Here is a 71,014-nt window from a genome sequence, read left to right as displayed (position 1 = left end):
CTTGTGTTTCTATGCCCTGCTTGCTGAGTTTATAATGGCAGACAGAGAGGTGTAGGAAGTTATAGTAAATCTGTTGCTTTCTTTCTGTGTCATGCCTTTTAGAGGAAGAAAATTGAATTAGGCCATTATTCTTTCTCTGACTCCTCCCAGGAGTCAGAGAAAGCTAGCCCCCATGGAAGGTGACGGCAAGGGGACCTTGGACATCCAGATATCTAAAACCAAAGACAACCCATGCTTAGAATACCCGTGTAAGTAGGGTTGCCAGATCCAGGTTGGGAACTCCTGGAAGTTTGGGGATGGAGCCTGGGGAGCACATTGGGGTACAATGCCATAAAGTCCACCCTCCAAGCATCCATTTTCTCCAGGGGAACTGATCTCTGTACTCTGGAGATGAGTGGTAATTCCAGGGGATCCCCAGGTCCCACTTGGAGATTGGCAACCCTACTTGTAAGGAAATCCTCAAGCTTGTTTCTATCTGCTGCTTGCTGGGCTAACCATAGAGGGGAAGTTGCCTCATGCTGTGGGAAAAGAGCTGCTCTTCTCTTGAGAGCCAGTTGGTGTAGTGATTAAGTGGAGCTCTCTCAGCCCCACCTACCTCACAGGGTGTCTGTTGTGGGGAGGTGGGAGGTGAAGGAGATTGTGACTACTTTGAGATTCAGAGTAAAGGGCAGGATATAAATCCAATATCATCATCTTCTCTGCTCTATCAGCTAGAACAGGCTGAATGATTATGTCCATTACTGCCCATCATTTTTTGTACTGTGTAGTGTAGTGGTTAGAATGTTGGACTAGGAAATGGGAGACTCAAATGCCTTCTACTGCCAGGAGACTCACTGGGTGAACTTGGGACCCGTCACAGACTCTCAGCCTGACCTGTCTCACAAGATGATTGTAAGCATAAAGTAGGGATGGGAGATACACATTTGCCACCCCGAGTTCTTTGGAAGAAAGGTGGGGTTTTTAAAAATTCCTTTATATACCAGCCTTCTCCCTAATGGGGACTCAAAAGTGGCGTATATCGTTTTCCTCTCCTCCATTTTAACGTCACAGCAACCTTGTGAGCTAGGATGGGCTGAGACTCTGTGACTGGCCCAAGGCTACGCAGGAAGCTTCTGTGGCTGAGTGTGGGTTCCAGCCTGGGTCTCTCAGATAGTCTAATCCTTGGGAGCCAGTGTGGTCTAATAGTTAAAAGCAGATGACTCTAATCTGGAGAAGTGGGTTTGATTCCCCTCTCCTCCACCTGAAGCTTGCTGGGTGACCTTGGGCCAGTCACAGTTCTCTCAGAACTCTCTTAGCCCCACCTACCTCACAAGGTGACTGTTGTGGGGAGGGGAGGAGAAAGGATACTGTAATCTGCTTTGAGATTCCTTAAGGCAGAGAAAAGCAGGGTATAAAAACCTACTGTTCTGCTCTGCTCTGACCACTACACCATATAAATGTAACATCTGTGCTGATTCGCAGACAGACAAACTGGATTCTGCCTAGAGGGTGCTGCTGCCAGTATACTGAGGCAGGCCGCCTGTCCACATAGCCCAGTACTATGAACATATGAATCTGCTTATACTGAACTGGGCCATGAATTCATGCAGCTTGAGCTAGGGGCCAACAGTTAACTTGTTTCATGTGAACGGCATTTCTAATCTCAGAAAGCTCCATCAGTGTGGACTGACTACACTATGTGACTGAATCAAATTTGCAGGGATTAGGACAGATAATGTAGTGGTTAGAGTGTCAGGGTAGGATCTGAGAGACTCAGTATCATATCCCCACTCTGCCATGGAAGGTTGCTGGATTACCTTGGACTGCCTCAGAGGGTGGTTGTTTTGCAGATAAGATGAGAGAGGGGAGGTTGTAAGCCATTTTGGGTTCCCCTTGTGGAGAAAAGTATTACCCCTAAATAAATAAGTGAAGGCTGGAGGAATCTGATATAATGGGATTTCAGAATGCAATGTGTTTATATTTTTCATTTATTTTTAAGATTCAGACCCTACCTTTCTGCCCTCATTAGGGCCACTCAGGTGGCTATATATGCTCCCATACATTAACCTAGCTACAAGACAAACTTCAGTGACCATTCAGGATTTAGGCTGCATACACTCATTCATGCTGATTTGTTTGTTCCTCCCCCGCCCACACATACCTGATTTTCTGGATCTGTAGGGGCAACCTAAGGAGGGGCAATAGAAAGACACAGAATGTTTCCAGTCCTGAATTCTGTTTTTTTCAACAGGGGATGAGATGGCAACTGATGAGCAGATGCCTCTGAAGGGAGATCCGGAACAAGTGGAAACCGATGTGTTGCCAGCAGGGAGATCTGCAGAGAGAGTTTCTCTTAGCATCAAACAGGAAAGAGACAGTGAGAGCAAATATTTGTCAGAGAGGCAAGGAACAGCCATCTCGGTCAAAAGACAGGGCAGTGGTGCTCACCACAAAGACAAGCATTTCAAAAATCTGGACCAGATAGTTATCCAGCAGCTGATCCATATTGGAGAAAGTGAGATTGCACGCAGGAAGCATGAGGAGGACTTCCATCAGGGCTCTGATCTTGTGAAACCTCAGATCGTCCATTTGGGAGAGAAACCTTACCTGTGTATTGTCTGTGAAAAAACCTTTCGCAACCATTCAGGCCTGATGGTGCATCAGAGGATTCATACAGGTGAGAAGCCCTACAAGTGCCCTGACTGCGAGAAAAGCTTCAACCAGCGGTCACACCTGACCTCCCACTGGGGGACTCATACAGGAGAGAAGCCCTTTAAATGCTTTGACTGTGGGAAAAGCTTTAGCTACAACTCTGGGCTCATCATACACCAGCGAATCCACACGGGGGAGAAGCCCTACAACTGCTCCGACTGTGAGAAGAGCTTCAGTCAGAAGTCCCACCTGCTCTCACATCAGCGGACGCACGTGGGAGAGAAATCTTTCAAATGCCCCGACTGTGGGAAAAGTTTTAGCTATAACTCAGGTCTTGTGATCCACCAGCGAATCCACACTGGGGAGAAGCCCTACATGTGCTCAGATTGTGGGAAGAGCTTCAATCAAAGGTCACACCTTATTTCACACCAAGGCATACACACGGGACAGAAGCCATATACATGTAAGGACTGTGGGAAGAGCTTTAGCTTCAACTCTGGGCTAGTTATACACCAGCGTCTTCACACTGGGGAGAAACCTTTTAAGTGCCCCAACTGTGGGAAAAGTTTCAATCAGAAATCACACCTCATTTCACACCAGAGAGTCCATGTTGGTAAGAAGCCTTGACTTGGGAAGGAAATGATTCATATTCTATTCTGTCTTCTTCCTGGGATGTCAAGCTGCTGCCCTGGACCCAGTTAGCTTAGAGGAAACAGTACTTTGTCAGTGTTTCCAAACCATTGGTGCCTCAGGGCAGTGGGCTTATATTAGGACTAAAATTTGCATGCACATTTTGAACATTTCATGGCAAAAGGAGAGTAATGTGCAACAACACTCCCCCCTCCCCCAAAAGCACACGCACACACACATACAACTGGCTGACAATCCAAAGGTGAAGTAAGAATAGGAATTTTAAAAATGCAGTGTTAAGGTACTTTAATATACATTTTCTGTTTTGTAACAGAAAGGAACAAACATAAAGCTGAAATACCTAATGATCAACAGCTATGGAAATTCTAACATCTCCTGTTAAAATATTTTAATCTTTTAGGGTATACTGATTTGATGCAAAATGTATTCAATTCAAGACTACAGTTAGTTGGGTATATTGTAAGTTAGTAATGCATGTCCATCTGCTTTTACTGTTTTGTTTTTTAAACAATTGCAGTCCTTTACAATGCATTTGCATTTAAAAACACACAGACCAATTTCTCACTAGGCTTGTTCTGGTCTCAGAGCCCTTTTACCCCCGGGACTTCTTTCTGATTCAGCACAAGCTGCCATGGAGCTGCAACTTACCCTGCCTCTTTCCTGCGGCAAGCAAGATCCTCTGAAAACTGGTTTCTGCTTGCCACGGGAGAGAGGCGGGGCAAGTCGCAGCTCCGTGGCAGCTTGTGTGAAATCAGACAGAAGCACTGGGGGTGGGGGGGTGGGGAAGGGTCCGAGACTGGAACAAGCCTAGTGAGAAATTGGTCACATACACAAAGCTGCCTTACATTCAATTTCAACCCATTGGTTCTGGTCTGCCTTCTGGGGCAAGAGGATGGTGCAGAGTTGTTTTCTGTTGCCCCAGAAGGTCAGACCAAAACCAATGGGTTGAAATTGAATCAAAAGAGTTTTTGGCTAAATATTAGGAAGAACTTTCTGTCAATTAGAATGGTTCCTCAGTGAAACAGTCTTCCTTGGGAGGTGGTGGGGCTCTCCTCCTTTGGAGTTTTTTAAACAGAGGCTAGATGGCCATCTAAAAGCAGTGCTGATTCTGTGAACTTAAGGGGAGGTATTTGTGAATTTCTGGTATTGTGCAGGTGGTTGAACTACATAACCCTTGAGGTCCCTTGCAATTCTGATATTACTGAAGCAGACCATTGGTCTATCAAGGACAGTGATGTTTACTTGACTGGCAGTGGCCCTCCAAGGTATCAGGCAGAGGTCTTGCACATCACCTACCATCTGATCCTTTCCACTGGGAATTCTGAGGGTTGAAACTGAGACCTTCTGCATGCCAAGCACATGCTCTACTACTGAGCTAGAACCCCTCCCCAATATATATCTACATCCAAACAGTATGTATATTGAAGTACTATATTAAAGTTAGATCCTCAGCAAATAAACATTAATCAGACAGGTCTTGTTAGTGGTTCAGTTAAGGACCCTGAATATCTTGGTCAATCAGTACAACAGAGAGTAACTTTTTTTATTCCACCCTTTTTGTATGTTCAGCTTTGCCTTTGTGAGGTCATGTATTTATAATGCTAGTTGTTTTTCTGCGCCTCTTGCAGGCTATAAGAGTTACACTTGCAGTGTTACTTGTCACAGGAATCCATATTCCCATATTTGCTACATCCTCACATTTTTGTCTTTTGGTGCAAAATGGGGTGGCTGCAACATCATGTGTCAGTTTGCATGGTCAAATGGACTACTGTGGATCCAGTAATGCAAACAGAGCTTTTGCATAACTTCTGATAATTTCTGATAGGGACTTCTCGTGTTAACCATTTTAAGCTGCCCTGAGCCGTTTGCAGGAGGGATGGGGTATAAATTAACAGAAATAAACAAAATAAATAAAACCAGTGTCTTCTGAATCAAAGTCATTGTATGATATGATGCATGAAACTGGAAATTGTATGACTGATAAAGCACACAGTTGCTTGTTGGATGCTAAGCCGGAGAGGGCTAGCACAGTCTTCTCCGGCTCTTCCTGCTGATGACCACAAAGTGTGGAAGGGGTACCCAAATAAACACATTCCATGGATGGAAAGAAGCTGTGAGTAGAGAAACGTTTTGGACTTGTGAACATCTGCCTGTCAGTTTAGGAGCCAAGTCTATGGAAGTATGGGAAGAAATTGGCAAAACAGTTGGGTGACGGCATTTGTTTCTTTAGCTGAGTGTGTGTCTAGAACAATTTAATCCATCATTATAACTAACAAAGGAAAGGATTTAGGCAAAGTCCTGTTTAGGCATATTCAAGCATTCACTTTAGGAGGATATCAAAATAGGCTGTCTCAGTGATTGCCGTTAAGTTCTCAACTTTGGCACAGTAACTGATTTAAATGTTAAAGGACCTTGCTTAATAAATACAACGTAAATTGTTTTTATTCCATCTCTTGTACCTGGTGGCGTCTTGTTTTTGTGAAGTTATTGTGCTCTCAGTAGGAACTCAGGCACAGAATGAAATCCTCAAAGTAATCTTAAGCAAATGTGCTTAATTTCTATGTGACTTTACAAAGTGGAATACTCAAAGGCAGCTGTCTTCTTTATACTTACTGTACTTCTGTGTGATGATCATTCATGTGCCTCTTCTGAAACTTGAAACTGATGGAGTGACTTCCCCAAGGCAACTCATGGACTCTCCCTGGACTAAGTAAAACAGATCCTAGAAGCCCTTAATATAAAACAGATTTACGGCACCAAGGACCATATTTGTGTGTGTGCAAAGTGCCGTCAAATGGCACCTGACTTGGTGACCCAAGCAAGACAAATCAGAAGCAGAGGTGGTTTGCCATTGTCTTCCTCAGCAGTCTTCCTGGGGGGGTCTCCCATCTAACTACTAACCAGAGCTGACCCTGCGTAGCTTCCAAGATCTGATTAGATTGTGCTGTACCATGCATGCCACTTTCCCTCTAAAGGCAGTCTGGTATAGTAATCAGAAGCACGGACTTTAATCTAGGAGAACTGGGTTTGATTCCCCAGTTCTCCACAGGCACCTGCTGGTGTGACCTTGAGTCAGTCACAAGTTCTCTTAAGAGCTGTTCTGAAAAGCTTTCTCAGCTCCACCTTCACAGGGTGTCTGTTGTTGGGAGGGGAAGGGAAAGGAGATTGTAAGCTGCTTTGAGACTTTGAGTGAAGGGCGGGGTATAAATCCAAACTCTTCTTTTATTCTAAAGGCCATCTTTAGACATACTCACAAAAAATGCTCTTAACCTTGTCGCTGTTGTGGTTGTAAAAAAGAAGGGGTTTACACAGTTTAATGTTTAACAAATGTAAGTATTCTTAGTCCAAAAAACCCGCTGTGCTGAAATGTTACATTTTTGGGCTTTGTATTGAAGGTCTCCACTCTGCCTTGACAGTACGCTCTAGAAAGGGGTGGCCAAACTGGCTTGGGAGCCACATGTGGCTCTTTCACACATATTGTGAGGCTCTTGAAGCCCCCACTGGCCAGCTTGAAGAAGGCATTTGTCTCTTTAAATCACTTCTCCAATCCAAGGCAACTGGTGGCTTGGAGAATACATTTAAAGTTAAAGTTGCTTTCTTTCTACCTCCCTTTCTTGTGGCTCTCAGTCATCTGATATTCATGTCTTGTGGCTCTTAAACCTCCGATGCTTATTCTATGTGACTCTTACATTAAGCAAGTTTGTCCACCCCTGCTCTAGAACGATGAAGTCCCTATTAATTATAAAGCTTGATCACCAGCAAGGAAGTTTGGTTAATACAGGGCTTTTTTGTAGAAAAAGCCCAGCAGGAATTCATTTTCATATTAGGTCACACTCCATGGCATCACTATTGTTTCACGCGTCTTTTTTGTAGGGAAAGCCCATCAGGAACATATTTGCATATTAGGCTACACCCCCTGATGCCAAGTCAGCCAGAATTGCATTCCTGTGTGTTCCTGCTCAGAAAAAACTCTGGGTTAAAACATTATTTATTTCAGTTATTTATACCCCACCTTTATCACTGAGACTCCAGGCAGATTAAAACCTCTTGACCCTGGTCTGGATTCCCAAGTGACCTCTGTGATCCAGGAGCAACACAGGTGTGACTTGACCCAGCTTGCTCCAGAGTCTGCTCCTGGTAGCCCCTAAAGTATTGAAGTTAACCCCTCTCCGTCCCAGCTATCTGATGAAGGAAGTTCTGCCTCTCCAAAGCTCATATCCCAAAATCTTGTTGGTCTCTAAGCTGTACTGGATTTGAATCAAACTCTTGATCATGCAGTGACCAATTAAGATTTAAATCAGAGGAAGTTTTAAAAGTTTTCAATGGTTTTAAAAGTTTTCAGCAGTTAAGAAACAGTTCCCCAAGGACTGTACTCATCCAATCTGTTCTCATCGAGGATTGCTGTTCCCTGTCTCTTGGCCATCTAATTCTAACCTTTTGCTTTTCCCAGCATTCTTAGCTTCTGACACTCCAGCCTTTGCAAAAACAAAAACCCAAACCAAACACAACCAAGAATTCTTGGAAAGCCAGAATGCTGGGAGCAGAGTGCATTGCATCAGTGTTCTATGCAAATTTACCCATATGGACTGGTGGTGGAAAATGCCATCATCATAGCTGACTTATGGTGACCTCATAGGTTTTCAAGCCAAGAGGTGTTTCAGAGGTGATTTGTCATTGCCTGCCTCTATGTCCCTCACATCCCTTGAAAGTCTCCCATCCAAATGCTAGCCAGGGCTGACCCTGCTTAGCTTCCAAGATCTGATGAGACAGGGCTGGCCTGGGGTATCCAGGATAGTCAGGCCTGTATGAATTACTGCATTGATTATTTCTGGCTTGCAGCCTGACACCTATTCATGGTGTCTCAATTCAGGTGAGATCCATACTACCTGCCTTGCCTCCCTGACAATTGCCTCCAGAGTTTCCTTCCTTCTCAGGACAGAATGATTCCTCTTCTACCGACAAAAGGTCCTTAGCTGAAGAGGTAGAGTGATAACTCGGCATGCAAAAGGCAATTGGGGAGGGATGGTGGCTCAGTGGTAGAGCATCTGCTTGGGAAGCAGAAGGTCCCAGGTTCAATCCCTGGCATCTCCAAAAAAAGGGTCCAGACAAAAAGGTGTGAAAAACCTCAGCTTGAGACCCTGGAGAGCCGCTGCCAGTCTGAGAAGACAATACTGACTTTGATGGACCAAGGGTCTGATTCAGTATAAGGCAGCTTCATATGTTCAATGGCATTGACACCTGTATTAGGTAGGCCTCCTCCTGCGGTGTTTGGCACAGCAGGTAGTTTTGTCTGCACAGAGAGAAAACAAGAAAGTCTTTTGTTGTCACTGGAACCGAATGCCCCATAATCAAACCCACAGCCTTGGTATTATTAGCAGCCCACTCTGACCAGCAGAGCTAGTTGGGGTAATTCCACAGCACACAATTCTTCTGCCATCAAGGGACAGAATGAGACAGAAAGAGGAAGCCACTCAGGACAGCTTTGAAAGAATGTTTTTTGTTAAATAGTGGGTTGGATACACGCAGAGGCTTGGTTGCGGTGATCAAAGCTCTATTTGTGATTACAGCATAGCAACAGTTAAAACTAAGACTGCTAAACTGGACCAACGGGGCCAACCATATACACTCCAAAGTTCCCACGCTAGAATGTCATTAATCCAATTCTGGAACAAGATAGTAAGACTGTATCATCCACATATAACAGTAAGGGAACATGTCTGGCACCAAGTTTTGGACTATGATGGTCAGTATCTGACAAAAAGGGAGCAAGATCATTAAGAAAGAGGTTAAACTTTCTTAATGTTTAACCTCTCTTAATGTTTAACCTGCTCCAGCGGGGAGGGCGGGATACAAATAAATTGTTGTTGTAAACAAAAAGGGGGCCAACACACAACCTTGTTTAACCCCCTTTCTTAACGGGATTTTTGACGTAAGATTGCCTGATAAAGAGCATTTGACTTGACAAAAGTTGAAAGTATATAATTTTTTTAATGAGCATAAGGAGTCTTTTATCAATACTTGTTTGTTCCAGTTTATCCCACAACAGGTCTCTGTCAATTGAATCAAATGCTCCCTTTAAGTCTAAAAAAGCCACATACAATTTCATCTTTTTCCCAATAGTGTATTTAGAAATTAGATGGGACAAAGTATTACAATGATCGAGAGTAGTTTTGCCTTTACAAAAACCCAGCTGTTCCAGACCAAGAATTTTTTCTCGTGTCATCCATTGTTCAAATTTCCTCAGCAGATACTTAGAATATAATTTACCAATGGTAGATAGGAGACTAATCGGCCTGTAATTATTTGGGATGGCGGGATCTCCTTTTTTATAAATTGGAACCACTATTGAATTAAGCCAGGCTTTAGGAATTATGCCAGTTCTGTCAATACTGGTAAAGAGAGATGCGAGCAGAGTAGCCCACCAATCTGGATCTAACTTTAGGATTTCAGAGGGAATAACATCTGGTCCTGATGCTTTACCTGATTTCAATTGCAAAATTAGATCTTTAACTTCATCAGAAGTCACAGAGGGCCACTCTGGAAGATCTACCTGAGAAAGTTTGAAAGGTCTAGAAGTGTATAGTTTACTTTGGGAGAACATAGAGAAGAAATATTGGTACCAGACATTGGGGGAAATGGCAGACATAGAAGGGGCATCAACTCTATGGGCACCTGATACAATAGACCAGAATTTTTTAGAGTTCTTTAAGATTATGGCCTGGTATAGCTCCTCCCATTGAAGTTTAGCATAATCATTCTTTTTGCTTATAATAACCCGGGACAGCTGATTTTTAAGATCAAAGTACTCTGATGGTAAAGACAAAGCCCCAGAGTCGCGGTAACATTTGTAGGTGTTACGCAACAGAGTTTTAACGGCTGGACTGAATGCATCATTCTGAATGACTCTTGGAATGTATTGAGCTTCTGCATTGCCAGTACCACAGAAAGCATTAAAACAAAGGGGATATTTGTTAAGGTAAGACAATATGATCAGGAAGCTAGTGTATCTAAGTGGTCTTAGTTATTGGAGCTTTACTTTGAAGCAATAGTTGGGAAAAATCAAAATTAATAAAATGTATGTCCTTCAAAAACATTTCATTTAAATAGCCAAACATAAATCTTGCCTGGAGTTTAATTCAATGAACAAGAGAATATGAACTAGATTATACACTTTCCATCATGGTCTTATTGTAGTTTCAAAATTCTGTAATAGGGATGGTGTGTATAATATGCATGGAATTGTTAGTAATATGGGGGGGGGGGAATTGTACAGTGCCATTTGTTGGTACAATAGGATTATGCTGGAAATTATGTTGTGCCTCCTGACACCTCGTAAACCCTTGCTTTAATGATTTCCAGTGGCCATTCCAAAACCCAACACTTGTTTTAGGAAGGACCAATGGATTTCCATAGCTATTATCCGTCATTTGTTTCGGTATATCCAGTTCTGGTCCCAGAACAAAATTTCAATCCAATTTAAGACTAACATTCCTCCCCCCCCCCCCCCAAAGTATAAGCTTTTGTGCTCCACAAGCACACTTCTGCAGATACAAACAATGGAATAAAATCTCCTACTTACAGGGAACGTGTGCACATGCTGAGTCTCCATTCTCGCATGTACCGAGCCCACCCTTCCCAATCACACCATCCACATGAAAGGTCTTGCTTTCAACAGGAGTACTTATTTAAAATATTGATATCCTACTTCAACTCCTTGGACTCAATATAGTGATTTCCTTGTGCCCCCTACATTTCTCACATGTTTATCCCCACCAGGACTGGCCCTAGACTATCTGGTACCCTAGGCAAGGCTAACTTCTAGTGCCCCTCCCCCCACTGATAACTAGTTTTCAAAAACAGATGAATTGTGGGGAAATTGAAAAGCACAATTTGGTGCCCCCAGGAGGCTGGCGCCCTAGACAATTGCCTAGTTTGCCTAGTGGCGGGGCTGGGCCTGATCCCCACTTATTCTTCACTCAACTCAGAGGCAGTTTACAAACTCTTCCCACTTTTTACCCTCATAACAAACTCTATGAGGTAGGTCAATCTGAGAGATTGCTGAATGGGTTCTAAGATCATTCTTCCCTCTTCCTTCCTCTCAGTAAAGCAGGCACTGATTTTCAGAACCATATATCTTAGGGGTATCGAACTTATTTGTTATGAGGGCTGGATCTGACATAAATGAGACCTTGTTGGGTCAGGCTGGGCTATGTTGGGCTGGGTCATGTGTGTATCTATTTAAGATCAGGTAGCAGAGATATACCCTTTTTAAAGAACATAAACACGGTTGAAGGGTTTTAAAAAACTTAAAATAAAACATGCTCAAAACATTAGCACTTGTTGGTCTTAAAGGTGCTTTCTTTGTATTTCTCCCATGGGATCCAGGGAACTGGGCAAAGGCAACTCTGGCTCTTTCCCTTCCTCCTCAGGGGACCAGGAAGCAGAGTAGCCTCAATCGATGGAGAAAATAGAAGTTTTGCTCTGTAGTTCCTGAGCGATTGAGCAAACCTTGAAAAGCAAGCTGAGATGCAGAAGGAAGCAAGAGAGAAAGAAGGAAGCAGACAAAAGCCAGTTGCTGGGGGCCTCATTTGGCCCCCTGGCCGCATGTTTGACGCCCCTGTTAGGCAGAGCTAAGCCCCGGTAGTAAAAGTCGGAGCTGGGTCGACTGAGGCCACCAGAGGGCTCTGTGACAGTCGAAAGTCTGGAGGGAGGGAAGTGCACGCCCTGCCGCCACCGGCGTGTTGTGCTTCCTGGGTCAGATGCTGCGTGATCCTGTCAGGTGCGACTCCCTCGGCTGCTGCCCCCCTGAGAGATAGGAAGTGCCCTGAATCTCCGCTGTCTTATCCCTGCACTTGGAGGCCCTGGATCTTCACCGAGGTGGACCTCACCATGAAGCAGCCTTGGGCCCTGCAGTCGTTCGCTCCGGAAGACCTGGAAGCTGAAGTGAGTGGCATCTCCAGGAGCACATCGCCTCCAGGAAGGGGGCAGCGGCAGGGGAAGGCGGGTTGACACTTTAAAGAAGAAAAAAAAATCTGGCAGGGTTTTTGTGCCGTCCATTGTTAGCAAGGAAGGCAGAAGTCCGATAAGACAAACATTTAGGCGGGGGTGGCCAAACTGTGGCTCGGGAGCCACATTTGGCTCTTTCACACATATTGTGTGGCTCTCGAAGCCCCTACCGCCCCATCGGCCATCTTGGAGGTATTTCTCTCTCTAAATTACTTTCCCAAGCCTAGTCAGCCAGTGGCTTGGATAATTCAGTTGAAGCTAAAGTTGCTTTCTGTCCACATCTCCCTCCCCATCTCCCTTCCTTCCTTCCTTCCTTCCTTCCTTCCTTCCTTCCTTCCTTCCTTCCTTCCTTCCTTCCTGTTCTCAAACATCTGTCACTCAAGTCTTGTGGCTCTCAAACGTCTGATGTTTATTCTGTGCGGCTCTTATGTTAAGCAGGTCTGGCCATCTTTGCATTTAGGGTTGCCAACCTTAAAAGTAGGTCCTGAAGTTCTCCTGGGATAACAACTGAGTGCCCTGCTAAAGAGATCAGTTCTCTTGGGGAAATGACAGCTTTAGGAGGCTGATTGTATGGCATCTTAGAACTCCCCAAGCCCCTCCCCCCCACCCGACACAGAAGTCTCTCAAGCATATCCCAAGTCTGAGTTGGCAAACCTACAAGAATGCTATGTAGATAGGTGGGCAGCAGTGTTGGTCTGAAGCAATAGAACAAAGTAGGAGTTCAGTAGTACCTTTAACAGGTGCTACTGAACTCCTGCTTTGTTCTTCAAGTATCCCGTATGCTATCTGCACATTTTTAATGATAAATGTTGACCCTGTTAAGGAATAGGTAATTTTAAATCTAGCCTTAAGATCCGTTGACCTGAGTGCTATGGCAGGGGTCTCCAATCCAAGATCCTACAGCCAAATGTGGCACTGTGCAGAACCAGATACGGTGCTTTGAAAATCAAAACCTTATGTTAAGGTATAGTGGAGGAGGTGGGATGCTAGAATAACCAATATGTGAAGACAATGGCAAGCAAATATTTTTATTGGGCTAAAGTGTAGATGACTTGGGAAGGCAATGGCAAACCACCGCATAAAAAGTCTGCCAAGAAAACATCACGATGTGACGTCACCCCATGGGTCAGTAATGACTCGGTGCTTGCACCTTTATCTTTTTAAAGATGTTCTTAGAGATGCTTTACAGGAAGGAGAGGTGAACAGTTGCCATTAATCCAAGTGTGAATGATGCACAAATGTATGACAGTGCACTAAAATAATTGTGCAGGATGCTCTTGTGCGTATTAATTGTTTATTGTGAGACCTTATGTGTGCCACTTCCTACTAAAGAATTTGCAGTTTGCAGTGCTTTGGGCTGAGGAAATTATAGATTCACATGGCAGTAATCAGTAATATTAAGCCGCGTATTTTCGCATGCAAAGGGGTTATCTTGTATTGTTTTTGTTGAGCCCTTTCTCTGAATTTTTGACATCATTTGGAACTTTAATTCTAAAAGACTGCTGATCCCTGATCAAAACTGACTGTATTTCATTTCCACACCAAACTATCCAGCTATTTTGATTTCTCTGCTTCTCCTACTCTGGACAACATTTTTTGGGGCTATAAGGATATCAGAAGAGCTCTGATGGATCACATCAATGGTCCATCTAGTCCAGCATCCTGTTTCACATGTTGCCCAAAAAGTTACCCTGAAGGGCCAACTAATGGAGCAAAAAGGTCCAGGTCACCACCTGACTTTCCCCCTACCACTGGGATTCAGAAGTTTACTGCCTCTAGATATGCAAGTTTTTTTTTCAGTCAGCATGTCTTACAGCCATTCATAGATCTGTTCTCCATGAATCTTAAATATAGTTCATTGGATAACTTCCCCCCTCCTTTCTCTATTACTTTGTTGACTCTGGATTCACTTCATGCATGACCGTAGCTGAAGCCTTCAAATGTTTACATCACAATAAAAACATTACTGCAGGTGATGAATTTCACATATGAATATTCCTTTGCATAGAAAAAAGAATCCTTGTGAATAGAAAATAGCAGTCTCATCAAAGTATGAAGGAAAGGAAAAAAATGTTAACACAGGGCTTAAAAGCCATAACAAGGAAGACTGTGTTTGTTGATACTATAATATAAATTATTACAGGCATTGTGAATTATTGTTGTCTTTATATATTATTAAATTTTGCATAGAAGTGTCACATACATGCACTTCATGGCCTTCAGCTTTGGACCCTCCTGCCTGAGGAGATTCTACCTTGGATTCACTGCAGCATCTGTTGCCTCCCCCTTCTCACTGCAACCCAAAGTGCTGTGTCTGGGGAAGAGGGTACCTCCCCCGAACAGCATTTTGGGTTGCAATGAGAAGGGGGAGGCAACAGATGCTGCAGTGAATCCAAGGTAGAATCTCCTCAGGCAGGAGGGTCCAAAGCTGAAGGCCATGAAGTGCATGTATGTGACACTTCTATGCAAAATTTAATAATATATAAAGACAACATCCCCCGAACAGCATTTTAAGCTACAGTGGGATAGGAGAAGCAAAAAATCCTTCTGTCTGCAGAGGTTGCCAGTCTCCAGGTAGCACCTGGAGATCTTCTTCTGTTACAATTGATCTCCACATGACCAAGTTCATGGAGAAATGGTTTTTCTGAAAGGTGGGTTCTATAGAATTGCACCCTGCGGAGGTCCCTCCTCTTCCCAAACCCCACCCTCCTCAAACTCTACCCCCCAAATTTCCAGATATTTCTCAGCTCAGAGCTGGCAACTTTACCACTGATATTGTTCATTCAATATCCACATCTTGCCTAGGGTTTTGGAAGCAATATAAACTCCTTTTCTAGCAGTCATTTGATTGAGCTAGAGTTCCCATTGTTACACTGTAATGAAATTTTGGGAGGTGTTGCATCCTCTTTGCAATTTGATTTAATTTTGCAATCCTGTTATTTTTAGGTTAGTGTTTTCAGTGCTTCGATCTGTGTGAAGAGTGCTCTGTAAATCTTTAAAATAAATCACTAAAATTTTTGTTTTCTTCTCTTCCCCCCCCCCCCCTCACAGCAGTTGCATGGATGATGAGTAAGAACAGGGAGGAGAATTCTCAGAAAGCTGGCCCCAAAACGGCAGCATCCCAGAGTTCTAAGTGGGGAGAGACCGTCCTGATTTGCTCTCTGCGCAGATCAGTGAGGCAAAGGAAGGCACAGGAGAGGCCTGCTCAATGTTATGAAGGTTCTAAGACTTGGAAGGAAAAAATTGGAAATGAAAACACAGGAGCTCTTTGTGGGAAAAGCAACCGACAACATCTGGGACACCAAACACATGATAGAATCAACTTGGATGGGAACCTTTTGAAGTGCCTTGACTGTGGGAAGGGACTTTTGAATCCATCAGCTTTCAGAAGGCATAAGAAATTCCACACAGGAGAGAAACCCTTTAAATGCTCTGACTGTGGGAAAAGCTTCATGGAAAGCAACCACCTCATTCAGCATCAGAGAATCCATACTGGAGAGAAACCCTATGCATGCTCGGACTGTGGGAAAGAATTTACCCAGATCTCGCACTTAATTCACCACCGCAGAAGCCACACGGGAGAGAAGCCTTATGGCTGCCCCGAATGTGCAAAGAGCTTCAGTTTTAAGTCGGCTCTGGTACGGCATCATAGGATCCACACGGGAGAGAAGCCATATGAATGCCCTGATTGTGGGAAGTGCTTCAATGTCAGCTCCCACCTGGCACGTCACCAGAGGATGCATCTCAAGGAGGCAACTCTGGCGGCAGTGGAAAGCTTGAGGGGCAGTGCGGCCCTTGTTAGATGCCACAGGACACAGAGGTTGCACCACTGCACAGACTGTGGGAAAGGCTTTTTCTGCAATAGAGATCTTGTAAGACATCAGAGAAAAATCCACAAAGGAGGAGGGAGATCTGGGAAAGCTTCAACCACAAATCCAACCATATGAGACATCAGTGCATCGAGGCACATACCTTATAGTGCTAAATATCCAGAGCTGAGAAATGTTCTGCTGCTCTGTAATAGACTTATGAGAATGCTGCATGCAGAGATAAAGAGATCCTGTTGCACTCATCGAATTGTGCAGCTGGAAATGCCTGCGTTCTGCAGTTGAAATAAATGATATAATTTATTATTATTGTCAGAAGTGTACTTTAAAAAAATAAAGAATATTTATTGAAAGAAATATGAATACATATATACATAAATAAATAAGTCAAATACAAATAGAAATAACCAGGGATTGAAGACAAATACATAGGTAGGATCAAAATATTCTGAAAAAATAAAAGAAAATACCTGGCAAATTAAAAACTTCACATATGGGATTTTAAACATATAACAAAGTTAGTAAATAATGTCGATAGCTTCCAGGATTGATGCAGATTCCGGTTTATGAGCTAGAAATTCAAGGAATGGAAACCAAATGGACACACATTTTGAGGTATAACGGTCTGTTTCACCTTGGGTCAGAGAATCTGATAATTTAGCCATAATACAGTACAGAAGTGTACTTAATTTGCATACCCCTGTTCTTTCTGCTTGGGGAGTGTTTGTACAGAGTGTATCTCATTATTTCTGTCCTTGTGGTTTTCTAATCCAGAGCTGGGTCAGAGGCCTAGGAAAAGGAGGTTATGATTAAGCCTGAAGAGCCTCAGATCTGAAGATAGCCAAAGGCTGCAGACTTCTAAATGAGTGTCATTAAGGCTGCTATCTACTACTGAGCAGGATACAACCTAGGAAGATTTTCTGCTCTTGTAGCTTCCCTGATCCCAGGTACCTGGCTGCTCTTCTGCCTCTTCTGTCCAGTGCAAATCTTTGCACTAGGCAGCAATGTGGGTGGGTGCAGAAGGTTCAGCTGAAACCAGATTCTGATCTTGACCAGGGATTCTTAGACCTTGTGAAGATTCTTAGGCCTTCTTCCTTACTTACAGTGAAAAAGGAATTGTTCTGATCCTGCACAATATTTAAGTCAATGGGTAACACAGCTAAGCAGTTACTTGGCTTTGCTCACCATTCATAAAAGAGGAAGGGGAGATTTGTATAGGATGTAAATGAGATCTAGCTCATTTGAAAACAGTTCATAGTTTTACCTCTGCAATGTGATCAGCAGCAGCCCTAATGCCTGAAGGAGGCTGGAGGTGGGCATTTCGGGAGGCAGGCAGGATTCTCACTTGCCTTAATGGATACTTCATAGCTCTGGAAACCACTAAAGGCCTTAATGACCCTTAACTCCTGAGCACTCACCTGAAAGCCAAGTTAGAAGCATCTGCATGCCTCAGCACAAGTGTGTTGTGATGATGGATTTCTCCTTGTCACTCAGTTTTATTTAACCTTGAATCTGTGTCCTCAGGGGAAAGTTTGGGAATGTATACTAAGCAACCCTGTTAGGCTAGTACAGACAAATACTGCTGCTCCTTTTGGCAGTACGGTTGGGGACTGTTGCTTGAACCTTTTACTGTGTCACAGTGATGCCATCTAGGGCCACTTGTGGCATGCTGCTTTGTGAGAGTGGGACAGGATCCTACCCTTTCTATACGCTTGTTGGAACTGTCAGGGCCTAGCCTTGTGCCAGCCTGGCACAATAGTTTTATGAGGTTTTCCCAGCAAGGTCAATTATTTGCCAGCTGTAGGATGCCAGAATTACCATGGCTGCTACAGCTGAACAGCCTAGATACGATATAATGGTAATAACTGTGTGCTGTCATGTTGCAACCAAATCTAGTGACCCCAAGACCATGGGGTTTTCAAGGCAGAAGAGGAGCAGAAGCAGTTTACCATTGCCTGCCTTTGCAAAAAAACCTCTCCTCTTCCTTCGTGATCTATCCAAATACCGACCTCGAAAGGATAGAAGGCTGAGTCAACCTTGAGCTGGGATCAAATACAGGGTAACTCAGTTTAAGATTGCACTGTTACGAGAGCAATCCTAAACAGGTTTGTTCAGAATTCTATTCAGGGCTGTTCAATGTTGCTTACTTAGGAGGACTGTAATCTCCTATCTAGCTAAAGCACAAGGTGAAAGGGAAGGGAAGGAAATTCTGCAATACTGGGATGGTGAAACATCGCTGTCTCTGTGACCCAGGAATGTCAATGTAACAGGTGCGTCACTTTGAACCTTAAGTATAAATGCTTAGGAAGGAGTGCACCAGCAACTGCATAACAGAACGAGGTATGAGCAGTGCAGTGATGTTGCAAATGCATTGGAGGTAGATGTTCCTGCACAAATTATTAAGGTGGGATATGTCAACTTTCTCCAACTATTAGCAATCTAGGGTGGGACTTGGGAATCCCCCAGAATTACAGTTCATCTCCAGACTAATTGGTTTCCCTGGAGAAAATTGATGCTTTGGAGGGTGGACTATAAAGCATTATACCCCATTGTGGTCTCTGTCCTCCCCAGGCCCCATTCCCAGGAGTTTCCCAACCTGGAGCTGGCAATGCTACTCGCACCTTCTCTAGTGGTGAGGTAGGACCTGGCAACCCTGTCAATCTGTAATGCATTTTGGTGGATGCACAATGAGGAGCTGGAATCTCCCCCCCCCCAAAAAAAAAAAAAAAAGCCCTGAGGTTTGGCTCCTTAGGCAATCTATCCAAGAAAAGATTATCCATTCTTAGGACTATGCTGGCGGGAAGAATAATAAAATTTTAAATATACCAGTTTCAAGCAGGCTGGAAAAAAAAATTTCTGCTGACCAGTTATCTACTAGTTGTCAATCTTATAACTCATGTGATCCAACACTGTCAACATACAAATTACCATGTTCTTTGTTTTCTGTGTCTCATCATTCCTCATAAAATCCTACAGTTCTGTCTAAATCTTACAGGCCACACCTGGAATATTATGTGAGGCCTCACTTCATAGAGGATGTGGATGGAATGGAGCAGGTACAGAGGAAAGCGATGAAAATGATCAGGATCCTGTAGTCCAAACCCTGTGAGGAAAGACTGAGGGACTTGGGAGTGTTTAGTCTGGAGAAGAGGAGGTGGAGGGGAGACATGATTACTCTCTTTAAGTATCTGAAGAGCTGTCACTTAGAAGAGAGCAGGGAGCTGTTCCTGTTGTCAGCAGAGGAGAGGACTTGCAATAATGAGTTTAAATTACAGGCTGAAAGGTACCTGCTGGATATTAGGAAAACATTTTTTTAACAGTAAGAGTTGTTCAAAAGTGGAATCAGCTATCTGGGGAGGTGGTGAGCTCCCCCGACTGGCAATCTTTAAGTAATGGCTGGACAAACACTTGTCAGGGATGCTCTAGGCTGATCCTGGACTGAGCAGCAGTTGAACTAGATGGCCTCCATGGCCCCTTCCAGTTCTGTGATTCTATTATTCTTTTTATAAACTTGTGTTGTTTGGTCTCTGCCTCGGCTAGGTTAGTAAAATGTTTATACATCAACATCAAGGAAATTCATCCAATCCATCTGCCCTGTCTTTTTGATACTAAGCCCCAACACTGATTTTCAGTGTTTGTGCCAATGGTGTACTGTAGAGGCATCATGCAAGATTGCCACTCTCATGACCTGGGTCTGAGTCCTGGCTGGTTGTATTGCTGCTCCCTCTTGTTCTGCCTTTGCCAATCCAGGAGGCAGTGCAGAGAGAGCACACATTTCACAAGACCAGCTCCTTGGGCAAAAAAGAGGACAGATCTGGCTCCTATATGCATATGGCAGATTGAATTAGTGGTTCATAGGCTGCACAGCTCAGCTGTCTCATGACCAGGAACATCCCTTGATATGCTCAAACCACCATCCTCCTGGTTAACAGTGGGATGTGCCAGCCAATTGCACCACAGAGACCTGGCATATCTTGCTCTACAGCAGGTTTTGATGGACCTCCAGGAGGCAGGGTGGGGCAGCAACAGCTGGCTGCTGGGCAGACTGAGAAGTTCTGCCAGGGTAGCCAGCAGAATAAGGCAGCAGGAACATACTGGGCCCATAACCCAGAAGTTGATTTCCTTGCTGCTGTAGAGTCAGGTGATGTGTCTCACAGCAGACATTTCACTGACAATGGAACAATATGCCTGCCACTCTCAACAGTTCAGAACCTGGTCTGTAAAGAAATCTCAGGAGTCCAAGCAGCAAGGATGGTATGTCACCAGATGTCTGCAGAGGGGAGGTACAGGAGAAACTTCTGTCTGCTCCCTTTTCCCTTTACAAAGGCAAGCATTTCCTTCCTTTCAATGCCAATTCCCCCCCCCCCCCCACCGCAATGCAAAGTGCTCTCCCTATAAAAAGGCAGTCCAAGATAATTTCTAGTCTGGTTCCAGTAGAGTATTATGGCTTTTTTTGCCTTTGTGCAGCCAAGGCGTTATTTCTCACCAATGGCTCCCCCGCCCCCGGATACAGCTCCCTATGCTCCTTTGGCAACAGGGTCAGACCCCTCAGCTGTCTTCTCTGCCAGAAAAGATGCTGCAGGGAGCCATCCCACTCAAGGATGGGCTTGTTGACGGGTGGGCATCACTACCTCTGTTCCCTGGGCAGGGTGGGCTGCCAGCCTCCTTTTCTCTCCTGCCTCTCCAAAACAACTTGCAAAGACTTAGGGTTGACATCTTCAGGGCTGGAAATTCTTAAAGACTTGGGTGTGAAGCCTGTGGAAGGGCATGATCTGGGGAAGGGAGAGCAAGGTTTGGGCAAGGGAGTGGGGGCAGTGTGGTATGTCATAGAGCCCACATCCCAAAGAAGCCATGTTCTCCAAAGGAACTGACAACCAGGAGATCAGTTGTAATTCCAGGTTTCCAGGTGCCACCTGGAGGTTGGCAACCTTGATTTTGAAGAATTTCATCTAATTCAGAGGTGTCCACAAATGTGGTTTTCACAAGGTTCTATGAAGTAGTAATTAAGTGGATTCACACAGAGTGGGAAGGGGCCATAAAGGCCAACCCCCTGTTCAATGCAGGGTCAGCCTAGACATAACACAAGAGAAGCCATGTTGGATCAGGCCAATGGCCCATCCAGTCCAACACTCTGTGTCACACAGTGGCAAAAAATATATATATATATATATACACATACATACATACATACATACATATATATATACACACACACACACTGTGGCTAATAGCCACTGATGGACCTCTGCTCCATATTTTTATCTAAACCCCTCTTGAAGGTGGCCATGCTTGTGGCCGCCACCACCTCCTGTGGCAGTGAATTCCACATGTTAATCACCCTTTGGGTGAAGAAGTACTTCCTTTTATCTGTTTTAACCTGTCTGCTCAGCAATTTCATCCCTGACCATCCCTGACAAGTGTTTGTCCAGCTGCTGCTTAAAGACCGCCAGTGAGGGAGAGCCCAAGTAGCAAAGCTTACTGTAAAAAAAAAAAAAAGTTTTCCTAATATCCAGCTGGTACCTTTCTGCCTGTAATTTAAACTCATTATCACGGGTCCTCTCCTCTCCAACAGGAACAGCTCCCTGCCCTCCTCTAAGTGACAGCCTTCAAATACCTAAAGAAAGCAATCATGTCTCTCTCCCACTCCTTTCTCCAGACTGGACATTCCCAAGTCCCTCAGCCTTTCTTCATAGGGCTTGGTCTCTTTGCACAGTGTTTTGTTGAAATTTCTAACTTCCCAGATAAAATTTTGCATCTCTGTCAGATTTCAAATACTATGAAAATGATAAGACCCGTAAAACCACACCTGTGCTAGCCTCTGCTAGAACACCTTAGTTCTGCAACATACTTTAGTCAACAATCAATAATCACAGCAATAACAGTGTGGAAAAATGCTTTATGTGTTAGTAAAAACTGGACCATACTGGGACGCCCAGCTCTAACCATGATTAAAACGGTGGTAGTGATGAGAAGCTAGAAATTAATCCATTTTGAATGAGACTGTAAAGGAACAGAGGTAATGATTGTTGTATTGCTTATTGTCCATCATTCGGCGTCCGATGGAATAAGTTGCGCTGTCAATGATAAAGTACAGTCCATCAGTGAAAGATAATTTTTGAAATGAAGGATAAACCAGTGGACTGAACCGAGTGGACTTCTGGACATCCACATAATCTTGGACTTTATTACTTACCGTATCTCTTCACATTGTATTGTATGGTGTGTTTGGAATGCAGAATAATTTTTAGCAACACAAAGAGCATTTTTTCCACACTTTTTGCTGTGATTATTGATTATTGGCTAAATTGTGTTGCAGAACTAAGGAGTTCTAGTAGAGGATAGCCCAGGCACAGTTCCACCAGTCATCATTTTTGCTTACTAGATTTCAAATACTGCCAGGCATTGCTTAGTGTCTTCTGACTGACAGTTAATTGAATGGAAGTGAACTCTTAACAACCACAGCTTAAGCACTGCAGGTGGGGAAAAGTTCACTTTCGCAACAGGAAGACAACAATGAGGAAATGGAGCAAGAACAAATAACATTTTGAGCAGAAGTTTCAGAGTTGTGATTAAAAAATAACACAGAAGTCCAGTGACATCTTTCAAAACATATTTATTTCATTATGAGTTTGTGACTCACAGCTCACTTCTTCAGAGAAACCAATACAGTCTGTTAAAATGAAGTGGGAAAGATGCATACCCATTTATTGTCACCAGTTCTTGTATCTGTAGCATGTTTACTATACAGGAAGAATTTTTGTCTTTTAGTTTGTCTCCAAGCACCTTTAAAGCGCCATCCCACTCTTCCTTGATCCAACTGAATATCACATTTCTAGCATGCTACTTTTGGGAAGCTTTTGTGGTTTAAAGGTTTATTTGATTTTTTAAAATAATAAAAGTCAACAAACTAAGAGCCAAAATTAATACCCATGTAACAGAAGATTCCTTTTTTGTGTATTTTCGCTAGGCAATTCATCAGAGTTCTGTGTCCAGTGTTATGAATAATTTGCTTTTGAAAGACACAGAGTTGGGAAGCTACAAAATATATGCTAAATTAAATCGCTAAAGGCAAAATATATTTCGCAAGAGGCTTTAAAATCATATTAAAGCCCTATATTTTGCATGGAAAGAAAACACTAATTCCCTGACCGGGAATCGAACCCGGGCCGCGGCGGTGAGAGCGCCGAATCCTAACCACTAGACCACCAGGGAAGTCATGTGATAAGTTTTCCGACTGTTCCCCATATCTACTCCTTAGTCGACTTAACAGTATTCAAAACTCCTAAAACTATATGTAATAGGTTTATGTTGATCCTTTGCCGAAAATTGGCTTCTTTAGTTTCCACTCCACAGCAACAGACATAAAGTTAGATGCTTTCTTTCCTAGCTGTTGTATTTCCAGACTTGAAGTCACGAATGTACTTTCACACTTCGATTTAACTCTCTTCGCTACGAAAAGTTTCAAGACAAATATATACTTGTAAACCTGGGGAACATGACGTTCCAGTTAACATATCCTGGAAAGCTATTTGTGGAATGCTTTTTGCCTAGTCCTTTTTTTTTTCCTCCTATGGCGCAGATAAGTATTATCTACGTACGTGCGCGCTGGGTTTGGGGGAGGTTTCAGATAAATAAGAAAAGGAATTTTAAAAGGAAAACAAACGGAATCTACATTTCCTTTCGAAGAGCAAACAGAAGGGCAGGGAAAGAAGGAGGATCTAAGGTGGGCATTACCTCATCCCGCAGTCGTCAAAAGGACGACACTGGGATCAGCGCACCTGCGCAATCAGGCCTCTGGCCAATCACATTGTTTCCTTTCCAGTGCTCGGAAAAACTCCATATTCCATGTGCCTGCTGCCGCAGACTTCTCCTTAATAGGATATTTTCTTCTCGTGATGCTTCTACGCAACACACGGCTCTTTCTTTTCTCCGCCCCTCTCAGTGTTCTAACCACGCCCCCCCGTCTATCACCGGACTCTCCCATCTGCTTTTCCTTGCTAAATTGCTATAATCTTATATGATAGGCATTCAAAGGCGGGAGCTGTCTCTCTGACCTCGCCATTGGTTGGAACAAAGGCCCATAAAATACGTCACAAAGGACTATTAGGCATGTTGTGTTGGTCTGAAGCAACAGAATGAAGTTTTATTCAAGGTATAAGCTTATGTGTGTGTGTGAATACTTTATTGGTCTTAAAGGTGCCACTGGAGTCTTACTTTATTCTATTAGGCATTCCATCACTTATTCAAATCCGGGAAAACCTGTTGCTTGCTACCATCCCATACCTTGATATGGTCTTGTTAGAAAGTCTACAGTTCCTGTCAGTTCTAACATTAACAAATCCGTGGCCTTTGGTCCATTCTCTCTGGGCAGTGACTGAGTCATGTTTATATTGTGCACAACAGATTGCATAGGGCATTAGCAGCAACGCTTGGTGACAACAGCAGCTACAATTAGCAACTGCACACACACACACCCAAATGGAGAAAGGGGATGGATTGCATCAGATGTTTTCTATATCAGCTGCACTACAAATCTTTTTTGGGGAAATGCAGTTTCAAGATGCACCTAAGAGGCCATCAGCTTATCAGGTTGCAGATTAATGTCATTCTGTTGTTAGTCAACATTTTGTCTTAACTAGATTGTCAATGCCTGAACACCCCAATACCCTACCACAGGAGGGGAAAAAAACACTCAGAAACTTCCAGGAGTAATATCTGCCAACAACCCAGATTTATTGGAAGAACAAGATAACAAATACTGTTGTTGTTTTCCTTTGGGAAACCTCCTCATGGGCAATTCTTTCTTGTGTGATGTTTTGTTCTCTCTGCTTGGCCTCTGCTGGTTCTGGAAGTTACTTAGCACATCCTCTCCACGTAGTCCAATAGCTGTTTCCCATGGTATCTAAGGGCTGTTGTGGGTGAGGTTGGCGGCTTGCAAAAGGCAGATTCCAGGATTTCTTCTCTAGACTAAGAATATTCTTAAAAGATCTTTCTCCTGCTCTCTCCCTTCTTGGGGAAAGGGAAAGGACATTCCTCTATGCAGCAGCAGTCTCGCTGCTGGTGGGCTCAGCCGTGTGCTTGGCCAGCTCCCTGGCCATGGCCTCCTTCAAGACTGCTTGCACATCAGAGGGCTCGACGGTGGGTGGCTGGTTGTTTTGGTTCAGGCTCTCCACCTCCTTCGACATGTGGTCGTACACGTCCATCAGCAACGTCTTCATCAGTCCCCTGGCCTTGGTCTCCATGCGCACCTTTGGCATGTTCCGCAGGATCTTGGCGGCAAAGATCCGTGGGGAAGAGATGCTCAGCACTGTCCTGCTCCCCACCCTTGTGGCCTGGCGCTTCTTATGCCTCTTAGGCTGAAACCTCTTTTGTTTCCTTCTGGCCTGTTGACGCCTCTTCTGGGGCCTCTTTTTCCTCATCCTCCTGTTTTTCCTGTTGCCTTGGTGCCTGACAGCCATGATGATCTCTTCTCTCTCCGAGGGCCTGCTTTTGAATGTAGCTGGACTTTGCTGGGCATGGGCTATTATAGACAGCAGCATGCAAATGAAGGCACACCTAGTGAGTGTCCCTATTGGTGGCATCTGCCTTTGTTGCAGCTGAGCAACCATTGTTACGCTGAATGTGATTATGACCTATTCCAGGCTTGACTCAATTGTGAAGCTCAACTGTGCTGCAGATGGCTGGAAATATATTTGTTAAACAAATTCACAATTTATTTACAATTTTTTTCCAGCATATGGGGAATATTGGTTGAATATATCACACACAAACTTGGCTCCCAATAAAGACTCTTGACTATTTATATGAATAAACTGTTTTGTGAAATCTGTAACCTGCTCTCAACATTATGTATTTTTTTTATTTATTTACTTGATTTATACCCCGTCTTTCTTTCCAGTGGAGGCCCAGAGCGGCTCACATCATGACCCTCCCGTATTATCCACACAACAATCCTGTGAGATAGATTAGGCTGAGAGTGTGTTACTTGCAGTTACTGATGTAACTAACATGAATTTAAGCAGACTTTGGAGGATGGTGGAAGACAGGAGGGCCTGCATGGCTTGGTCTATGGGGTCAATTGTGCGACTGAACAACAACAACAAAAACTTATAGATTTAATATGAAAAATCAAATAAAGTATTAAAAACCCTGGTTAGCTCTTTTTTCATTAGTAACAAACTTTTTATTGTCTAAAAAACTAGTAAATCATAATTTTAAGCAGGTTCAGGGGCGCAGCTAGGTAACTAGAGTCTGAACTTATTGGAGGCCCTCTTCAGATGGTGCTTCCTGTTTTTCACATATTCCCTTCCATAGATTCATTAGACTGGACTTTAACCCCCAAATCTGATTGTGACTCTTCTGGTCATCTGTTTTATTTTGACACTGCAAAGCAATAGTAAAGCTGAGTGATATGTTTTCAGAGATTTTAGACCACTATTTGTCTGGGTGGACTTATCCACACCTTTGCTTGAGTTGCTCCTTTTGAAGGAGCTGTTCCTTTTAACAATTTTTTTTATACATAATGAGTCAGCATCCTCAGTCAGATGCTGGGCCCCTGATTGACCTGGCCAGGAGCCCTGCCAGTCTCTGACTTGTCAGCAGACAGCCCTCAGCCACTACTGTCTAGCGTCTCTCCCCCCACCCCTGGGTTTGGGCACTCTTCCTTCCCTTGGTGTGTGTCTCTGTGTGTGCATGGTTCTTCTCTCCCTTCTGTTCGTTTGTCAGAGACCTGGAGGAGACAACGGCAGCTGCCATTGCTGCTCAGCTGTTTGACCAGAGTAGGTTCTGCTTGGAAAAACCATGCCATACCATGCTTGCTGGCCAACTCACTGATTCCTTTCAGAGCTAGGCCTTCACTCAGTTTCTTAGGGTTGCCAACTCAGGTTTCAGAAATTCCTGGAGATTTGAGGGTGGAGAGTGGGGTTTAGGGAGGGAAAATGCCTTAGTAGGGTACAATCCAGTGCAGTTCACCTTCCAAAACAGTCATTTCCTCTAGGAGAAGTAGAATAAAATAAGTTGAGATCCAGTGTAATTCTAAGAGAACTCCAGCCCCCACCTGGAGGTTAGAAACATGGCTGTAGCCAGCAGGAGGGGCACACAGGACTCCTTCCCCTTTCAGTTTTGCAGGGCACCCATCCCAGGAGAGGCGGATGCACCTTTCAGGTACTGGAACACATGCCTGAAGGTGCTATGGCACTCCCAGCTCCCCCAGCCACTGCACCCTGAGGGCCAGCCTGCCGCTCTCTTCGCCCACCCATCTTCCTGCCCAGGTCCTCTTCTGGGGTGGGAAAGCAGATGAGAGGGAGAGCTGAGCGCCAGAGGAGAGAGCACGGGAGAAGAGGGAAAGCCAAGTGCAGACAGAGAATGAAATGGGGTTAAGGCGGGACAGAAGAGTCGAAGAAGATGAAGAGAAAAGATATTGGATTTATATCCCGCCCTTCACTCCGATGAGTCTCAGAGCGGCTCACAATCTCCTTTACCTTCCTCCCCCACAACAGTCACCCTGTGAGGTGGGTGGGGCTGGAGAGGGCTCTCACAGCAGCTGCCCTTTCAAGGACAACCTCTGCCAGAGCTATGGCTGACCCATGGCCATGCTAGCAGGTGCAAGTGGAGGAGTGGGGAATCAAACCCGGTTCTCCCAGATAAGAGTCCGCACACTTAACCATTACACCAAACCGGCTCCCCAGGTGAAGGGAAAGGAGAATCCTGAATGCCAAACACTGCTGGGAGAGATCTGCCCCACAGTTGACACTTCTGGCCCTTCCAAACCCATCAAGTGGACATTTGTTCCAGCTGCCTCCATGACACTGCTTTTGTCTGTCTCTGCCAGTTTGCTAGGCACACTACTGCAAAATTTAATTTAATTAACGACGACGCCCCCCCCCCCCTTACAGCGCCCTGCACCCTCTCTTGAGAACATTCCTGGCTACAGGGCTGGTTGAAAACCATATAAGTGCTACACACCCTCTGGGGCCATGGGCCAGTGGAATGCCCCTTGCCACCTCTTCAATTATAAGAAGAAAGGGAGAGAGCTTCAAAAATGGCCTGCCAAGGATGGAAAATGCTCCCAGAGCAGAGAACAATATGAACAGCTGGGAGCAGTGTTCCCTCTAAGCTGAGTTAGTGTGAGCTAACTCAGTTTTTTAGCCTTGGCTCACACATTTTTGTCTTAGCTCAGAGAAAATGGCCCCCGAGCAAACTAATGTATGTAGTAGCTCACAAATTTAATGCCAGTAACTCACAAAAGTAGAATTTTTGCTCACAAGACTCCACAGTTTAGAGAGGGAACACTGGCTGGGAATAAATTAAAAGGGACAATCCAGATTGCCCTATTTCCTCTCAGACCGATTGCCACTGAATCCTACACACTTGCAAATATATATTTTGAAATCTTTTGCTGTTGTTGTGACAAACAGTTTGTAGGTACCAACTGGCTGGGGAGGGAAGGTGGCATGGTAGAGTCCAATCTGGTCAAACTTTGACTGCTTCAGTAGGGTCGGTACTTGGAAGGGAGACCAGCAAAGAAGTCTGTGAAGAGGACGGTGGTGGCCAACCACCCACCTCTGCTTCTCGCCTTGAAAACCCCTTGCTGAGTCCAAAAGTTGACTGTGACTTGATGACACATATGAACAGCAATGAACCAACAGGGGAAAACATTTAAGTCATTTTCCGCCTCAAATTTTGCCAAATTTAAGATATGTGAAATTTCATTTCTTCTTTCATGGATCTCAATTTAAAGGCAGAAGCATTTTAACAAGATGTGGATTTTAGGATAATTTAGCTTGATAGTTACAGTGCACTATAGATGAGGAAACTGTTTTCCAGGTAGAAAAAGTACATAATGTGTAATACAGACTTTGAAAGTGAAGAAAAAATGGGTAGTGCTACAGTAATTTTATTAATAATTTCTATTGCATTGAAAATAAATTGAGTTTTTTAAAAATCAAAATGTACACTTAAATATTTCAAACAAACTGATATTCAAGACCAACCAAAGCATCAAATTCAAATCAGCTCATTTTAGGTAGAAGTTTCTTATACATTCTTTACTCATCATACAAGCAATTTCAATTCTTTACGCAGTATGATTTGACTAATTTTCCTTCTTCAACTAAAACATAAGGTTAGCATACAATGCTTCAAAAAGCAAATGCGGATTTCTGAAGTACACAAAAGCTTACTTTGTGAATAAAAGCTTGTTGGTCTTAAACGTGCTACTGCCTGGACTCCAACTTCGTTCTAGTGGAATGTACAATTTACGTTGTGAAAAGCAGAATAGTAAATTCAAAAAAATAAAAACAAATGTTCCCTGACCGGGAATCGAACCCGGGCCGCGGCGGTGAGAGCGCCGAATCCTAACCACTAGACCACCAGGGAAGCTGTATTAGTTAGTTCTAAATAGATGTATACAACGTATTCCCGCTACTATGTAACCTGCACAAATTCATTTAAATACCTTCACATGTAAAGAGCCAATTTATAGTTAAATAAAACTCCGTACAACTACTACTCCGTACAAATGCATTATGCAGACCAGCTGAATAAAGTCTCTTCTCTCGGAAGGAAGCCATAAGCACTGCGGAAGCAGAAGCTGCTTTTCGTTCCTAAGCCAAATTGTACCAGAAGCATAGATATTTTGCAATTCTAAAATTCAGTTTTAAAACATAACCCCATCGCACCCCAATTTAAGTTTTTTTTAATAAAATACTCTCAAAGTACTACTGGGAAACTTTAAAACCAAAGACCGGAAGCGTCGAAAGGAAATAAAACCTAAACCGGCTGTGGGAGGACCTAACACATATATAAAGATTTTATAGGGTTTTTCCTTTTAATTTCTGTGGTGTTAATTTTTAACTTTATGTAACTATTGGACATACATAATAGAAACGAAGGGGAAAAAATAGATGTGTCAGAAGTGGGATTTGAACCCACGCCTCCATACGGAGACCAGAACACCCAGAGCCTAGGGAAGGCTGAAGCCTTGAGTCTGGCGCCTTAGACCACTCGGCCATCCTGACACTCACATTCGAACGCTTTGAGCAAAGCAACCTAATTATTGCGGCTCTCAGCTTTCGCTACATAAGAACAAAGGTTGAGTTCCCAGCCACCTTTAAAGCCACGAAGTTTTACTCACGGTACAAGCTTTTGTGCGCATGCACACATTGATATTTTCCCCTTCCCTTCAACTTGCTAACTGCTTGACTTTCCACCAAAGAACAAACACAGCAACGACGTAGGGAGGGCCGGGTCCCCCTGCCAATGACCTACTTCAAAAGGGAGTAGTCCTAATCCCTTAGGTGGAAGGGCTTTAGATCGGAGACCACTTGAATAGGTATAATAAGGGGGTATAATAAGTTTTGTGCTACGTGAGAGACAAGTTTAGCATAAATTATTTACTGTGCTCTACAGCCCATTTCGCTCATCTGATAAAGTGGGCACTAGCCCACAAAAACTTAGGCTAGGGAAAAAATTGGTTCTAGATCACTTTAAATGGATTCTTGTGAATTCATATGACATACACTGGGATAACACCCAAACTACCTCATGTTGCAGGACCATAATGCCCACGGACACCACCGTAAAACTGATTTTGTGGCACTTCCAAGGAGGAAAAAAAAAAATAGATCCAAAGCATGAGTCCTTGTGGATCCTCACAGTTTTTACACAGAGTCCACTGAAATCAACTGTCAAATCACCGATCACATTAATGTACCACAGAAACATGGATTCAATGCTTCATGGGACCACAGGACACAAGAATATAGATTAACAGATGCTAATCTTTATGAATTTAAAATAAATTCCTTCAATATTCACTGTGAAATCATTGCAACCTGGATCCATGCCACCATAACATTGAGACTAGACAACTGTAATGTACTCTGCTTAGGTTTCCACATCCACAAAATGCATCACAGAAAGTGGTAGGTTATATGGAGCCACTGTGGTGTACTCTAAAGGTCAACCCAGATATCTTGGTGATATAAACCTGATGGCTGTGGTTCAATGGCTGAAAGTGCACAAACTGAAACGGAGCCCAGGCAAGACAGACCTAATGCTGGGTTGGGAGCCTGATGTTGCACTTCCTATTTTTCATAGGGTTCAACTGGCTCTAACTGATCAGTTAAGAGCCTATGAATTATACGCGACCCAGCATGACAGTTGGAGAACCAAGTTAATTCAGCTGCAAAACCTGCTTTTTCTCCAACTCAGGAAGATGGCCCTCCACCTTGACGTGGCTGATCTGGCCACCTAGATCCATGCTACTGGAACATTGAGATTAGACAACTGTAATAAACTCTACAAAGGTCTCCTTTTGAAATTGACTTAGAGATTCCAGTTGGTGAAGAATGCTGCAACTCCATTGCTATCGGGAGCTAGGCACAGCATGCGCACCCATTCTGCAGTCACTCCATTGGCTGCCCATTAGTGACCAAGCTCCATTAAAGGTATTGAGCATCATATACAAAGGCCTTCATGGCCTTGGACTCTCATATTTGCAACAATGCCTCTCCACCTATGCCCCACTGCAATGACTTTGCTCATCTGGGACAGGCCTTCTGCAGTAACTACTCTGCAGATCAGCAAAAATGACTGCCTTCTCTGTAGTGGCCCCCCTTGTGAAATGGCCTGCCTCAGAAAGTCAGGAAGGCTCTCATGCTACTGGCATTTCAAAAAAATTACATAAAACAGAATTGCTCAGGAGGCCATTTTTTATAAATGAAATAGGGCTACATCATAACAGATTGGTCTGAGAAAATATACTGTGTTTCTACTGATGCAATACTATGTTCTGCACTGTTTAACTGTCATGTTTAATTCTCATGCTTTGTTTAGACAACAGATCCATTTCAAAATTCTGTAATTCCTAGTCTTATCATATTGCTTATTAGATGCATCATCCTACTGATTGCAGTGATTTATGTTGTATAATAAGAACATAAGAGAAGCCATGTTGGATCAGGCCAATGGTCCATCCAGTCAAACACTCTGTGTCACACAGTGGCCCAAAAAATTATATATGTGTACATATATACATATATACACACACACATATATACACACACTGTGGTGAATAGCCACTGATGGACCTCTGCTCCATATTTTTTATCTAACCCCCTCTTGAAGCTGTCTATGCTTGTAGTCGCCACCACCTCCTGTGGCAGTGAATTCCACATGTTAATCACCCTTTGGGTGAAGAAGTACTTCCTTTTATCTGTTTTAACCCGACTGCTCAGCAATTTTATCGAATGCCCATGAGTTCTTGTATTGTGAGAAAGGGAGAAAATTACTTCTTTCTCTACTTTCTCCAACCCATGCATAATCTTGTAAACCTCTATCATGTCACCTCGCAGTCAACGTTTCTCCAAGCTAAAGAGCCCCGAGCGTTTCAACCTTTCTTCATAGGGAAAGTGTTCCAACCCTTTAATCATTCTAGTTGCCCTTTTCTGGACTTTTTCCAATGCTATAAAAATGCAGATTCAGCACTTCACCATGTGCACAACCATGTATTCGAGGCATGGATCTTCATGAATTTTCACAATTTTAATTAAGTCCTCTGCAATTCAAATCACCACCATTTAATTTTTCTTCAAAGTGACTTTAGAAATGCAGTGTTCTGTAGGCATGGATGTGATGTGGGCTATGTGCATATAACAAACTTGGGCCATCAGCCTAAAGAAATTATACATAATCAAGAACATTCTTATCTTGAATCTAAAGCTTATACTGCTACAATGTCCAAATGTGTTCAATGCATGATTTTTGCAATGTAATCTGGCACAGATGTGAGCGGTGATTAAATGATGGGCTTGGAGTGTTTCCAATCCATATTTAAGTAATGAGAGGGCAAGCCTGCAGTGTGTGATTTTGCATCATGATTTTGAAGCAATTAATTTCTGAATGAAAACTGTGGGCACAGATGTGAGCTGTAATTAATTGTTAGCATAGCAACAGCTGTGGAACACACATAGGTCTGTGCTTTAAGTCAGTATTTTACTGAATAAGTAAAATGAGGAGCAGCAAAACTGGCAACATCTGTGGGGATCCATGAAAGGATCTATTCTTTTGCCATGGCAAGACCATGAAGTTTTGTGCAAGATCAATGCAGTTTGTGTAAAAAGATGTGTGATAAGATTGTGGATTTCCCATGGGAGTAAAAATCCATGATTTTGCTCTCCAAGGCACTGAGGCACTCTGTATATATGCATTATGTTTCATTTCATTATCAGTTTCAGGGGACTCTGTTAAATCCATGAGAATTACCTTAGAGCCATATTTTTTGGGCCAGAGCAGAACTGTGAAGCAGCAGACCCACATTTTTACAGAGCAGTCCAAGCTTAGGTGATGTCATGTGAAAACTGTGAGGATCCATGTCTTGATCCACCTTATTGTACTGTACCATGAAGCAACTGGATTTTTATAAGCAGCCCAGGGACATGCCCTGTGAATGGATGACTGTGAACTTTGGGTGACTGCTTGCAAAAAAATCACAATAAATGATGTTCTGAATCCATGTTTTTGCACTACAGCAGGCCTATGAAGCACTGGATCTGTCATTTTTCCAATGTATTTATTTATTTTATTTAAAGTCCACCTTCCTTACCGACACTCAAGGCAGATTACAAAATTTAACACAATAGGAACAGTGTAAGACATATAATAAAACATGTAATAAACATAGCCTGTATATGGAACTGATCTGTGATTTTAACCCCCCCCCCTCCAAACCCTCGAAGAGCATGAGAATCCATGTAAACGTCATTTTTACCTACCTATATTTAAATTATATAAAAACACTGATTGTTCGAATGGGGTGCAATCCTAAGGAAAGCGTGTGCTTTTCTCAACCAGAAAAACTAGTGCTACTACTGTGGCTATCTATCTGGAATTACAGCCAGGGAAAGATGCTGTTCATTTTGTTTTTCTTTGTGGGCTGAAAACAGACTTGGGGTGGGGAATGAGAACCAGATTAAGGAAAGATCTAACATCATGATCTACGAAAGTAAGTACGGATTCCATCGTTCCCTGGTCTTGAAGCCACCACGAGGGGAGCAGTAAAGTGCTCTCTGCCTGAAAACTTTTACAGTCCTCAGCGCACTAACACAGCTCAGGCCGGCTGAACTACAACTCCCATCATAGGCTGGGATCCAGAAAACCATCGGTCGAGAGCTGGGAGAAATGCGCACGCGCACAAGGTCAAAACGCTTTCTTCCTACTCAGCTGCCATATTCCGCCGCTCTTCCTCTCCAGTGAAGGCTAAGGGTGGGAAGCTCAGGGGGGAGAAATCATCCCTCTTAAAGGGGCCACGGTGCGTGCGATGTGGGCCCCACTTCTTGGATAAATAAGGGGGCCTGCGCAAATGTAAGATTAGCGCTTCCCGCACCAACGAAAATGGACTCACTGACGGCGAGAAGTCCCGTGCTTCAAGACGAAGCTTGATGGAAACGGTTGGTGGGGGAGGAGGGGCGCGCAAGTAACGGAAAGAAACGACACTCCAACGGCGCCTGCCGCTGCGCGCTGCCCTCTGATTTGCCAGAGCCTGGGAAGGCAGGTAGTTATTGGTTCGAGGGAGAGAGGTGGGAATATAAGAAGGGCGGGTGGAGATTGGAAAGGGGCGTGGCTTTGAGGATGGGGGCGTGGCTAGAAGGGGAGGTTTGAGGCATGGAAATAATTTTGGAGCGAGTGTGAGCGCTTCAAATATTGGGAGCTCTAAGAAATATGCAGTTTCTCCTTTAAAGTCCTTATTGGTTAGTTAGGATTTCACTATACTGCACCAATCAAGGTCACTGCTGCCCATTCCAAATTCATCTAGTGCTAGGGGCTGTACAGGGCATGGAAGTGACACAGTCAACTTCCAGGATACCTGCAAAAAAAGGGCCAGAACAAAAAAACAATATAATAACCAGATCAAGAAAAATCAAAGAAACAGCTGATGCAATGAGAAAATAATGTATTCAGCTTTAAAACCCCTATGCATTTTGCCTACATCTGCAATAGACACCATTTTTTACTATTGGGATATCAGTGTATTAACTATATTTCTTATATATTGAACTGCCAGTTTTTTAAATTTTTAAATTTATGTTTAGTTTAGATTATAAAAGTTAAAAGATAACAGTAGTCCCCTGTGCAAGCACCAGCCGTTTCCAACTTTGCGGTGATGTTGCATCATGACATTTTCACGACAGACTTTTTACGGGGTGGTTTGCCATTGCCTTCCCCTGTCCTCTACACCTTTCCCCCAGCAAGCTGGGTACTCATTTTACCGACCTCGGAAGGATGGAAGGCTGAGTCATCCTTGAGCCGGCTACCTGAACCCAGCTTCTGCCAGGATTGAACTCATGTCGTGAGCAGAGAGTTTGGACTGCAGTATTGCAGCTTTACCACACTGTGCCACGGGATGTAGATGATACGTTGCTCTATTATTACTTTTCACATTTGCTTAAATTTGTATATTTTTACAGATCCAGTGAAGCACAAGTGAAATGCACAGGGCTGGGGTTGCCATCCTTTTTGAGCCTGTGGGTGCCATTGGAATTCTGACACAGTATGGTGGGCATGCCCTGACCTAGATCCCCCAGGCTAACCTGTTCTTGTTAGATCTTAGAAGCTAAGCAGGGTCTGCCCTGGTTAGTATTGGGATGGGAGACCTCCAAGGATTTTAGTTGTGAGACAGGCAATGGCAAACCAGCTCTGAATATCTCTTGCTTTGAAGACCCTACAGGTCACCATGAGTTGGTTGCAACTTGATGGCAAAAAAAATGGACACAACCACAAAATGACTGCTGCAAGCCTATCTGGCAAGAAAGTGAAATTGTAACAGGTAATGAAGAGGGGGCGGAACTGCTCAATTCCGACTTTTCCTCAGTCTTCTCTTCTGAGGGAAACGGTGCTCAACATGGCAAAAACAGAACATATAAGGAGGGTATGAAGTTCCAACCTAGAATCAGCATAGGAGTAGTACATAAACACCTAGTTTCTTTAAATGAAACTAAGTCCTCAGGGCCAGATGAATTGCATCCAAGGGTTCTAAAAGAGCTTGCAGATGTAATTTCTGAGCCTCTGTCTATTATTTTTGAGAATTCTTGGAGAACAGGAGAGGTGCCGGAAGATTGGAGGCGGGCAAATGTTGTCCCCATCTTCAAGAAGGGGAAAAAGGACGATCTGGGTAACTACCGACCTGTCAGCTTGACATCTATACCTGGAAAAGTTTTAGAACAAATCATCAAACAGTCAGTCCTCAAACATTTAGAAAGAATGGATGTCATTACTTAGAGTCAGCATGGTTTTCTCAAGAACAAGTCATGTCAGACTAACCTTATCTCTTTTTTTGAGAAAGTGACTACCTTGCTGGATCAGAGGAATGCTATAGACATTGTTTATCTTGATTTCAGTAAGGCTTTTAATAAAGTTCCACATACTATCCTTGTTGACAAGTTGGTAAAATGTGGTTTGGATCCTGTTACCGTTAGGTAGATCTGTAACTGGTTGACAGATCGCACCCAAAGAGTGCTTGTGAATGGTTCCTCATTCTCTTGGAGAGGAGTGACTAGTGGAGTGCCTCAAGGATCTGTCCTGGGACCTGTTTTGTTCAACATCTTTATAAATGATTTGGATGAAGGAATAGAGGGAATGCTTATTAAATTTGCAGATGATACTAAACTGGGAGGAACAGAAGAAGACAGAAACAGGATACAGGATGACCTTGACAGGCTGGAAAACTGGGCTAAAAGCAATGAAATGAATTTTAACAGGGATAACTGTAAAGTTCTGCATTTAGGTAGGAAAAATCCAATGCATGGTTATAGGATGGGTGAGACTTGTCTTAGCAGTAGTATGTGCGAAAAGGATCTAGGGGTCTTAGTGGATAACATGAGTCAACAGTGTGATGCGGTGGCTAAAAAGGCAAATGCAATTTTGGGCTGTATCAACAGAAGTATAGTGTCCAGATCACGTGATGTGATAGTATCGCTTTACTCTGCTCTGGTAAGACCTCAGCTGGAGTATTGTGTTCAGTTTTGGGCACCACATTTTAAAAAGGATATAGACAAGCTGGAACAGGTCCAGAGGACGGCGACAAAGATGGTGAGGGGTCTGGAGACCAAGTCCTATGAGGGAAGGTTGAAGGAGCTGGGAATGTTTAGCTTGGAGAGGAGGTACCCATCTTCAAGTACTTGAAGGGCTGTTATATAGAGGAGGGTGTGGAATTGTTTTCTGTGGCCCTGGAAGGTAGGACCAGAACCAGTGGGTTGAAATTAAATCAAAAGAGTTTGCAGCTCAACATTAGGAAGAACGTCCTGACCATTAGAGCGATTCCTCAGTGGAACAGGCTTCCTTGGGAGGTGTTGGGTTCTCCTTCCTTGGAGGTTTTTAAACAGAGGCTAGATGGCCATCTGACAGCAAAAAAGATCCTGTGAATTTAGGGGGAGGTATTTGTGAGTTTCCTGCATTGTGCAGGGGGTTGGACTAGATGACCCTAGAGGTCCCTTCCAGCTCTATGATTCTACGGTCACAGGGTGAAGAGCCTTGTGCTGTGGCAGCAGCTGCTGCCAAATCAACATACTAAAAAATCTGCACAGCCAATCAAATCTCCATTAGCCAGTCTGAAGCCTTGCTGGGCAAAAGCCTCACCTCTGCCTCCTCACTTTCTAAAAACATTTGGTGAGCACCAGGAAAGGTGTCACAACTGCCCACATTTGGAACTGCTGGGATAGGGTTTGCCAGACAGAATGCATTATTCTTCCTACTGCACCAAGTGGTTCTTTGCTTTATTGGCTTCCAGCATGGCAAGTTTCCATTTGTGTTAGCTGAGTTGATGCCATTTTGCTGGTATTGTTCATGCACCTTTAAGCCAACATTGAGAAATAAAGTAAAAAGATTTTTTCATGGCCTAGGGATAGGAAGGAAAGTTTCACCTGTAGAATTTCTGCATGCCAGATGGCTGTTCCAGGCAGGACCAGTTAAAAAGATCATCCTCACTGGCCATGGTAAGCCCAAGTGCTTCTTAGTGTACTTCCCAGCATATGTGCAATATCATAAGACCTCTGGTCACTCTCTGAAACTGGACCCAGAACTAAAGTGGCGATGGGAAAACAAAACAAATCTTTTGAAATAATGCAAGGGGGTGCAAAATGGGAATTGAACACAGAATTTGCAACTAAAATTTGGCCAGTAATTTTCACTAGAGATCTGTGTGGATTAGTTTCTTAAAAGCAAATTCTACAGGATGTGAAGCAGCTTGATTGCATCTCATGCAACTACTACAATTCCAGCGAAAGTCATCAAGGGCTGTGTAGTTTTTGCAGTAGATTTCTCTGTGATCCTAAACATACCTGCATACATTCCACACCTGCCCCTTGCTTAGGAGTGTATGCCTGCTTTCTTAGTTTGTTTGATACATGTATGCCCTACTTTTTAACCAGACTGGTTACCAAAACATCTGACAATTTAAATCTATTGCATTTTATAATTAAGGACTGTTGCTCAGATGTATAATTCCATTTTTTTTGCCTTGCACAATAAATAAAGCTTCACTAAATGCAGCAGCAACTATTTAAGACCATGAAGATCCTGGTTCAAACCTTTACTGTACTGTGCACCTCTGCCCAGTGACCATGGGCAACTTGTCCTTTCACATCTTAACCTATTCACAAGGTTGGTGTGAGGCTAAAATGAGGAGGTAAGACTCATATATGCTACCCTAATCTTCTTTAGGCACTGACCTGAGTGGCCCAGCCTAGCCCAGTCTTGTCAGATCACAGAAGCTAAGCAAGGTTGTTCCTGGTTAGCATTTGAATGGGAAACCATCAAGGAAGTCCACAGTTGCTTTGCAGAGGCAGGCAATGTCAACAACCTCTGAATGTCTCTAGCCTTGAAAACCCTACAGATTCACCATAAGTCTGCTGATACTTGATGGTAACTTTCCTCCACCACCATTAAGCTTCATGGAGAAAAGGAGGAATAAAAATGCATTGCACTTATTTTTTCCGGTTTGGTCATTCTTTCTCGGGAAGAAGTTGGGTTGTGACCTACTGGCATTTATTATATTTGTATTACACCCTTCCTCCAAGGAAATGTGGGCAGCATACACAGTTCTCTCCTCCTCCATCTTATGCCTTGTGAATTAGGTTAGATGAAAGTGGCCTAAAGTCAGTTTATGTGCTTCATGATGTGGATTGGAACCTGGGTTTCCCCTGACCTAATCAATAACCATCCAACACACAGGACCCTAGACTGCATCCTGATAGATCTCCTAAAGCTCTTGCCACTGAAGCTACAGGAGGTCCTCTTAGTCCAGTGCTGCATGGCTTAAATGTAACTCTCAGGGTGAGTCTAGTCTTTTCCCCAAAAGCTGATTTCTGAAAGGTTCCTACACCTGCACCTCATTTTTATAGCTGTCAATATAGTCATGCGCACTGCTGCATCCATTCCTACCTAGTAAAGTAAAATACAGCAGTGCTGACATAACTGCTGTTTAAAAATTTCTCACCTGTCAAATTATTGTATTACCTATCTCTTTGTCTATGGGCACTTTCACACAAATAATGTCGTTTCAATCCAGTGACCATTTGCAAGTGGATTTTGCTATTCTGCACAGTAAAATCCAGTTGCAAAGTGCCCTGCAAGTGGATTGAAACTGCATTATTTAGTGTGTGTGTGAAAGTGCCCCATGACTAGTTTTTCAATACCTTTTAAAGCTTTTGGACCCCCTAATGAGTAGTAACTGAGATGTGAGTTGATACTTGTACAGGCAGATTGGGGCAGATGCCCCAATGTATCATTTATATAGTGCTCCAGGTTACTATGGCAAGCTCTGAGTGTGTGTGCATTTTATAAAAAAATTCCTTCCCTGGGAGGAGTCTTTTTGCAACGGACTCCAACTGGAAGATCCCAAACCTTTGGCAGAAGATAAAAAGTAGATCTCTCACACCTGAAGTCTGCATGCCCCAGGTCATAATATTTCTGCAAACAAACTGAACTGAAGGACCAGGACCAGTAAAATCAACTATTTGGTCAAATTACAAAGAAAAACATTGTGGAATTTTGAGTACTGAACTGTTACTCATTGGCCAGAACATGGGACATCCATCTTCAAAGTAGCTTCAGAGGCTAGGAGAGATCATTCTGTCCCATCTGTAAAATGGGAAAAAGAGGGATCCAGCTAAGTGGATCCTTGTGATTATTATCTCTTCTGTTTTCTGGCGTTATTAGGCATTCAACTCTAAGACTGCCCAGTACCACAGTCTCTTCATCTTATCAACAGCAGTCAGCTGGCCCATCTAATTCTTGGGCCCTATGTGAGCAAGCAGCAGTCACTTTCCTCTCATATTTATATAACTATCAGTATTTGTAAATGTGCTATAATATCACAGCAATTTATGTAGTGACTACAAAGGGCTCACTGATTAGTTTTAAAAAAAAAAATTTAAAATCTGTAAATTGTAATTACAGATTAAAATCCCTCTCCTTGATTGGCTAATTGACAGATGCAGGACTACTAAAGGGCACTGCATCTGTTCCATTCTCCCTGGACCAAACTCAATGAAGAGAAATTTAGAGAGGCATTTCCTTCCAACAGTGTCTTGGCTGGTAGAAGAAGGGAGGTTCCATCTGCCTCAAAAGCCTATCCTTTACACTACCTGTCACAGAAACACTCCTTTAAATGTTCCATGAGAGTTTACGAACCAAGGAAAAAGCCCTAGCCTGGATTCTATTTTGTCAATCATGATGAAGGATGATAAAACATTGGGAACCAGCTTTCATATTTGTTGATGGAAGCTTTCTCATAGGTTCAGGCTTCTAACAGAATCAAGAATCAAGCAGGACCTTTGTTAAGAATCTGTAACATAAATACCTTTATATGTAATTTGTTAGTTAACTAAAATTAGACCGTCGTGTTTTGACTGATGGTCCACATGCATTAAAAAACACATACTTGTAATTGGTGGGTCACAGCTCGGTAGAATTGTTGTGGATTTAACATTATTTTCTTTCACAGTGGGGTGGCTTTGGGATCATGGAACATGGACACCAGGGCCGCCAGCGGGCCTCCGAAACCATCCGCAAGCAGAAACGTAAGGAACTGGATGCCCGGCGCAGCAAATGCCGCATCCGTATTGGCAGTCATCTGGAACAATGGTGCCAGCTCAAGGAACAGCTGGGTTTTTCCTTGCACTCCCAACTTGCCAAGTACCTGCTTGATAGGTGAGGGACACATGTGTTTGTAGGAGTGCTCCCTAGACAGCATTTTCTTTCACTCATCTAATTTTGTCTGAACATAACCTAAAAGGCAAATGTTAGACTGCTCAATGGAACGTTTTGTACGCTGAAAGCCGTGATTGCAGTTTTGAATATGGGCTGGCCCCCTGTGTGGTTTACAAAAGCTGCATAATGGTGGCCACCTACACACAAGGGAAGGCTATCTTCCCAAACTTTGTCACCTGAGATCTTTTTGCTGAACTTCCAAGAGATCAAAGTGGGGGTTTTCTGTATACAAAGCTGGTGCTGATGCTGTACCACTGAGCCATGATTTCTCTTCTAAGGATTGTGTTAGGATTATGCCAATAAAGGTTTTTGGAATTGGATTGTGTGAGGGACCTGCTCTAACACCTTAGCTCTTAGAAAATCTGTATAAGGGGAGATTTTGGAATACGAGATGGAATCAAATTGTTTGTCTCTTAAATTAGGGTGCCTTATTTAGTAACAATTATGATTAACAAACTGCCTGGCTGTGTGTTCAGCTTGTTCACCTGTTGCTCTTTTTTCTTCTTTTTTATGCAGGTACAGCTCACAAGGCTGTGTGCTCAAAATGGGTAAGAGGTCTTGCTAGCTTTCTCTTGAGGGAGGAGGCCTTTGATTAATATTCCTTCATTTAATCTCACTGCAGCCTTTCTGAGAAGTACAGTCAATTGCCATAACTCAGTTTGAAGAATGGCGTAGCAGCGTGAGTGTTGCTACTTACTAATAGCAAGTGGACAGGGGGCTAATAGCAAGGAAGTTCAAGGATCGTGTTCTTCCAAAGTTTAGGATAAGCTTTGCAAACATTTATGATGCTGTGTTCCAAAAGGAAGAGGAGTTCAATCTCAGTCTGTAAAAGGCTCCCTGTACAAGAAGAAGATGATATTGGATTTATACCCTGCCCTCCACTCTGAATCTCAGAGTCTCAAAATGGCTTACAATCTCCTTTACCTTCCTGCCCCACAACAGATACCCTGTGAGGTAGGTGGGGCTGAGAGAGCTCTAACAGAAGCAACCCTTTCAAGGACAACTCTGTGGGCTACGGCTGACCCCCAAGGCCATTCCAGCAGCTGCAAGTGGAGGAGTGGGGAATCAAACCCAGTTCTCCCAGATAAAAGTCCGCACACTTAACCACTACACCAAACTGGCTCTCAAGAGAGAGGGATATGTCTTTCTCTATGGGGATATTACATCTTCGATCATAAGCCTTGCTTTTGCTTGTGTTGTGCTTCATCAGTTGCTGACATGGCCCTCAGCTGCAGTGTACTCCTCTGGTGCTAGGCTCCTCAGGTCACTGGAAGACCCCCTGGGATTTTGGCTTGTGATTTTCCCCCCAAACTACCAAAAGAATCAATGGAAATGGTCAATCATAAGTTCTTGCAGATGGTAAAAAGCATTATTTAAGAAGAGCTAGAAGCAATCCTTGTGTTCAGATAAAATCAAATGTCCTAGTCAGGAATGGAATTCTAGCAGGAACAGGACATTTATATGACTATGTTTACAGGGTTAACTCTGAATTTGCTAGAAAGCGTAAGCTACCAAGAGACGTGGTAGTAAAATTTACTACAAGAGATATGGTGGGAAGGATCTTAAATCAGCAATTTGAAAAAGTAATGGTGGTGGAGGAAAGCAGAGTAAGAATAATGAAGGAGCTGCCAAGGAAGGTCATAAGTGACAGAAGACAATTTAAGAAATTGACAGACAAGCTAAGGGTGAAGGGAATAAGATACAGATGGATTCTACCTGAAGGCCTTAGCTTTGAGTATAATAGACTGAGAATCACAATAGTAGATACGCAAGGCAAGGTTTTATGGATTACAAATTAATTTCTTGGAATGTAAATGGGCTAAATTTGCCGCAAAAAAGAAAAGCAACATTTCATTGGATTAAAAAGCAAAAATGTAATATAATCTGTTTAAAGGAAGTACATATTAAACAAATGGATTACAAATTTTTATGGAACAAATCCTTGGGTGAAGAATTCTTTTTATTGGCTAAGGAAAATAATAATAATAATAATAAAATTTTATTTATACCCCGCCCTCCCCGCCGGAGCAGGCTCAGGGCGGCTTACAGAGTGTGGCAAAAGCCATGTTGAACAATAAAACAATTATACATTTCTATACCATTTAAAATTTACCATTAAGTTTTACATAATATAAAAGTCTAAAATCAATCTAAAATAATCTCATCTCATTGCTATCTCAGTTATATTGATGTTAGTGATGGCATGGTGTTTATTTCAGGTTCCATCTTGGAAGGCTAGCCGGAAGAGGGCAGTTTTGCACGCCCTACGGAATTGGCTAATGTCCCGTAGGGCCCGCACCTCTTCCGGCAGCTGGTTCCACCATTGGGGTGCTTTTATAGAGAAGGCCTGTTCTCTGGTTATTTTTAGTTTGGCCTCCTTTGGCCCAGGTACTTCCAGAAGGTTTTGTGAGCTGGATCTCAGTGCTCTCTGGGGAACATATGGAGAGAGGCGGTCCCTAAGGTAAACGGGTCCTTGGCCATATAGGGCTTTAAAGGTAATAACCAGCACCTTGTAACGAACTCGGTAAACAACTGGCAGCCAATGCAGCTCCCGCAGCCCAGCCCGCACATGTTCCCACCGAGGTAGGCCCAATAGCAGTCTGAAAAAGAAAAAAGGAGTGATTTTTTATATTAAAAAAGAATTGGAGCCAAAATTGATTTTTAAGGACAGTGAAGGCAGATATGTTGCAGTGGAGGTGTTGATGAATGAGAAAAAAATGTTGTTGCTGGGACTATATGCCCCAAATGGGGCAAAGAATGCTTTTTTCAAGGATATTATGCAACAAGTAGACCAACTGACATATGACCAAATAATGTTAATGGGAGACTTTAATGGAACTATTAAGAACTCTTTGGATAGGTCCGGGAAAAAAAATACAGATGGCAAACTGCCAAAGTCATTTTTTGAACTAATAAAACAAGAAACTCTGGATGACGTATGGAGAAAGTTTAATCCTAATGTACGTGATTATACTTTTTTTTCCAGCAAGGCACAACTCCTTCTCAAGAATTGATATGTTATAGACTACTAAGGATTTGGGACTTATTACAAATAAGATAGAGATTCTTCCGAAAATAGGTTCAGACCATAATCCATTATTGTGGTTGGCTAAAGACAGGAAAAAAGTGAGGAAATGGAGATTTACTGCAAAATACAGAAATAGTGGCCTCTCTTGAAAAAGAAACTAAAGCATTCTTCCAAATAAATGAAAATTAGGACGTTCAATATCAAACCGTGTGGGATGCATATAAAGCAGTAATGAGAGGAATTTTAATTACATTGAACAACAAAGATAGAAGGGATAAAGAAAAACAAATGGTGGACTTACAAAAAGAAATTGGCAAAAAAGAAAGAGAATTGAGAAAAAGACCAGGAAAGAAATTTTTTTTTGCGGGAGATTACAATATTACAGAGTCAAGTGAGACATCTATTGAATAAGGAGGTGGAATGGAACTTAAAAAGACTGCAGCAGAAATCTTTTGAGGGTGCTAACAAACCTGGGAAATATCTGGCGTGGAAAATGAAGGAAAAAAGGGAGAACAAATTTATTAATAAAATTATAGTTGGAGGTAAAGATATCATGAATCAAGCAGGAATTAAAAGGGAATTTTATAAATACTATGCTAAACTATTTAAAGGCCAACAAGTAGATAAAGAGAAAATAGAAGCGTACCTGCAGAGAATAGAAGTAAAGCCATTAACAGAAACTATGGAAAAAAACTTTAAATGAACCAATTGAAAAAGTTGAAGTAGAAGCAGCAATTACTTCATTAAAATTAGGTAAAGCACTGGGTCCTGATGGTTTTTCAGCAAAATTTTATAAAGTACTGGCAGACGTATTAGTACCGAAACTCCAAAAATTGATGAACAATATCAGACAAGACGGGAAAGTGCCAAATACATGGAAAGAAGCAGTTGTTTCATTGATACCAAAGGAAGACAGAGATGCCACAAGTGTCAAAAATTATAGACCGATTTCATTGCTTAACAATGACTATAAAATCTTTGCAAGGATACTTGCAGAACAACTCAAACAGCACTTAAATATCTTTATTCAAGAGGAGCAAGCAGGCTTCCTCCCCAGAAGGCAAATAAGAGATAATATCAGAACAGTAATAGACATTGTAGAGTATTACGAAAAGCATCCAGAAAAAGAGGTAGCATTGTTTTTTGCAGATGCAGAGAAAGCTTTTGACAATCTTCATTGGGACTTTATGTTTGCGGTGATGGAGAAATTGAAATTGGGAGGTGATTTTATAAAAATGGTCAAGGCAATCTATACAGAACAACAAGCGAAACTTTGTGTGAATGCAGACTTGACAGAGAAAATGATAACTGGCAAAGGAACAAGACAAGGTTGCCCTCTATCTCCGTTGCTATTCATAATGACGTTAGAGATTTTACTGATGCAAATCAAAGAGTACTAAGAAATAGAGGGGTTGAAACTGAAAGGTTTTTCTTATAAATATAGGGCATTTGCAGATGATGTGATGTTCATTAATGAAAATCCATTAGAAGTGATGCCCTTGCTGTTAAGTAAAATCAAAGAGTATGGAGAGCTGGTGGGCTTCCATATAAACAAGGAAAAATCGAAAATTCTAAGTAAGAATCTGTCATTGAGCAAATAGAAAGAACTACGGAGTATAACTGGATGTGAAGTTACCTCGAAGATAAAATGTTTAGGTGTAGAGATAACGATGAAAAATATTGATTTGTACAAAAACAACTATGAAAAGCTTTGGCGTAAAATTGAAGAAGACATGTTAAAGTGGAATAACTTGAATTTGTCTATGCTGGGTAGGATCTCTGCAATTAAAATGAATGTTCTACCAAGAATTATGTTCCTTTTTCAAACAATTCCAATAGTGAAAGACAACAAACAATTTAATCATTGGCAAAAAAAGATTTCAGAATTTGTATGGGTGGAGAAAAAGCCAAGAATTAAAATGAAAATTCTGACAGATGCGAAAGAAAGGGGTGGTTTCCAGCTGCCTGATTTTAAGTTATATCATGATGCAATTTGTTTGATATGGATTAAGGACTGGATAACCTTGTTTAACAGGAAATTATTGGCATTAGAAAGCCATGGGAATGTTTTTGGTTGGCATGCTTATATGTATTATGGGAAGGCGAAGATGGTGGACTTTTCTCACACCATTATATAAGAAGAAATCTGTTGAATACTTGGAAAAAATATACTAAATATGGGGATGAGAGAAAGCCATTATGGATTATGCCAACTGAAGTCATAAAGTTGTCCTTAGATCCACAGGAAGACAAATGGTTATCATATAAACAACTGCTAAAAATACAGGGAGGCAAGGTGGAATTAAAACCGGCAGAAGAATTGCAGGACAAACTTAATTGGTACCAATTACAACAAATTAAAAGTTTGGTGGAGCAAGATATTAGAAATACAGGAATAAGACAAGAGCAAACATAACTCTTTTGTTCTGTTGGGTGAGAATGAAAAATTGGGTGAGAATGCAAAATTTATTTCAAAGGTTTATAAGTTATTATTGAAATGGTCTACAGAAGATGAAGTAGTGAAAACTCAAATGAAAAAATGGGCAATAAATATGAACAAAGAAATACAAATGGAGACATGGGAACACCTATGGAAGAACTCTATGAAATTATTGACGTGTTACAACTTTAAAGAGAACTGTTTCAAAATGTTGTATAGATGATATATGACACCTAAGAAATTAGCAGAAATGAATAATCAAATATCAGATAGGTGTTGGAAATGTAAAAAACACGAAGGTTCTTTCTACCATATGTGGTGGACTTGCGATAAAGCAAAAAACTTTTGGCAAATGATTTAACAAAAGATCTCTAAAATCTTGGGTTATGACATCAAGAGAGCACCAGATATCTTTCTGGTGAGATTACAAATGGAAAGTTTTCCGAAGCAAGATAGGACATTGTTGTGGTACTTGCTTTCAGCTGCAAGGACATTACATGCGCACGATAAAATGCCAGAGAAATGGGACTGGATCTTAAAAGTGTTACATTGGAGTGAAATGGATAAACTTACTAGAATCTTAAAAGACTGCAATTCAGAAAAATTTAAGGATGATTGGAAGCAATTCAGAAAAATTTAAGGATGATTGGGAGAAATTTCAAAAATATGTTGAAAAGCAATGAAAAGTCAAGAGACAGTAGTTTTTGACAATATTATCTGAACTTTTGAAGAAAAGATAAAATGGTAACATGGATTTCTGATCTGATATATAACTTAGTAGAAGTTAGACTATGAGATAAATATAGGGTTGGTTAATTTGAATAATAATAAATATATAGTCTTGGTTTATTTTATATTAAGGTAAACAGGAAGAGAAGATTCTATAAGCGTGAACTTTACCTTTTTTCTTTTTAATTGTTTTAAGCACCGGCGGAGGTCAAGAAACAGAGGGCTGGGGGGAGGTGGAAACTTTGCAATGTATTGATCAGTATTTTGAAATTTATGTTTGATAAATGTCTTTCAATGTGTTGCGAAAATGATAAAATTGGTTTTAAATGAGAAATGTAATTCTAGCAGGAGCTCCTTTGCATATTAGGCCACACACCCCTAATGTAGCCAATCCTGGAGCTTACAGTAGGCCCTATACTAAGCCCTGTAAGCTCTTGGAGGATTGGCTACATCAGGGGGGTATGGCTTATATTCAAAGGAGCTCCTGCTAGAATTCCACCCCTGGTCCTAGTCCTGATTCTGGATCTCTTTAAAACTCAGCTCAAGACTGAATGCTCCGTGAAATGCAAAGTTCCCACATGTTAGCACATCAGCAAGAAAGTTGCTCTGAGGGCACTTTGCCTGCATACTGATTGGAACCCAGGAGGACCTTTTGAAGATGCATAGATCAGTGTTTCTAGCCATTTTTAAAAAATATATAAATATTGTGTAACAAGTAATAATTTCTGTGGCATTATTATGTAAATGATGTTAATGGTATGCAAATAAGATCTGCAGATAAGCAGAACTTGTTCCTATCTTGTTTTAATGATACTCTTTGAGGGGCAATGAGTAAGGCTAAGTGGCAGTTCTCTTCGTCTGGTTTACTTTTTAAAAAGTGGAACAGTGGTAGTCTTCTGTTCCATAAACATTCCAGTGGGAGAACTAAGTAAACAACGTAAAAATCCCATACTTAGGATGGTGATAGGTTATATTGTGATGCAGAATTCTTGTAATGTGTAGATGAGAAATTTTGTATGTAGTGGAGGACAAGATCTTTCTCTGACTTACAGATTTCCTTCTCACTGACTTTATTCTCTCTCTCTTTTGTCCCCCAGGACAGGACAGTTCCAGTGTTACTGGTGGCACCCCTCTTCCTTCTGATGCATTGCAGTACCTTGTGGTCCTTTCTCACAACCATAGCCAAGAATGCAGCTTCATCCCTGATGTGAAGTCCTCATTGCTGGAACAGAAAGGAGCTCTGGGTGGCCTGGTCTGGGAGTGCCTGGCGGGTCACACTTTCTCTTGGAGCCCCCCCAGTCCACTGCCGTCTACGCCACCTTCCCGCAAAGCAGCTTCCAGACGCAGGGAGGAGAAAACAGCAAGTTCCAAGACCAGCCCTCCCCCCTCCCCTATCATCCGACGCCGGCGCTCCCTCCGCAGGGCAGCTGCAGCCCATGCATTTTCTTTAGCCCTCGCTTCTGACTCCCCATGTCCAGTGGATGAGGCAGAGCCACCTTCGAAGGAAGACAGGCAGGGCACTGCAGACCAAGAACAAGCAGCATGCTTGTCTCCCAGCGGTGGAACAGGCCTGGACGAGGAGGCAGAACTGCTTGATAGCGACAAGACCGAGATGGGTAAGTGTGCTTGGCAGGCAGATACCAGCATGAAGTTCTCCAGCTTCAATGTTGGGGATTGGAAAGGGTCTTCATTGGTGGAGGGCAGGAGGCAGTTGCTTGGGATGCCATGGTGGTGGTACATCAGGCACAGTTGAACTACGTGCCATTAAACTCAAGAGATTTGAGAAGCCTGGCCCACGTATGCCTCTCTGAGGTCTTTGGCGCAAGTGTGGAATTTTTAAAAAAAAATCTTGCTACCAATTGAACTACTTAGTCTGTGACTAGCCTGATATTATCAGAGCTTGGAAGCTAAGCAAGGGTGGGAGACGACCAAGGGGGCTGCTCTGCAGAGGAAAACTGTCTCTGCTCATCTCTTGCCTTCAAAGCCCCATGAGATGGAACTTCATGGGGTCACTATGAACTGGTTGCAACGCAACAGCACACTTTACTTACTTTTAAAGTCTTGCTTTGAGCTCTCATGACTACTGAGGAACTAAATACATATTAAATGCTCAAAACCCATGGGAGGGCAGGGGTTCTGAGCGGGTTTCCACTGTTGCTATTCCCAGGGCTTTTTTGTAGCAGGAACTTATTTGCATATTAGGCCACACCCCCTGACACCAAGCCAGTCAGAACTGTGTTCCTATGCTGTTCCTGTTAAAAAAAAAAAAAAGTCCTGGCTATTCCCAACCCTGCCACTGGGAATTGGAAGGTGTGATAAAGAAGCTGCCTTGTGTTGAACCAAACCCTCCACCTAGCCTAGCACTATCTGCTGTGGGGCACTAAGAAGGAAACTAATGTCATACGATACCCAGGACTGGTTGCAAAAGAGCTCTTGATGGCTTGCTCATTTTGCCTGTCTGATCTAAGGAATGGCTGTGGTCATCATAATTTGCTGCTCCCTCAACTGTGTTAGATGACTCTATCATTCCAGCTGTTAACTGCCCCATATTTTCTTTTGCAGCAGCTCCCTCCCAAGGGGTTCCAAGTAGCATAGAAATCGCAGTACCTGAAAGGTCAGTACTTTCCTCTTGCTCTTCTCTAATCAGCCCCACCAGCTATCATGGTCCCATCAGCACCTCATAGGGGCTGAGGATCTTTATGTCTGGCGAGCACCAGCTGTTGCCATTAAGCTGATGTGTTACATCTTAATAGTACCTGCCATTCCTTTTCTGTGCATAAGTGGTTCCATTCAGAACAGCAAAGCAGCTTCTGCAGAGAGGATGGAAATTATGGGATAACAGAAGATCATTTTCTGCCTTGTCTAAAAATCCCGATCACAAAGGATAAGAGTGACCTGAAGATCATCTACTAGAAGAACCTCCAGCCAATGAGTCTGGACCCCATCTGCTCCCCACTGCAAGGGCAATGGTTGTGGCTCCTCAATGTACAGGCAAAAATGGGGGGAGCAGGGACTTTGGGTATTCTTTCTGCTAGCAGGCCAGTAGCAGAGGGAATGAATTTGATAGTGGAGGGTGTCGGCTTTTGCATTTGACTGTGCAGTGGCAGCACCAGTTGTACAAGGTCTCTGATCAGTGTCTATGGCTATCATAAGACCACTTTAGGGAGAAGAAGAAGAAGAATTGCAGATTTATACCCCACCCTTCTCTCTGAATCAGAGACTCAGATTGGCTTACAATTGCTTTTATCTTCTCCCCCCACAACAGACACCCTGTGAGTTGGGTAGGGCTGAGACAGCTCTCACAGCAGCTGCCCTTTCAAGGACAACCTCTGCCAGAGCTATGGCTAACCCAAGGCCATTCCAGCAGGTGCAAGTGAAGGAGTGGGGAATCAAACCCGGTTCTCCCAGATAAGAGTCCACACACTTAACCACTACACCAAACTGGAGGCATAGTGTGCCTGACATGTGTGTGTGCTTGGCCAGCCATTTCTTCCACCTCCCTTTTCAAACTGACCCTCCAGGAAGCTGCGATTCACTGATCAGGCTGCAGTTTGATCTGCTTTACATTTGTTCCCATTTACACATATCATGTGAACCACTGAAAAAGCCACATCTCCTTACACTATAATGTATGGCTTCAGAGGTCAGATGTCCCACACCAAAATTGCCAACACAATTTTAGGAGGCTGCAACAGACTTTCATTACTGCAGAATTAGGATCGTGGAATCATGTTCTGTGAAAGGGGTGTGTTTTCCATCCAATCATGCCTGGCCCAATTAGGATAGTATCTCACTCTTCCTCCAGGTGGCTCAGACTATTGGAAGAATGTTCTGTTCATGGTTCCACCCCACCCCCCTTTGTAGCTGACCTATGTCCTCCCCTGGCCACTGTTGAGCAAACAGGTGAGGGTATAGCTCAACATAAGAAGAGCCCTGCCAGATGAGACCCATGACCAGCATTCTGTTTCATGCAGTGGTTAACCTGCAGATGTGCTCACATAGCAGACTCTGAAGAGCTCCAACAGGATCTCTCCAAGCTGAGTGACTGGGCAACAGTTTGGCCGATGAAATTTGCTGTGAGAAAGTGCAGTAGTCTTTACCTTTGTGTCCTGCTTGAGAATTCATGGGAGCATCTGGCTGGTGTGATTTATCAGGGTGGCTTTGATACTGGTAGTTCCCTTGGTCTTAAGGTCAGGAGCGGCTGAACTAGTTGGTCTGTTCCCAGGGAAAAGATCTTTGAGCTCTGCATCCTCCCCTTTCATTTTGTTCCCTTTCTGCAGCACTTTGCCACTGCCAGAGGGAAGCCCAGAGTCAGAGCCTGACCAACCAGAGGAGGAAGAAGGAGGAGGGGAGGATTTGGCAGTGGAAGACCACTTGGCATACATAGATGACCTGCGAGATGAAAATTATCATCCTTCCTTGGACAGGTAGGTTGGAGTTTAGGAGGCATCTTGGAAGCAACTTCTAATTTGGTGCTGATGCCTGAAGAGGAGACAAAGCTGGTACCTTGAACAAAGGGACTCTTGTGTGTGACTCCTGCTATGCATATGAAGGTCACTCTCTTCTTACCTTGACAACCTGTTTTTTGCTCACCCTTCAGGTCAAAATGCATGTGATTATAGACTGGAATTCCAGAAATTTTGTTAGGCCCTACAATTCCAAACGTTTTGTTAGGGGGGATGATAAAACCTGGATTGGGGCTGCAGTCCTGGGGAAAGAGGATATATGTCTGTGTGGACTTTTCCCTGTATCATTTCCTTGATTGGAAATGCCCCCGTCCAGGGGTTGGAAAAAGTACAAGTATCCAAATCGTGACTGGCCTTTTTCCCTAATGAAGACTTACAGCTGCTTTGAGGGGTCAGCCCTGGTTCATATTTCCACCTCCAGCCAGCTTGTTTAAAACCAGACTATACATCTTGATTTCCAGCTCATGGAGATGCTTTTGACAACATCTATCACTGCCATCCTGAGAGTAACTTGTCCAAGAGGCTTTCAGGATATATGTCTGAGCCTAAACTAATAGAAAATGTAGCACACTTATTTCAAGTGAAAAGGAAGTTTTAAGTAAAGGTGAGGAGAAGAGGTAGGATTACAAGGGCTGTGATTCAGAATAAATATAGACCTAATTTTGAGAATCAGCCATCTCAGGGCCACTTTCCAAAGTCAAAATGGAGGCGGGGGGAGTATAAAATGTAACTACTAGATAGAACCACTTTGTATGTTGAAGATTTCTAGTGAAAAGGACGGGTTTCTGCTCTTGATGGGCAGGAACAGACAAAGCACAAAGTCTTTTTCTTGGATTTTTGAATATTAGTGCTCAGTTATCCAGTTGGGTTAATTTGCAGCCCATTTACCTGGTCAAGGATGGGGCATGTTTTGTAGGCAAATCACAAAGACGGGTGGGGAACTTCGAACAGATCATTCTTCTAAGTCTTGGAGGAAAGGTGAAATGAAAATGTGCAAGATAGATTAGCAAGGACAAAAGGGGGAATTGGTCTGGGATGAAATGTGGATGCAAACTTCAGGAAAGCTAACTCATCTTTCAGCATGATAGGGAAAAGACAAACTTTCTAAATAAAGCAGAATAGGTTTGTTTGGCTATACATTCTCTGCCCCAAAAATGAAGGCCTTGGAGAATGCAGCAATGATTTATTTTAACTGCTTCTCTCTGACTTCAGAGTATCTCTTTACCCTTAGGATCTGGACCAGGGGTGTGTCATTGTATTCAAAGCCAAGCAGTTTCTATGCACGTGCTGGGAAAGTGAAAGTAACAGAACTGCCAGGTAGATCATCTAAGTGACAGAAGGTGGCTGGTTGCCAGATTGCATCAGCCTGGACAATGTCAGCATGACTCAGCAGCAAGCTGATTGGTTACCTGGGTGGATAGTCTGTATAAATGTACAAAGACACTTTACTGTGGGATATGTATGGTGGAGTTGCAGCGGAGCATTCTGTCGGTTTGGAGAGTGGAGGTGTAAATAAATTGTATATAGTGGTTTTATCACTGCTGTGTGCAAGCCTTCATTCTTTGCATCACTAAAGACCACCCTCACTAAGCACAGGCGCATCAACAGGGTGGCCAGACTTGCTTAACGTAAGAGCCACATAGCATAAATGTCAGATGTTTGAGGGTCACAAGACATGAACATCAGGCATTTGGGAAATGGAAGGAAGAAAGGAAGGAAAGAAGGCAAATAGATGGGGGAGGGTGGAAAGAAAGCAACTTTTAAGTGCATTCTCCAAGTCAATGGTTAGCTTGGAGAAGTGATTTAAAGAGAGAAATGCTGACCAATGGGGCAGAGTGGGGGGCCTTCAAGAGCCGCACAATATGTGCAAGTCCATGTGGCTCCCAAGATGCAGTTTGGTCACCTTTGATATGGACAGTGTACAGACTGGGCTGAGTGAAAGGGATGATCTTGACTGAATGCCATGCTGGCTTCACCAAATCTAAAGCATAAGAGAATGTCACTCCAGGTGCAATCAGGTAAATACACAGCCCCAATGTATTGAGTGTTTTAGTGGTTTTGCCTCTAAGCTCCTGAGCAGGCAGCATTGTAACACAGGAGAGGCAGGTATAAATTCTATGCCATAGTTAGGCCTGCTTCTCTATGCCATGGTTAGACCTGCCATTTTTATATTCATACCAGAGGCTGAGGTAATTTATGTGGTAATGTCCAATAATGCTAACCTGCAAATGTTGCTCTATTTGTTAATGTTTCTTTGATGCCTACAGCAAACCAAACACCAGTCAGAAGCAGGCATTGAATTCTGTGTAAATTTTGCTGATCTGTAGGGACTCCAGGCTGCCAAGACCTCAACACCTGGCCAAGTGCTTCAAGAGGCCTGCAAAAGAGAACCAGCTGTCCAGTGAACTGTTTCCCCCCAGCCACAGCCCTTCTGAGGAGAAAGGTGGCGAAGCAGGGTGAGAGAGACAGAGAGGTGGATTTTTACCCTAGACAGAGCACCAGAAATGTGGAGCCAAACGCCCAAACTCTTTTAGTTACAAAAGAGGGGCGTGGCCAGAGGAGTGACACAGGCACATTTAGCCTGTGATCTTAAGTGAACTGGGCCGATGGATCCACATTCAGCTCTGAAGCTGAAGTTATATTGCGTCCCTTCCCCCATTTTGTATGTTGGTTTAAATTACATTTTCATGTTTCTTATAAGGCAGTTTGAGTCCTCAGTGGAGAGAAAAGCAAGGCAGAAATACTAAAGTAAATAAATATAAATAAGTGACACTGAGCAAGAACATTCCAGAAACTAGGATGAAATTAAACACCACACAGACACGTGGTGTGCTGTGCCTCCCAGTTTTTTTTTTTTAAAAAAACAATTACTGTGGTTTGTGTATGTGTGTTGGATTTTGATTGGAGCAGCAGTCTGGGTGGATGTGTGTGTGCATGCATGTGCACATGCACTTAGCTAGGGTTGGCAGATCCAGGTTGGAAAACTACTGGATTTTGGGGGGGGGGGGGGGGTGGAGCCTGGGAGGCCAGGGACCTCAGTGGAGTAAGAGGCCGTAGTCCACCCTTCAAAGCATCCATTTTCTCCAGGGGCACTGATCTCCATAGTCTGGAGATAAACTGTAATTCCAGAGGATCCCCTGGTCCCATTTGGAGGCTGGCATCCCTACACTTAACCCTTTCCCCAGTTAGAATTTCCCCAAGTTGCTGTTCACCCTGCAGGGCAGTTGAACATGGATCTAGTAACAGGATGGCTGCTAGACAAATTCATGGTTCTAAGAGGGTTGTGACAAGCCAAACAGAGTCTCTATGATTAAGGCTAATATTCTAATTGCTGAGATCAAACAGGACGACATGACTGTTATATCAGACCTATCTGACAGACTTCAAAGGTGCACCTGTTTGATTTTTGTTTAATGCGCACATACATGAACTCTGGATTTATATTGCAAAGCAATCCATGGAAACACCTTTGATTAGTTTTATACCATTCAGAATTGGATGGCTTCTAAAAGAATCCGGAAAAATTATAGTTTGTTGAGGGTGCTGAGAAAGAGAGCCATAGCCTTCCTATATGGAACTACAATTCCCAGGGTTCCTGGAATGACTATGACTGAAACCAAAGATGATGTAGTGTAGATATATCCTGAGGGCTACTTTGTTTGATAAGGATGGGACTTGTGAATGCTCCATTGCACCAAGGATTGGCTCAGCACCATTTCTGTTTCTTTCCTATACTGCAATTCACTGCCTAGTGGAAATCTTTGAGATCTTCAGGGTTCACTTTGGCTCCCGGGTAACCAGAGCAACTGGTCTAAGCCCCCAACACTAACAGGACTCATCTATTCCTACCACCAATTTTTTCAGATTGGTTGCTTCCCCAATATTAGCCATAATGGCTGCCTGATAGCCCTTCCTGAGAGAGACTTCTTTTTTTGTTTTCAGTGGCTAAGCTTCTTTTTCTTATAGATGTAAGAAGCAGGCGCAGCCTGGTGATGAAGATGTTGCCCAGATTGGTCCAAAGAGAATCAGGTGGGTGATTATGTGTTGCTTTATCAGAAACTCTGACAGATACATCCTTAGATTATTTGCAGTGCCATCCATCTTAAACAGAGTTACACCCTTCTAAGCCCATTGACTCAAATGATTTTAGAAAGGTGTAATGGAGTGTAGGATTGCAGGAGGATTATGGGTTGAAGGCCTTGGAAACTGCTAGCTGCTAAGAGGGTGTAATAAGGCCTCACATTCAAGGCCCTAATGGAGGGATGAGGGACACATACCCCCACTGTTCCTTAAGGCTGTTCTGGTCTTTGAGGGCTGGTGTTTTTAGGGGTTTCCTCTTCCTCTCTCCTTCTCTTCTCTCATGCCCATCCTTGCCCTGCACAGGAAGGCAGCCAAGCGAGAGATCCTCCTCTGTGACTACGATGGCTGTGGGAAGATTTTCTCCAACCGGCAATATTTGAATGTAAGTGGCCAGAAACATTGCTGAGGTGAGGAGGCAGCACACAGAGGGCTGCTCTGAGAATAAGCCTTGCTCCTGAAAATGCCGGTGTAGTGTTGCTCAAGCAATCAAGCAGGTCCTTCCTAACTCATGACCTGCTGTTGCCCCATGACTATCCCCTACTACTCCCAGTGCCTGCTGGGAAGCTAGGGCTCCCAACTTCTAGGTGGGCCTCAAATTACAACTGTAATTGTTAGGATAGAACTGTGGGATTTAAATTTTGTAAACAAATATAAATAAAACTGATGCTCAGATTATCAAGCAGTTCTTGTGGAGAACATGGCTGCTTCAGAGGGTGGACTGTTTCTATGGCATTATACTGTGCCTCCCTTCCCTTTCCCTCCCCAAACCTCACCCTCAGCAGGCTCCACCCCCAGATCTCCAGGAATTTCCCAACTTGGGGTTCACAACCCTGTGGGAATCACAGTCCTGGCTGCCATGTTTCCTGATGATGTTACATGTTTGTCATATCATAAGGAAACATGGTTGGATTGGACTGCCAGGACAACCAGGTGTACCAGGCAGTCTGAGCATCATGCTGAGGTAAAAGTTTGTTATCCTTTGTTACCATCCTTGTGCAGTGCCCCTAGTGCTTATACAGCAAATACCAATTCCCCCAATGGTGATGCCTAAAACTCACAATACAGGAAACGTGACCCTAAGGCTTATCCAGTTATCACCCTGCCAGGGACAGCAATGAAAAGTGCAGACAAAGGAACTGTGAGCTGGGCTGGCAGAACTAGTAGTTTAATGGGGGAACAAAGAAAGTGCCTTTACCCCAGGTTAGACCTTTTGTCCCTCTGGCTCACTATTGCTTGTTCTGGTTGGTGTCAGCTGTCCAGCATCTCAGCTAGAGAAAGACCTTTCCTATCACCTGCTCTGTGAGAGCCTTTGATGCCAGATACCAGCAAGGCAGTCATGGGACCTTCCACATGCAGAGCTGAGCCACAGGGCTGTGCTCGGTGGCTTTCCTAATTAATTCTTCTACTGAAAAAAATGTGTGTCCCACAACCTCTTGGGTTACTGTAGAACATTTCCGTTGGGGTGCCCCACCCTCACCTTTGGTGACTGCCAGCTCTGAGGACCTAAGCAGCAGGTTATATGGAGCAAAGTTGTATTTGTAAATACAAGATTAGATGGAACCTCTGTGGTCAGGGGTCATATGCTCTGTGCAGGGGAGGGGAGCTGGTGAGAGCACCAGTCTAGCATCTTTTTTGACTAGGATGTTTTGTGAGCCGCCCTGAACCTGCTTTGATGGCGGGGGGGTGGGGGCAGGATATAAATAAACTAAACTATCTGAGTGGCCCAGGTTCAGCTCTTCACTGTGCTCTAGAAGCTCCTTTGGTGAGCTACACATTCTCAGCCTAACCTCCCTCACAGGATGGCTAGGATGATCGTTATAAGGATAAAATGGAAGAAGGGAGAATGGTGATGTTTTGAAGGTTCACTGGGAGAAAAGTGGGGGATAAATATCTACATAAATTAATTCTAGTTAACAAGCAACCATGTCAGGCTTTCTCCTTCATCACATCATGCTTGGCCATATCCTAGCTTGAACAGTGTGATCTTTGGGTTTTTGACAGTAAAGTGATTTCTGCTGCCCTGGAATATGTGTTTTGTGTCACATGAAATGCTACAAGGTCCATTTCTGATGTTACAGTTTTTCTTTTTTAATGATGTTGTTATTATTATATTACTTAAAATCCCTAGGTGCTCCTCAAAAAATTAAAAATGAAGCATGAGTAATATAAAGGGATCAGTTATCCCCCCAGTGTGATATTTCATTCCCTCGTGTTGCTTGTTTCCTTGCACACACATCCCCTTTTCCCTCCTAAGCTACCTTTATCACAGAAATACTCATCTTGTATTTTGGCTACCTTTTTTATTTTAGCACCACAAGAAATACCAGCATGTTCACCAAAAAACCTTCACCTGTTCTGATCCCAGCTGTGGCAAGTCTTTCAACTTCAAGAAACACCTCAAGGAGCATGAGAAGCTTCACAGCGGTGAGCCCGCCATAACCTCTCTCTGAGGATTGTGGGGTCCCTTCTCCCACTCCAGCCCTGAAACAGAGGTTTTGCCCTGCCTTCAGCTGGAGCCTTTTTATACCTTTTGATCCCTCCAAAATATCCGCACATATTTTCCTTCTTCGCCAAGCTGAGCTATCTGGCTATTTGCTGTGCAGTGGTACATCTGTTACAGATACTAGCAAAGGTGGGCTGTGGCTCAATGGTAGAACATCTGACTTTGTATACAGAAGGTCCAAGGTGTTCAGTCCTTGGCATCTCCAGTTAAAAGAGTCAGGTAATGTGAAAAGCATCCGCCTGAGACCCTGGAAAGCTGCTGCCAGTCAGAGCAGGCAATATTAACCATGACAAAGCAGTGTACTGACTCAGTGGAAAGTAGCTTTGTGTGTGTGTTTGTACTGATATGATTGTCTTTTGATGCTGGGGTTTTTGAAGATCATTTGATTGCTTTATAATGTGCATTGCCTTTCCCAACACTCCCTGCCATACAGAACAGCTCTTTTGCCTCTCCTGAGAAAGCAGTACAAGAAAGGCTGCCCTCCTTTTCTTCCATTTCGCCACAGCATGAGCAGCCAGGATAAGGGAGGAAGTAGTGCGAGCAAATCAGCGGCTCTCAGCACGACCAGAATGCTTGTGTGAATGCCAGCTGCAGCTGAACCCACATTTTCAGGAAGATGCCAGAAGCAGGCTGGTGGTTAGTTGCAGAGATGAACAAGCTTGCTTGTGGGTGCATTAGAGAAATCTTTCTGGAAGGCAAGACTGTATATGTGAAACTGTCTTACACCACGTCAGGTCATTGGTCCACTAACAGCAGCAGCAATTCTCCAGGCACTCAGAGAGAGACAGAATTTTCCTGGCAGCTGCTGCCTGAAATGCTACAGGTGGAGATGTTAGGGATGGAACTTAGAACCTTCAGCATGTCAGGCATGTGCTTTAATTATAGATAGGAATATGAATATGTAGCTGTAAAGATTGTTTTACATATATTTATTGCTTAGAAATAAGTATAATGTTTGGCAAAAAATTGTTGCCCATCCCCTGCCTCGCAGCCTGTTCCCTTTGCTCTGTAAGGTTTTGCCAGAATCTATCACAAGACTTCTTGAGTAAATGCAGAATCTTTAATGAAGAAACATATAGCAGACACTTGTAGCATGTATACGCAAAGTTACTGACCTTGCCAGACAGATACAAAATTAAACTTACAATCCAAATATAGGTTAATAGCCTGTCACTCCTCCTGCCTAAATGTCTCCCGCGCAAAAGTCTTTGAATTATTTTTTAGGCTGTATTGTTACTCTTCCCCAAGGTTTCATTCTAGTTTACAGACTTCTTCCATTGGTACCTGTCTTCCATTATGAAGGAGATGAGATTAGGCCCCTGCTTCCCATAGTGGTTTACCCTCTATGGTGGCCTCCTTTGTTACTAATACTATCCTACATAAAACCTTAAAAGAATACAAAAACCATATATTAGTGTTAGTGGGTACTGATGTTATAACACATGGGTTAATACAGGTGTAAATATATGTGTATGTACATGTGAGAATACATACAATAATACAGTTATATGAATATGCTTTGGATAATTGGCTCTTCATCAGCAATGGCAATACTATTAGGAAAATCCATAGCCTGTTTTCTAAAACATAAGCTTGAAACCAATCTTTGTCAGGGACTTGTACCTGACATGCTCTAGAATAACCCCCGAGGTGCTTTTTTTCCTCCTTCCAACAGATAAGCGAGACTACATCTGCGAGTTCTGCGCCCGCTCCTTTCGCACTAGCAGCAACTTGATCATCCACAGGCGGATCCACACAGGAGAAAAGCCATTACAGTGAGTAAGCCCACAACTTTCTGAGAGGTGGCTCCTGCCCGTCATCTTGCATTTTCATATGTAAATTTTGTTGAAGAGAGCAACCACTAAGCAAATCTTTTATCAATTGAAACTTGAACATACTGACAATCTCTCTAGCCCACATACATATTCTTATGCTTTATCTGCTCTGCTACTAATTTTTGTTAAGAAAAATAGACATGCTGCAGCATCAGTCTGGTGCACAGAGAATTAACTGTAAGGCCAGGGCTGCGAAAAACATTCTGCAGGCACACAGACAATCTGAGAATGCATAGGTAACCTTTGCCAGTTTTCCAAGCCTTGGAGAAGATTTAACCATTCATAGCATCATATAAACGGCAAATTAATCTCTATTTTTTGTTTTAAGCATTTAATGTTTTATATTCCTATTTGCAATTACATAGGTAGGCCTGTACTCTGTGCTAAAATATCTTAAACTGATGACCCAAGTTTTATGGCAAGGAAAGCCTAGGTTCTGTGCTCTTTGCAAACCAAAGTTGACCGTATCTGGATGATTGCTCTTCCTGTGCATTCCTTACCCTTTGATTGTTGCTGTTTTGCATAACTTATTCTGGTTGTGCCAGCCAGAGAGAGAGGTTTGCAAAGCACAGAGGTCCTTTCCCCAACCACTGGAAATTCATTTCAGCCACCTTGATGGCATTGCCCACCTACTTATAGCCTGCCAGAAGACTTACTTCTGTGCTCAGCAGCTTAAGATCTTCTACTGTGGCCTTTTTCTGTGTGTTCCTCCTACCTTCTGACATCAGACAGATTCTTTTCTGTTGTGACTTCCTGTTTATGGAGCTTCCTCTCCACAACTGTCAAATGAACACTTCCTTTATTTAGTTCCAGGTGCCTGGTTAAAACCGTTCATCTGGTTCTAGTTTCTCGAGAGGGTTTTGGGAGACAGTCCTGTGAAATGTTCTGGTTCTGTTTGCCCTTTTATTCTCACAAAGGCTGCTTGTCTTAAAATCCTCACGAGATTAGCTGTTGTGGAGTTATCTCCAAGGGCTTTGTTTTGGTGGCAAACTGGTCCCAGAAATCTGGTATGCAGTATGCATTTTCTTCACCGTTATTCTTTGCCTGACTGGAAATGGATCGGTGTTGCCATTATCTCAAACAAAAATGTGCATTACTATATGCAATGCAAGGGTTTTAGGATAGTTGCCCCGCTTCCATTTAAGCCAGAGGACCAGCAAGGAAAGATCAGCTTAGCATGATTGGAAATACCTGCTAAATGTCTAGATGCCTGTTGCCTCTCCCCCGCCCTGGTCTGCCTTAGTCCTGTTGATGAGACATGTGCTGCTGGAAGTTCTGGGCTCAGAACTTAATTTTCAGGCATATGGGAGTTCGTTGGATTGGGACCGTGCCATGGCAGGGGAAAGAGAATTAAGCGTTTCCCCCAATCCCGTTTTCTCAACCCGCAAGGGCTCTGGAGAGCCACTTTGTTCTCCAAGAGGCATTAGTGTATGTGGATAGTGATGGGCTACACATAAATTTCCTCAGTGGGACAAATAGTAGCTCTCCAAGGCCATTTCGGGTTGGGAAAAGAGTGGGGTGTTGAGGCTTAAGTGGCCCAATCCCAACCTGTGAACTGAAATAGGCAGGCTGGGTATGGGGGAGAGGCCAAGAACAGCACAGCATATAGTTAGACCTTCCCTTCCTTCCCCACCTCTCCCCTTTGATTGCCTTGGCTTTTTAAGCTCCTGAGCAGAGGGTGCCTCTCTTTGTGATTTGAACCACTTTGGGAAACAATTGGCTGAAAAGTGGGATATAGATAAATCCACAGCTAACATATAGGATGAATCATCCCAGGGAGTTGCAGTTGCCATGAATTTTTTTTTTAAAAAAACTTTTTAAAAATGTTAGATCATATACTGTGGAGAAAGGTAACTCAAATCACACCCTCCATGTTCAAAGAGGAGGTTATCCCCTGAGATGCTGAAGACAAACTGGAGAAAATAGTGAGAGCCGTTGCATCTTATTTGGGAACTTTTGGGTGCCCTCTGATTGGACACTGACAGAGAGACAGTACTGATCCAAATGAACCATTGGTCTCCTTTACCATGGCCATGCTTGTGTGTGATTCTGTCCTCCATCCCTCTTCTTTACACAGGTGTGAAATCTGTGGGTTCACCTGCCGCCAGAAGGCCTCTTTGAACTGGCACATGAAGAAACACGATGCGGACTCCTTCTACCAGTTTTCCTGCGACCTCTGTGGCAAGAAGTTTGAGAAGAAAGACAATGTCACTGCTCACAAGAGCAAGAGCCACCCTGAAGCAGCCGCTGGGCCTCCCCAGCTGGTGCAGGAGCCCCCAACCCTGTGTCTCCCAATAGCAATGGAGCCTCAAAGCCATCCCAGTAACACAGAAAAGTGCAGAGAGGAGTCTGTCCTTGCTGCCATGGTCGCTATGAACTGAAGGAGCTGACAAAACAAGAAGTGCAGTGGCAGAGAGAAATCCTGACTAATCCTGCTAGCAACAAAAGAACTCTAGAAGTGTCTCCAGTAAGACATTGAAACTTTGTGGCTGACAGAGGATTGCAACTTAGATTACAGAGCACCACCACTGAAACCTTAGGGGGCTGAAACGAAAATCCTTGAGGCAACACCCTTCTAACTACATTTCCTGAGCACAGCTCCTTTCTCATTTTGTTTTAGCAACCAAAGACAGTCTGGGCCTCAGGCATCCCTGGTTACAGAATGACTAGGTAGTCCAATAGGAGTTGTGGCACTTGGCTCCCAGACTTCTCTTTAGACACAATATGCAGGTCCAGCAAGGGTTCACAGTACATAACTCTTGTGGGGGGGGGGTGTTGTCCCACAGCTGGAAAATTCATTCTTCTTGGAAGGTAACATCCACCTTCACCCTGGTTTTCCTTTTAAAATGCTTTTAAGGAAACCCCAACTGAAACACTGAAAAGATTTGGGCAGGTTCCCTGCAATACAGGTTGAAAATCCAGGATGCAGTAGTCCTGTCCAGATGAGAAGACAGGTTTTGCTTACTTACTTAATAGGTCTAATTGCCTAATTCTGTTTTTACATTGGGTTTTTGTCTTAAAGTAGGGTTTAGCCCCTGTAGAAGATATTTTTTAAAGGACTTTGTGATAATTTAATGCCCTGTTAGCAAACAAGCCCTTTGAGAGTGGCTTCTGATCCATGTCTCTCTTGGTGGTCCATGATCCATGTCTCTCTTGGTGGTTTGTGTGGGTGTTTTAGTAACTGCTGGTCTGCCAGCCACACAACACAACGTATCTTTCAGTGCATGTAAAGAAGAAAACCCCATCTAGATCAAAACATCTTCATAAGCTTGAGAGCTCAACCTAGTTTTCCTATCATTCTCTCCCCTCTCTTTCATTTTGGAAAACAGGATCATGCAAATAACAGTCAGGTGTCTTAGGTGGGAGACATTCATGTTCCATTACTGATCAACAAGGGGTTCACATCCTATTGAATTCCTTGATGACATGAAGGAAACCCTAGCTAGGGAAAGGTTTCAGCTGCTCTCCAGGGTCACAGACACAAACCTTCTTTCCAGCCTGCTGTCAGAAATCATCTTGGTCAAGAGCTGAGGAATGAAGCCACTTTGCAAAGAGACCACTGGCCTCGATCGTTCAGTGCTGTCTGCGCCATGTGCTTGTTGTGGCTTTCAAACATAAAAGGGTCTTTGCTAACATTTGGCTATCCTGATTGGAGATGGCCACATTTGAACTAGGGACCTTCTGCATGTAAAGTGCATACCCTTAGCTTCTCTTGTTGCTTTTGAGCCCTGGAGACAGGAAAGCAGTTATGCTGGGCACTGGAGCAATTGCCATCACTCCTTTTGTTTCTGAGATTCATCAGGTATTGTCCACAAACACTGTAGCCTAAAAAATGATATGTAGTCCTCCTGGATGCAGAAAGGTTGGATTTGTTTTTGTTTTTCCAGTGAAAGATGTGATTCTCAGGAAGCTGAATCCTTCAGCCAATACCACACCTTCAGGTGACATTCTGTAATACAGAATACCTTGGACTATATCAGTAATCCCCAACATGGTGAATGTGGGCATCACCACTGCTTCCTGGTGCCCCCAAGTGTTTTTAGAAGGTGAGGTGGGTCAGGTGGGGCTTTAGCTCAGCAAGGCTTCAGATTAGTCACTGAAGATTTGATTGGCTGTGTTGATTTTTTTTAAAAAATGTTGCTGGTTCTGCAGCTGCTGCCACTACAACGCAAGGCTCTTCTCTGCATGACTGAAGGTAAGGTGCCCACAGGCTCAAAAAAATTGGAGACCCCTCAACCATGCCCTCTTCTCCTTCTTTCCTGTTGCTAGGAAATGTATATCATTTTTAAAGACTGTGAGCCCACTTAGGTTACCCCTGCACCCTTAGCAACTGGTGTGATGTTTCACACAAAACTCAGTTGGGTGCTTTGGTCATCGTAATGGGACATTTCATTGTCCAAGCAGTAAGGAGTGGGCAAGAATGAAGCTGTGGCCAGGGTTGACCCGGCTGCCGCTAGGCAAACTAGGCAATTGTCCAGGGGGCTGGCCTTCTGGTGGCACCAAATTGGGTGCTACAATTCATCTGTTTTTGAAAATCTGTTATCAGTGTGGGGGGAGGAGTGTCCGAAGTTAGCCTGGCCTAGGGTACCAGATAGTCTAGGGCCGGCCCTGGCTGTGGCCCAAAACTGGAAAGTGCTGTTAAGATACAGCTGTGAGGCCTAACCTGTTTGCCCCTTTTAACTTTCCGTTTCTGAAAGACTTCCTGGAAGGAGCTTGATGTATGACCCACTCCCCAAATTCCTTTTGTTTTCAGATATTCCTGTCATGTGGTCTGGGGTGAAAATGAGTGACAGCAGCAAGCAAAGTGTATCTGAGCACCATTTTCTCTGGGTAGATTCATATATCACAGGGTTGTAAGTCATCTTTTCCTCTCTAGATTTTTCTCCCGCTCTTCAGAGATACATGGTTTGATCCAGTGATGCGTGAGCAGGAAGGAAAATGCACTGAGCCCAAGTCCACTGGTGAAAGACAGCAATGCATGGCACTTCATATAATTTTTAACAAAATAATGGAGCAACAGAATGCACAACAGGCAGTTCACATTATTTTATTTATTTTGCTTTTGAAATGGTATCAGAAGATATATACCTGGTGCTGTGTCTTGCAGCACATGTGGAAAAGACAGGATGTGAACATTTTTGCTAAATACAAGTGGACATCATGGAGCAAGTTTAGCCCTTCCATTGTGCAAGGAGTGCTGTGAACACAGAATTCTTCTGTGGAATTCAACCCATAGGCAATCCTAAGAATGTCTGCTCAGAAGTAAATTCCATCAAGTTAAAGTGGATTTACTCCCAGGTAAGTGTGTGCCTAGGATGGCAGCCTTAAGCAGCTACCCCCTATACCAGGGGTGGCCAAACTATGGCTTGGGAACTACATGTGGCTCCTTCACACATGGCTCTTGAAGCCCCCACTGCCGGCTTGGAGAAAGCATTTCTCTCTTTAAATTATTTCTCCAAGCCAAGCCAGCTGGCAACTTGGAGAATGCATTTAAAGTTGCTTTCTTTCCACCACTTCTCCCTTTCCATTTGCCTGCCTGCCTGCTCTCAACATCTGACATTCATTCTATGTGGCTCTTATGTTAAGCGAGTTTGGGCACCCCTGCCCCATACACTTACCCTGGAGTAAATCAGGCTGCTCTCCATGGCACATGCTTTTAAATAAATCTACAAACAAATTATTAGCTGTGGTAGTTAAAAAGAACTTCTGTGTCCAAAGGTACTGTATCTCTGAATACCAGATGCTGGGGAGAAAGATAGGAGGACTGAGGCATTCAAGCCTTTCTTGGCAGAAACAATTAACATAAAGCTTTTGTCTGCTGCAAGGCTTTGCCTAGGTAAGTACCGCTGTGTGACTGTTACTCTCAGACATGTCTATGGCTGTAAGCATGTTGGTGGATTAATGCATGGAGCTTCCAGGTTTAGAACAGTTACTTATTTGTTTACTTACCTCACAGTCTACCTTTCTAATGGAAACTCCAGGCCCCCACTTCATCTATCCTTTTTCTGTACTCCCAGTTTCTGAGAAAAAGTTCTGTGCCCACGAACACAGTGCTGCAGAAAGTGAAGCACATTTGTGCAACTTGGTCCATTTGTGCAGCATATTCTTAACTGTTTGGTGGAAGCAGAATTTGGGATTGGGAGAAAAATGCTGCTGCCCTATGTTTTTAGCTTATTTTTCATGGGGAAGGTGCTCCATGCAGAGGGGTTCATTCTGCAGATTGTCATAGGGTTGGATCCAACCATTTTCTCCACTGGTGAAAAGGGTAGGAGGCAATCTCCTTTGATTATGAACAAGGCTGTGCTTGGGACTATGTCGGGTTGCCAACTCTGGGCTGAGAAATACCTGGAGATTGGGGTGGAGGAGGAGCCTGAGGAGGGGAGGGACTTCAATGGAGTATCATGCCATATAGTGCATGTACCAAAACATCTGCCTTCTCCAGGTGAACTGATCTGCTACCTGGAGATCAACTGCAATTCAGGAGATCTCCAGCCTTCATCTGGAAGTTGGCAACCCTCAGGATCATGGGATCTGCCCGAACCAAAGGCATGTGGGATGGCAGCTATAGCAAGAAGCAAAATTGTGTGATTGAGCGAAAAAGTTGGCTGGATCCAATGCCATACTAACATCTTGCCAAACTGTAAAACTTTTAGGAAATACATGTAAAATACATGCATAAGTGAAGGTTTAAATCTTGGCCCACGCTTATGAAAACAGAATTTGTGTTTCTTTTTTTCTTTTTTTGGGGGGGGGGAGTTTGTAGTGCCAAAACTGGACTTGGGTTCTTTTGACTTCCTCGTTGGGGCTGACTGATGTGCTGTGAAAAAAACCTCTATTTTATAGATAGTTGAAATATATATGTATAATGTGTTTTTTCTCTCATGAGAAATGTGTAAAAAATGATAGAAGTTGGGGCAAATGTTTGCAAAATAAACTAGTAAAAAGCAGATTTGTCTTCTCTTATTTGGGAAAAAATAAGTCTGTTGCCAAAACTAACAAAAATCAAGACAGCAATATAGAAGGCTCAGGATTCTGTTCCTGGTAGCTGTAGGTAAAGATCTCTGGACCAAAAGACTCATATGGTGGGCCTATATCAGAAAGCTAGTAGGAGGAGGCCTAAAGCCCCCAGTGCTGTAGCTCTAACCAAAATTGGGTCCCGCTTGCTTGATGCTGCGCAAAATAATCTCTGCTCCCATTTTCCAGTGAGAGGGCAGATGGTGTGTTAATGACAGAGCTGCAGTCAAAGCAGATCAGTTAATGCTACAGTTTTCCACATTTGAGAATAGCGACTAGAAGCCATCAGTTTAGCGAGAGGAAGCGTGTGCGAACTGTGCTGTCACTGGGGTATCAGAGCCACATTGTGCATTTGCAGCACAATGGAGACTTGTCTCTTAGAACTGAGGTGCTGAACTTATTTGCTGCGAGGGCCAGATCTGACATAAATGTCATCTTGTCAGGCTGTGTGCCCTAAAATGTAATGCTAGGTACCGGAGATATTTTACCACTGACCATGACCCCACCTCTCCTCAGCACCAAACTACCTTTTGTTTAATATGCACAAGACGTTTTGAACAGCACAGAGAGCTACTGCTTGACAATCAAGATGCAACAACTAAAGACTCTTGTGGCTCTTGAAAGACTAACACATTTCAGAAGCTTTTGATGGGCTGGAACATGAAGGGCTGCATTCCATTGCTACAGGTGCGACAGCCAAAGACAGGTGCTAAATCACATCAACCAAACAAACAAATCCAGCCTTAAATAAATTTCTATGGTCAACAAGCCTTGGGGAAAGCAGGGGGTGAAGTAACTGCACATTCCCACAAATCCCTCTATCAAAACAATCTTGGTAATTAACATTTTGTTGGAGTTTTCCAATACAAAAAACAAACAAGATTGCAAAGGAACAAGGATGTAAATAACATTGTAAATAACATTGCAGTGCAGTAAATAATATTGACTATAGCTAAGTAGGAAGTATGTATAAGCAAGATGTAAACCATATTGGACAAAGAACATAACAGCCACATTATGTATAAAAAAGAAATTAAAAGATAGGAAATCTACCAAGTAGATTAACATCAAGTTATGTAAGATGCCATAATCAATCAATTATGGAATTTAAAACCTAAATCTAATTTAAAGAATATCAGTGCAAAGAGTAACGTGGGCTATTACTGTACTATATGTCAAGCATGCGGGTTCAATGACAAGTCGAGGTTGCTACAAAGACTACGTTTATTAGGGTTTGTAGAATCTTTCGGGATCAAGTGCCGTGTTCTACTGGAGAAAGTTTTCCTTCCAGACGTTTCGTTCTCAGCTGCGGAGAACATCCTCAGTGGCGTTGCAGCCGGAGCAGGCGCTCAGACCTTCTTGGCTGCTGTGCATTGAGTGGGGCCAGGGCTGCTGGAGAGCTGCTATTTGTAGGCTGGAGGGGGTGTGATGAAAGGGCAATTGGTTTGTGGATGTGCCCATTGTTTGGTGGGGCTTCCTGGAAGGGTAGTGATAAGGAAACTGGCTGTTGAATGTGACCATTGTTCTGTGTTAATTACTGGGAAGGTTGGAAGGGGTTTGAAGATAAGGAAGATGGTTGTTGACTGTGTTGATTGTTCTGTGGAATTTGCTGGTTGTTCTGAGACTTTCTGCAATTTATAGTCTGTAGGGTGTTTTGCAGAGCTGGGTACCAAGATTGGTGGATGAAAATGCCTTCTTCCTTTCTGTTAAAATTCTGCTGGTGTTTGTAAATCTCAATAGCTTCTCTGTTCAGGCGGGTATGATAGTGTGAGACCCGAAAGATTGATCCCGAAAGATTCTACAAACCCTAATGATGTTACCAGCCATGAAAACCTGAAATCTTTGATAACTACGTTTATTGATAGACCGATACTTTGGCTCAAGCCGTGGCTTGAGAAGAATGAAACCAATACATTGATACACAGGTTTTAAGATACACTTCAAAGGGATTCCTACGGGGAGGGGAAGCAGGGGAGCGTTCACACATAGAATATCAAAACTACATACATTCCCAGGGCGTTATCAGGCATTCGGCCTTGCACCGCCCAGATGGCTCTCCCTCCTGTGGAAGGATTCATGGGAAGGTGCTGATTGCTTTGTTCCCTCTAATTAACAGTTATAAAGCAAAGAGGAGCCAGGAAAAGATAATAAACTAGCAGCATTTGGTTCTCTAGGATCTTACCCAGGTCTGCTTTTGACAAGCCATACACCCATCGGTTATTGATCAGAATTAGCCATGCTTGACATACTGCCCCCCTTAAGCTTAACCCCTCGGTCTTTGAGGGAATTTTCTGTGAAATTTACTGACCAATCTGGGGCTAAAACATCTTTTTGTGCCACCCATTCATTTTCACTAGAAGGAAAGTGTTTCCATTTGATTAAGTAATACAATGTCCCCTGTTAGACTTTTGAGTCCAGAATCTCCTGGACCTCATGGTGACTCTGATTCCCAATCTGGATAGGTTGCGGAGCTGTCGGTTGAGGGTGCCAAAGAGAAGCACTGGGGTCTCTTCGGAGCAGACTGCAATGAAAGACAGGGTGTACTTTACTAAACATTTTAGGCAGTTCCAATTCTACAGTTACCTTATTGATCACCCGTTTGATCTTAAAGGGTCCTAAATATCGATAAGCCAATTTTTTGGAGGGTTGCTACAGGGGCAAGTTCTTTGTTGAAACGAACAGCGAATCCCCCACCTTGAAGTCCCAGGCGGGCACATGGGACTTGTCATACTGTTTTTTGTACACCTTTTGCAGACTCCAAATTCTCTTGAATCCCTTTCCAACCCTCACTCAGGTTTCTCCACCACTGTTTGAATGAGCTGGGCTCCTTTGATTGCACTCCCCCTGGCAGCGTTGGGATTGGTTTTCCTTCGTACCCATTAACGGTTTGGAAGGGGGAGGTTTTGGTGGAGCTGTGCACACTGTTGTAACTGTATTCAGCAAAGGGGAGGAGATCCACCCAATTTGATTGTTGGTGGTTTATGTAGCACTGCAGGTATTGCTCTAGTAAGGCATTTACGCGTTCCGTGTGTCCGTCAGTTTGAGGGTGGTAGGCAAAACTCAAGCCTTGCTCCATCCCTAACAATTTACAAAACTCCCGCCAGAAGTTAGCAATGAACTGCAGGCCCCAGTCGCTAATTACCTTGTCCGGGAATGAGTGGAGTTTAACAACATGGTTAAAAAACAAATAGGCTAGCTTTTTAGCCGTGGGTAATTGTGCACAAGGAATGAAATGGGCTTGTTTTGAAAATGTGTCTACTACCACCAGAATTACTGTCTTGCCATGTGATGGCGGTAGTTCCACAATAAAGTCCATTGAGACTACCGACCAGGGTCTGGTAGCTGTCTCTAGTGGTTTTAGCAGTCCAGGTGGTCCCCCCCCTCCTTTTCGCCATTATGCATATGGGGCAGGAGGATACAAACTCGGATACATCTTTCTTTAGGGAGGGCCACCAGAACTGCCTACTAATTAGATGGAGCATCTTCATGTACCCAAAATGCCCGGCCAGTTTGTTTGAGTGGCAAAATTGTAGGACTT

General features: G+C 43.3%; 3 protein-coding genes and 3 non-coding genes across 8 annotated transcripts; 3 read left to right on the top strand and 3 right to left on the bottom strand.

Moving 5' to 3' along the window:
* Window positions 1–2,006: 2,006 nt before the first annotated feature.
* On the top strand, window positions 2,007–3,459 carry LOC132572364 (zinc finger protein 239-like). Its single transcript, XM_060239291.1, has one exon. The coding sequence runs from the start codon at window positions 2,239–2,241 to the stop codon at window positions 3,256–3,258; it is 1,020 nt and encodes a 339-aa protein (XP_060095274.1). The 5' UTR covers window positions 2,007–2,238; the 3' UTR covers window positions 3,259–3,459.
* Window positions 3,460–12,017: 8,558 nt separating this feature from the next.
* Window positions 12,018–16,472, top strand: LOC132572367 (zinc finger protein 22-like). The gene is made up of 2 exons (XM_060239298.1): window positions 12,018–12,225; window positions 15,340–16,472. Exon 2 carries the CDS (start codon window positions 15,351–15,353, stop codon window positions 16,233–16,235), a length of 885 nt encoding a protein of 294 aa, XP_060095281.1. The 5' UTR covers window positions 12,018–12,225; window positions 15,340–15,350; the 3' UTR covers window positions 16,236–16,472.
* Window positions 16,473–23,255: 6,783 nt separating this feature from the next.
* On the bottom strand, window positions 23,256–23,327 carry TRNAE-CUC (transfer RNA glutamic acid (anticodon CUC)). Its single transcript has one exon. It is a non-coding gene; the product is annotated as a tRNA-Glu (tRNA).
* A 6,093-nt stretch (window positions 23,328–29,420) lies between these two features.
* TRNAE-CUC (transfer RNA glutamic acid (anticodon CUC)) lies at window positions 29,421–29,492 on the bottom strand. Its single transcript has one exon. It is a non-coding gene; the product is annotated as a tRNA-Glu (tRNA).
* Window positions 29,493–30,022: 530 nt separating this feature from the next.
* TRNAL-CAA (transfer RNA leucine (anticodon CAA)) lies at window positions 30,023–30,133 on the bottom strand. The gene is made up of 2 exons: window positions 30,096–30,133; window positions 30,023–30,068 (listed from the first exon to the last, which is right to left on the bottom strand). It is a non-coding gene; the product is annotated as a tRNA-Leu (tRNA).
* A 4,205-nt stretch (window positions 30,134–34,338) lies between these two features.
* ZNF692 (zinc finger protein 692) lies at window positions 34,339–62,934 on the top strand. 3 transcript variants are annotated; one of them, XM_060239273.1, is made up of 12 exons: window positions 34,339–34,564; window positions 41,116–41,321; window positions 41,898–41,929; window positions 48,676–49,194; window positions 50,141–50,192; window positions 51,859–52,005; window positions 54,372–54,500; window positions 56,011–56,073; window positions 56,428–56,506; window positions 58,434–58,548; window positions 60,303–60,402; window positions 62,540–62,934. In XM_060239273.1, exons 1-12 carry the CDS (start codon window positions 34,556–34,558, stop codon window positions 62,841–62,843), a joined length of 1,755 nt encoding a protein of 584 aa, XP_060095256.1. In that variant the 5' UTR covers window positions 34,339–34,555; the 3' UTR covers window positions 62,844–62,934. The 3 variants fall into 3 exon arrangements, with proteins under 3 accessions (XP_060095256.1, XP_060095258.1, XP_060095257.1); XM_060239274.1 differs by lacking the exon at window positions 34,339–34,564 and adding an exon at window positions 34,578–34,668; XM_060239275.1 differs by lacking the exon at window positions 54,372–54,500.
* The last annotated feature ends 8,080 nt before the right edge of the window (window positions 62,935–71,014 follow it).

This window comes from Heteronotia binoei, chromosome 5, assembly GCF_032191835.1.
Source record: "Heteronotia binoei isolate CCM8104 ecotype False Entrance Well chromosome 5, APGP_CSIRO_Hbin_v1, whole genome shotgun sequence".
In the NCBI taxonomy this organism is placed as follows: Eukaryota; Metazoa; Chordata; class Lepidosauria; order Squamata; family Gekkonidae; genus Heteronotia; species Heteronotia binoei.
This window is presented reverse-complemented; position numbering and strand designations above follow the sequence as displayed.

Coding starts and splice junctions, on each gene's coding strand:
- LOC132572364 (XM_060239291.1), top strand. CDS start 2,239: ATGGCAACTGATGAGCAGATGCCTCTGAAGGGAGATCCGGAACAAGTG.
- LOC132572367 (XM_060239298.1), top strand. CDS start 15,351: ATGATGAGTAAGAACAGGGAGGAGAATTCTCAGAAAGCTGGCCCCAAA.
- ZNF692 (XM_060239273.1), top strand. Junction 54,501..56,010: donor GAGAAAGGTGGCGAAGCAGG/GTGAGAGAGACA, acceptor TTTTTCTTATAG/ATGTAAGAAGCAGGCGCAGC. Junction 56,074..56,427: donor ATTGGTCCAAAGAGAATCAG/GTGGGTGATTAT, acceptor TGCCCTGCACAG/GAAGGCAGCCAAGCGAGAGA.